This window comes from Orcinus orca, chromosome 9 (genome assembly GCF_937001465.1).
Source record: "Orcinus orca chromosome 9, mOrcOrc1.1, whole genome shotgun sequence".
NCBI classification, from domain to species: Eukaryota; Metazoa; Chordata; class Mammalia; order Artiodactyla; family Delphinidae; genus Orcinus; species Orcinus orca.
In genome coordinates, this window is record NC_064567.1 from 73,403,236 (window position 1) to 73,475,324 (window position 72,089).

Here is a 72,089-nt window from a genome sequence, read left to right on the forward strand (position 1 = left end):
TTGGCCTTAGTTATGAAGTCCCTGTGAAGCTGTGTATCTGAGGAGGCAGCATGGAATATGGATCAGAGACACATGTGTCTCAGTCTTAGCTCCACTCCCTACTCAGTACATGTGTGGCGTTGGATGAGTGGCTCAGCCTCCCATCCACCAGTTCTTCTTTGTGATGTTTAAAAATGCTTTAGTGGTTGTCAAAGTACAGTTTCAAGGACAGCAGTACCAGCATCACGGGGAAACCTATTAGAAATGCAACTTCTTGAGCCCTACCCCAGATCTATGGAATCCGAAACTCTGGGGGGTGGGCCCAGCAATCTGTCTGACCACGTCTCCCAGGTGGCTGTGGTCATACTAAAGGTCAAGAACCACAGCTCTATAGAATTGATGCAATGAGGAAAAGAGATGCAAATGTATTGAAGTGAGGACAGTACTGCTGACACGTGTGAGATCTTTTTTTTTTTAAATGTTGAATAATAGTCTGTATTTTTTTTTTTTTACATCTTTATTGGAGTGTATTTGCTTTACAATGGTGTGTTAGTTTCTGCTTTATAACAAAGTGAATCAGTTATACATAAACATATGTTCCCATATCTCTTCCCTCTTGCATCTCCCTCCCTATCCCACCCCTCCAGGCGGTCACAAAGCACAGAGCTGATCTCCCTGTGCTATGCAGCTGCTTCCCACTAGTTATCTACCTTACGTTTGGTAGTGTATATATGTCCATGCGTCTCTCTCGCTTTGTCACAGCTTACCCTTCCCCCTCCCCGTATCCTCAAGTCCATTCTCTAGTAGGTCTGTGTCTTTATTCCTGTATTACCCCTAGGTTCTTCATGACATTGAGTAGACTCTGCTTGTCCCCTTTCTACCTTCAAGCCTACCCTCCCTCTGGTCTTTCTGAGCTAACCTGCTAATCCTTTCCCTTGTTTCTCAGCCGTAGTCTTCTCCCTCCTTCTTGTCCCCATTCCGTCACAAAGGAGCACTCCAACGTACTTACTTAGCTCCCCTAGGCCAATTACTGATAATGCGGTCCTCATGGTGATGAAAGAGGCAATTAGTCCAAATGCATTTTCTTTCTGCTGAACAAAACAGAGCTAACTGGCTATTTAAAGTCATGTAGGAACCTCCACACACAAAGCCCAATTATTTGGCTGAATTTTTCACTTTCCAATTGCTTATGTTTGTGCTGTGTAGACAAAACCTCAACTAATTACTCTGTAGGTTTCTGGCTCTAACAGTATCAACAGAATGTAGAAGTCACATATTTGAAGATGCAGCCAAATGGGGTTCCCGGGAAGAGGCAATAAGCAACGGCTTTTCCACAAATTTGGGTCCGTTTTTATTTCTAGTAAAAGCTCGTAATGAAAATTGCTATGTGCACTTGCTGACAAACAGATTGAAATGAACAGAGCATCACTACTTGGCACGATACAGGTTTTGCTCCGTGGCTCTTATTTGTCACAGCATTTTCATCCTTTACCAGAACTTTGTTTTTCTAATCACTAGATTGATAGAAGTGAATGTGGAGGATCAGGAAGAAAGAAAAAGCTTGGAAACAAATAGCCACGTGCTGCATTTTTATCAATCCCATGGCTTAATTGATAATCAGTGCATTTTCATTCAGTTTAAAACCAAAATTGTGACTTAGCTGTATGGAGGAAAGCTCTCCTTCCAAGCTACTTGAGGTACTAGAAATAGCGTTAATCTGTCACAATTTAAATAGATTTTATTAGGCAGATTATGTACAATCAAGTATCGGTTTTAATCGGGCAGTTGCCAAGGAGCCTCAAAAATATTGTCAGGAGCGTGTTGTGCTGTGATATTTGGAGTAGTTTTGTCCCCGTCAGTGTCTCTCTGTTTCAGATGTCTTTAGCACTGATGGATTTATCAATCTTCATCTCATTGCTCTTATGTCTGTTTTCCAACCCCCCTCAGCGGCACTGATTCCCCTCCTGGAAGGGTCAGCCGGCTGCACTTCCTCTGCCATTCTTGACTCAAGGCAAAGAGGATTTAAACAGCGTTGTACGCCAATACTGATTTCTGGGACCCTGTGGCTCCCTTGAATTAAAATTCTAGCTTAGGGAAAATAGGAGAGGGCTTTTCCTTACATTTTGGCCCATATTTATGAACTCAGGCCTGGGCTCCTGATAAACTTATTTTTTTCTCTCCCTTTTTCCTTTTATTGTTATTGTCATTACGATTGTACATTTAATAAAGGTTTGCAATGTTTCAGGTACCATTGAGTAAATCCCAACCATAAGATTATAAGTGGGGTCCCAAAACTTCAACCATGTAAAATACAAGTTTCTTTATTGCGAGGTTGATGAAATGCTCTGAGTCAGCCTGTTTTGTAGCCAGGCAGCTGGAGTTCCAGATCCCAGGAGACAGGTGACAATAGCATTGTATCTGAAATTTGCATTATTTTGGGGCTTACTTATATTTTTACATATATTATCATCTCACTTAATTTTCACAAAACCCTGTAAGAAAGATATGACTATTATTCCCATTTGACAGATAAGACTGTCACAGTTTAGAGAGCTCAGGTACCTTGCCCATGGGCACAGATCATTGTCTTCTGTATCTCTAGCCCAGATGTGGCTCACTGAGTGCCCTAGCTTTTATCCACCATGTTATAATTTCCTGCCTTTGTTATGCTCCTTAAAGGCTGAAAGCCTTACCCTGAACCGCAGCCTGGTATAAACTGAAGGCAGACTTTCCTGATAACACCAGCAGCTCCAAAGACTCCAGGACAATGCCTGCCCGTCTACCCCACTGTCAAAATCTCTCTGCCTGGTTGAGAACACAGCCTCTTCTAGGAATGACCCATGTCCCATGCGGACTGTGGCTTGAGTCACACTGGGTGGTGCTGGCACTTAAACCATGTGACCTTAGCCAAGTAACTTGGCTTCTCTGACCTCAGCTTCCTCTTCTGCAAAATGAATATAATGATCATGCACTTTTGTCATGTAGGTGGAAGACAATATATACGTAAAACTCCGGCACTAGTACCTAGGTGCTTAATCAATAAATGGTACCATCCTTCCTTTGGCCAGTGCAGCTACCAGCTACTTGTCCACAGTTCACTGGACTTATCTCTCAGCTCTCAGTTGCTGACTGAGTATGCCAACCTTGAGCTTTTTCTTTGACTGAATTTATTCTCTACTACTAGGGAAAAAAACACAACCCAAGTTCCAAAACGCTGAGGTAAAACAGGCAGTCATTGTTAAGACTAGTTTCTATTCTGTATCATAACATTAACTTTTAAAATATTCTGGTGTTTTTTGGAGGGGGAAAGGAAGAGCTAATTGTCTATGAAATACTTTTTGACAGCTTTAACGTATAACCTAAAATTTAGTAAAGCCTTCAAGTGTTTAGCTGACAGGAAAACCTTTTCTCTTCCCCTCCCATTTTCCATACCTCTCTGGTTTCCTAGGATGCAGCAAAAGTGGTTTCAAGAGGGACGTTAATAGCAATACAGGTCCACCTTAAGAAATAAGAAAAATCTCAAATAAACAGTCTTTCTTTACATTAAACATCAGAAAAAAGAACAAACAAAGCCCAAAATTAATAGAAAGAAGAAAACAATAAAGAACAGAGTGGAAATAAATGAAATAGAGACTAAAAAGATAATAGAGAAGATCAGTGAAACTAAGAGCTAGTTTTTTGAAAAGAAAAAATTGACAACCTTTAGATAGACTAACCAAGGGAAAAATAAAAAAAGGAGTTCAAAAAATAAAATCAGAAGTGAAAGAGAAGTTACAACTAATACCACAGAAATACAAAGGATCATAAGCCACTACTACAAACAGTTATATGCCAACAACTTGGACAACGTTAGTTAGAACTAATAAATGAATTCAGTATAGTTGCAAGATACAAAACAAATACACAGAAATCTGTGGCATTTTGATACACTAATAATGAACTATCAGAAAGAAATTAATAAAAGAATTCCATTTACAATTGTATCAAAAAGAATGAAATTCCTAGGAATAAATTTAACCAAGGAGGTGGAAGACCTGTACACTGAAAACTATAAGACACTATTAAAAGAAATTGAAGAAGATATAAATAAATGGAAAGATATACTAAACTCATGGATTAGAAAAATTATTATTGTTAAAATATCCATACTGCCAAAAGCAATCTACAGATTCAGTGCAATCTCTATCAAATGGCATTTTTCACAGAGCTAGGACAAATAACTGTAAAATTTGTATGGAGCTGCGCAAGATCCCAAATAGCCAAAGCAATCTTGAGAAAGAAGAACAAAGCTGGAAGTATTACACTCCCTGACTTCAGACTATATTACAAAGCTATGGTAATCAAAAGAGTATGGTACTGGCATGAAACCGACACATAGATCAACGGAACAGAATAGAGAGCCCAGAAGTAAATTCATGTTAATATGATCAATTAATCTACCACAAAGGAGGCAAGACTGTATTATGGGGGAAAGACAATCTTTTTAATAACTGGTTTTTAGGAAAACTGGACACCCAGATGTAAAAGAATAAAACTAGACCACTGTCTTACATCTAGAAAAAAAATTAACTCAAAATGGATTAAAGACTTGAATGTAAGACCCCAAACCATAAAATTGCTAGAAGAAAACATAGGTGGTGAGCTATTGGAATCAGTTTTAGCAGTGTTTTGGTGCATCTGACTCCAAAGGCAACGGAAATAAAAGCAAAAATAAACAAATGGGACTACATCAAACCAAAAACTTCTGCACAGCAAAGGAAACCATCATCAAAATGAAAAGGCAACCTACTGAATGGGAGAAGATATTTGCAAATCATGTATCCAATAAGGGGTTAATATCCAAAATATATAAAGAACTAATACAACTCAACAACAACAACAACAAAGCCAATTGAAAAAGAAGATCTGAAAATACATTTTTCCAAAGAAGACATACACATGGCCAACAGATATGTGAAAATGGTCAACGTCATTAATCATCAGAGAAATGCAAATCAAACCACAGCAAGATATTGCCTGACACCTATCAGAATGGCTATTAGCAAGAAGATAAGAAAGAACAGTTGTTGGCAAGGATGCAGAGAAAAGGTAAGTCTTGTGAACTGTTGGTGGGAGTGTAAATTGGTACAGCCACAATGGATAACAGTATGGAGATTCCTAAAAAAATTAAAAATAGATCCAGCTATTTCACCTTTGGATATTTATCTGAAGAATATGAAAACACTAACTCAAAAAAGATATATATGTACCCCTATCACTGCATTATTTACAATAGCCAAGATATGAAAGCAACCTAAGTGTCCATGGATAGTTGAATGGATAAAGATGATGTGATATATATGTATACATATATACATAACGCACATACACAAAATGGAATATTAGTCAGCCTTAAAAAATGAAATCTTACCATTTGCAACATGAATAGACCTTGAAGGTATTACATTAATTGAAATAAATCAAAGACAAATACCCTGTGATTTCACCCATATGTAGAATCTTAAAAGCAAAACAAATGAACAAACAAAACAAACTCATAGGTATGGAGGACAGATGGGTGGTTACCAGAGGGGAAGGGAATTGGTGGATGGATGAAATAGGTGAAGGAGATCAATTGTATGGTGATGGACAGCAACTAGACTTTTGGTGGTGATCACTTTGTAGTGTGTACAGATATTGAATTATGCTGTACACACGAAACTTATATAATATTATATACCAATTTTACCTCAAAAAAAAAAAAAGAGTTGGAGCCAAACATAAATCTAGGACTCTTTTTTTTTTCTTTTTTTTGGCTGTGTTGGGTCTTCGTTGCTGCATGTGGGCTTTCTCTAGTTGGGGCAAGCGGGGGCTACTCTTCATTGCGGTGCGTGGACTTCTCATTGAGGTGGCTTCTCTTGTTGCGGAGCATGGGCCCTAGGTGCATGGGCTCAGTAGTTGTGGCTCGTGGGCTCTAGAGCGCAGGCTCAGTAGTTGTGGTGCACAGGATTAGGTGCTCTGCGGCATGTGGGATCTTCCTGGACCAGGGCTTGAACCTGTGGCCCCTGCATTGGCAGGCGGATTCTTAACCACTGTGCCACCAGGGAAGCCCTAAACCTAGGACTCTTGATTTTGTTTTAAATATCTTGTTCTAGCACTTAATTCTTGATGAGATGTAACTATATTTTAACTCAAATTACAGCAGTCAAATTGGAATTTAGAAGTCCAGCTTCATCTAAACAGCACGTTTCTAGTTTTGAAAATATTCGTTCATTATTTGAAGGGCAATGATTCAGTTGTTGTATTCTTAGAAGAGAATAACAGTAAAAGATAACAATAAAAATTTCAGTATTGCTCTCCCCCCCTCCTCCCCCTCTTTCTCCTCTTCCACGTCTGCTATAGAAGTGTTGAAAGCATAAACATCAATGTGAAATAGAAACTTTGCTCTCTGCTGTAAAGAAGGGAAGCCAAGTATTGATTCATCCCACCAATCCAAATAGACCTCAGAAATTAGATTGTAGAAGCTGAGATTCATCTGCATATAACATTTTTCTTCTGGTAAAAGAACCTCTTTCTCATATGGAGAACAGAGGACCAGTCTCCCTGTACAAGGATGGGAGGTCATCAAACCTTGGCCAATTAGGGTCATTCCCAGTACTGCATCTTTTCTTTCTGACATTATAAGCCATAAGGCAGAATATACTCCAAGAGTACTGTAGGACATCATCTATTTTAGCAGGGAAAAGAAATGTCCAGAGAATAAAGCCAAAACAGGGAAAAGCAGATTTGACACATGGAGAGAGAGGGAGAGGGGGTTGGGGATGGGGAGAGGGGGAGAGAGGGAGGGGGAGGGGGGACAGAAGTCTAGAGAGGGTGGGGAGTGGATAAAGAAAGAAAGAAAGGAGAAAGGTAGAGACAGTGAGGAAGAAAGAGAGCAGGACAGAGAGCCCAAGGTTTCTCTGAACATTTGACCTAAGAGCCCTCCATCTCTTTGAAGTCTGCACTCTTCTATACTCTTCAGTTACATGCCCCAAAATATTCCTATTTTTCTTCAGCGAGATGAGGTTGTCATTCTGTCACAGTGAAAAATAAACATCTTTGTCAGTTATATCTCAGTAAAGCTGGGGGGGATATGATTTATAATTTTTAAATTATGAAATAAAGGAATAGCATTGATGGTAAAAAGAAATTAATAAATATCTTGATGAGCATGATCACTTTGTGTGTCTAATCAGATAAGGGAAGCATCTAAGCTCTATGGCAACCTTCCTTGACATTTCAACATGCCTTTGACCATGCAGTAGATCAGGTTATGAAATCTAAATTTGTACTCAATCACAGTCTTTCAACCAGGGCTTGCACTACAGAGAATTCCAAAAAAGTAAAGTTGCCTTTGATGCTAGTTTCTCTTCAGTGTCGCCCCATACAAACAGATTTTCATTACTCATGTGCAAAGGAGAGAAAATAATTTGATACACTTATTAATATGTAAAGGTTAATGAACTTACATTTTACTCCTTCTAGTAATATGACTGTATTTCATAAGGGTTAGCATCAATGATTAATCTAAAGAAATGAATGTCTAATTGTGAAATTACAAGAGCTGTGGCACATGGATGAGGAAGATATTTTGTGTCAGGGAAATTTTTTTTTTTTTTTTTTTTTTTTTTTGCAGTTCACGGGCCTCTCACTGTTGTGGCCTCTCCCGTTGTGGAGCACAGGCTCCAGATGCGCAGGCTCAGCAGCCATGGCTCACGGGCCCAGCTGCTCCGCAGCATGTGGGATCTTCCCGGACCGGGGCATGAACCCGTGTCCCCTGCATCGACAGGCGGACTCTCAACCACTGCGCCACCAGGGAAGCCCGTGTCAGGGAAATTATTCTCCTTTTTATGTGAGGAACTGTAAAAGTGACATTTTAGATATCAAAAGCTTGGGCATCTCTTTACATTATTCAAAATCCAGATGAGTGGTCATGCACGGGATCAACTCATAGTTTGTTTCTTAGAATAGAATAAGGCATATAATTTCACAAAAATAATTTACAATTATTTATGCCAAATTCCTTCAAAATCCAGACACATTAATATCCCAGTTCCCTTTGACTTAGTGCCCTCAGGGACTTTTACCAGAAGGTCATTCTTTTTTTTTTTTTTTTAACATCTTTATTAGCAGGTCATTCTTTACCATCTGGGTGCATGAGAGATCAGAAAATGAATGTAGAAGCCTTAAATCTGAACTGTTTTTAATTACAATGAAATCATGTTTATGATTTCTATTCATTCCAGTCACAAGACGTGACAAAAGGTCACTAAACAAATGGCTGATTTACACAATTAAATAATCAAAACATCTAATAAAAATAAAAACATTGACAAGTCTGAATTTCTGGAGGAGGTGAAGGATAATCCAGGTGTATTTTAGACACATTCCCATCATGCACTTAGCAATGAAGATCACCTTTCAGATGCTCTCCCCTACACTCGATCTCTTTTTTTTCTTCATCGCCCTCCACTTTCCATTCTTTTTTCATTTTTCCTCCCTTTTCTCTTCCTTCCATCATCCTTTCCTCCCACCTCCTCCTTCAATTTATTTGGTTAGTATTTACTGGGAAGCTAATCAGTTCCAGGCAGTGGGCTAAACACTGGGGATTAAACATGAAAAGGCAGAGTGCCTGCTGTAGCAGTTTTCTCTTGCTCAGTAACAAATTACCACCAACTTAGTGGCTTAACCTAACACCTGTTCATTAGTTCCCAACTTTGTATGTCAGAAGTCCGGCCTGGAAGAATCTCTGCTCAGGGTCTCACATGGCCAAAATCCAGATGCCAGCCATGCTGGGATCTCAGGTATAAGGTTCTGAGGACAAATGCATTTCCAAGTTCATTCATGTTATGGGCAGGATTCAGTTCCTTGCAGTCATAAAACTGAGATCCTGGTTTCTTTGCTGTCTGTCATCCAGGGACTCTCTCAGCTCTTAAAGTCACCCACTTTTCTTTTCACATGACCCCTCCATCTTTGAGCCAGCAACAGTGTGTTGAATACCCCTCCTGCACTGTCTCTCTCTGCCTTCCTCTTGAGTCACCAGTCAGAAAAAACTCTGCTTTTAATGGGCCTCCCTGACTAAAGAGTCCAGATTGCTGTTCCTATGTAACAAAACATAATCTCAGGAGTGATAGCTCATCATATTCACAGATCTCAGGGACTCAGGCAGGACATTTATGGGGATCCATTGCAGACATTCTACCTACCGCATCTGCCATCAAGGTGCTCACAATCTAGTGGGAACAGGCAAATTACACATTACAATAACTGTACAAAAGAGAGTGGGGTAAAGAAAATGTGGTATGTGTATACAATGGACTATTATTCAGTCATAAAAAGTAAAAAGATATGATACATGCTACAACATGGATAAATGTTGAAGGCATTATGTAAGTGAAATAAGCCAGACACAGAAGGACAAATTTTGTCAAATTTTGTATGATTCTACATATGAGGTACCAGAATAGGCAAATCGTAGAGACAGAAAGAATAGAGGTTACCAGGGGCTGAGGGAAGGAAGAAAGAGGGGGCTATTGTTTAATGGTACAGAGTTTCTGTTTGGGATACGATGAAAACATTCTGGAAATGCACAGCATTGTTAACGTACTTAATTGCACTGAATTATAAGTGGTTTAACTTAAAAGTTAAACCACTTAAAAGTGGTTTAAATGGCAAATTTCATGTTATGTATATTTTCCCACAATAAAAGAAAATTAAAATGTTTAAAAAAATAGAGTAGGGACTGGGACTTCCCTGGTGGTTCAGTGGTTAAGAATCTGCCTTCCAATGCAGAGGACATAGGTTTGATCCCTACTCAGGGAACTAAGATCCCACATGCCGCAGGGCAGCTAAGCCTGCGTGCTCTAGAGCCCATGAGCCACAACTAGAGAGCCTGCATGCTGCAGCTACTGAGCCCGTGCGTTCTAGAGCCCGCACACCACAACTAGAGAGGAACCTGTGCACCACGACGAAAGATCCCACATGCTGCAACGAAGATCCCACAACTAAGTCCCAATGCAGCCAAATAAATAAATATTAAAAAAAAAAAATAGGGCTTCCCTGGTGGCGCAGTGGTTGAGAGTCTGCCTGCCGATGCAGGGGACACGGGTTCGTGCCCCGGTCCGGGAGGATCCCACATGCCGCGGAGCAGCTGGGCCCACGAGCCATGGCCACTGGGCCTGCGCGTCCAGAGCCTGTGCTCCGCGACGTGAGAGGCCCGTGTACCGCAAAAAAAAAAAAAAAAATAGAGTAGGGACATAGGAAAAGAACAGCATAAACTGCTTCCTGAAACATCAAAGTGTCAGATGGGGCAGGGGATAAGATCACACGAGTGTGGGTGGGGAGAAGGGTGTGTCCTGTGCGGTAAGGAGGGGTAGTGGCATAATTTCAGTTCTCTTTTTGATCATCTCAAGCTTAGAGTAATGTGTTCATTTTGTCCAGATATGGCCTTTCTCACAGGCTGCCTGGAAAACAAGCCTTACTTAGCAATCACTGGTAGTCCTAGAACCTTGAGTGTTGGTGGTAGAGGTGTGAATTAAGTTAGCTGCTATTCGTTAAATGTCACATTGGTGACCCCAAGTTCACCTTGTTTCTAGGAAATAAAGAAGGAAACACAGAGACTGAACCCTCCTCTGTGCTGGCCCCTGGGCTTCCTTACAGAGCACAGATGCCTCAGAATAACTCTGCCAGTGGAGTACTATTATCCCCTGTTTTACCAATAAAATAATTGAGGTTTTGAGAGTGTAGATAATTTCCCCCATGTCAGGTGAAGCACCTTCCCACATCAGGGTCTTGTAATATGCTATTCCCTCTACCATGATTATCTGTCTTCTTTCTCAGCGCTGTCACCAACAACCCCCCCCACATCTGCTTAATGTGCTTCATCTAACTCCTCCCCGTTAAGCAGGGCTGCCATGTTCAGCTTTACAGATGTGCTCTGCAAAAGATCCAGGAGCACTATTCACATAGATTCCAGTGTAAAAGTTGCCCCCTGGTGTTGTACAAACACATATGGCAAATGTCTCTTAAGTTTCGGCTTAGGTGTTATTCCCCAGAGAGGAGGGCTTGGTTAGATCTCCACTCATATTGCATCTGTAGTCTCCTTCAAAGCGTCTATTACAAGTCTACTTAAATAGTTATTTGCATAATTAATGTTTGGTATCTGACTTCCCTGCTAAACTGTAAGTTCAGTAAAGGGAGGAATTTCATCTGCTTTCAATCCATTTCTGTCTCATTTATTTGTTCAAAAAGATTTATGTGAGTTCAAGACAAGGCTCATTTCATTGTAATTTAGTGGTGGTGCCTGGGACTGAAGCACAGAAGTATGTGAAACTCAAAGAATAGCACACTAGCTCTCTAAACCTTAACTCTTTTTTTTTTTTTTTTAATATTTGTTTATTTATATTTGGCTGTGTTGGGTCTTCATTTCTGTGCGAGGGCTTTCTCTAGTTGCGGCGAGCGGGGGCCACTCTTCATCGCGGTGCATGGGCCTCTCACTGTTGCGGCCTCTCTTGTTGCGGAGCACAGGCTCCAGACGCGCAGGCTCAGTAGTTGTGGCTCACGGGCCCATTTGCTCCGTGGCATGTGGAATCTTCTCAGACCAGGGTTCGAACCCATGTCCCCTGCATTAGCAGGTGGATTCTCAACCACTGTGCCACCAGGGAAGCCCTAAACCTTAACTCTTACATTATTCATTTTTTTCTCCAGCATGTTAAATAAATAACATTTTTTGAAATTTTATACATATGTTAATCATAATGCTTAACATGCCTTTATTATCTGGTGAAGGGGCACTCCACACAGCCACATTTTTTACTAGATGACTATACTGAATTGAACAGTGTCCTGCAAATATTCACGTCCACTTGGAAACTTAGAATGTGACTTTATTTGAAAATAGGGTCTTTGCAGGTATAATTGGTTAAGACGAGGTCATAGTTGATTAAGGTAGGCCCCCTAACTCAGTGACTGGTGTCTTTATAGGAGAAAGGGGAGAGAGATTCAGACACAGAGACAGAGTAGACATAGGAGGAAAGAGGCCATGTGACAACAGAGGCAGAGATAGGAGTGATGCAGCTGCCCGCCAAGGAACACCAAGGATTGCTGGCCACCACCAGAAGCAGGAAGAGGCAAGGAAAGTTTCTTCCCTAGAGCCTCTGGAAGCAGAGTGGCCTACAGCCCCCTTCATTTCAGACTTCAGGACTCCACAACTATAAGTGAATGAATTTCTATTCTTTTAAACCATCTAGTTTATGCTGCTATGTTACGGCACTCTCAGGAAACAAAAATAATAACCTTTTCTATAACTACATGGAGTCAAGATAGTGCTAAGTGCTCTGACAAATAAACCTCAAAATTTCAGCATCTTATTAATAGAAGTTTGAGACTCAGGAGTTAGAGTCTACTGTAGATGTTCCAGCTGTATTGGTGGCTGTCCTCCACATGGTGATTCAGTGCCCCAGGCCCTTTTTGCCTGTGGAAAGGGAGAGAGTTTAGAACACATACCCACTTTTTAATTGCCTTAAGTGACACTCGTTTCTGTTCACAGTCTGGTGGCAAGAACTGGTGACATGCCTACACTAGATAAAAGAGTAAATACAGATGCTTTTGAATGGCAATGCTATATTGTGGGAAGGGAACACAAATTTGGCTGGACAGTTTGCCGTCTCTGCCCCATTGACCTCCCAACCTCAGTAGATTTGGCCAGTTGGAGCAGTGACCTCATACTTGGCAAAAACAATGAGCTTGATTAATCAGATTCTCATTCTTGGGAATTTTGTTTTAGAACCTCAGAAAGAATCAAGCACTTACCAGAGGAGCTAATGCTGACAGGATGTACTCAGAGAGCCATAGGTAGGGTCACAGCCACGAACAGTTATGAGAAGCCCAAGTTCTGAGGAAGCAGAGCTATGCATAATCAGAAACCTTGATGAATATGCAATTCAACAAGAGGAGGATACTAGCTGACATCCAAGAGTAGCTAGGTCGTGTTAATAGCAGAGTACCAGAGAGAAACTCTTCAAACTCCTTCTGCTAGGACCCCTAAAGAAGCTGTAGATCAAGTGTCAACTCTTCTAACACTCAACCTGAGTATATTTCCTGTTTCTGGAATCCCCTGACACGTCAGCTGCCACTGTTACTCATGTATGCTTGCCATATCCTCCCCTGTGCCATCCACCTTCTGTGACTTAGTTTGAGTAGTTGTTTCTTGCGATCCAAAGAATATCACAAAAGCAGTCATCCTGTACTTGTCTCTTACCAACTGCATATTAGAGAGAAAGAAAGCAAATTAACCTGTAGAAGATTTACAGCAAGTACACAACATAACTCTGACTCAGCAGCCCATTTTTTGGCTTGCTGGGCCATTCTGCTCCCATGGAAAAGCTCAGTGGCCAGATAGAGTTCATGCTATATCATTGAGGGTTCTTAGTCACGGACAACAGGATTCACTCTGGCTCTTTAAGCAGAAAAAGGTTTATTACAGGGCCATGGGTAGAGCAAAACTTGTAGGAGGAAAACTAAGTTTGGATGAAGCCAGGAGAAATGGTCAACCATTCAATGAAGCTGTCCTAGGAAAACCCACAGATGCTCAGCAGCTATGATGCTTGCTTGGAACTGGAGAGAAAACTGTTCACAGCATTTGTCCCAGAAGAACTAAACTCCTCTGCCATAGAGCTTGTCTGAAGATCCAGTTTCCCCCCAGTGTGGCTTCCCCTTCAGGTTGCCGTCTTCTGCTTTTCAAGTTTTCTTCTTTTCAAGTTTTTCACAAAACCTATGATCACAAACAGAAACCTAGTTGCCAAGGGAGTGTGGGAAATGTAGTTGTTATGGCCTTTCCGGTCTTCGTAGTACAGAAGGGCAAGTGGAACTGGGTGTGAAAGGGTGTTGAATATGCCAATCTCTAGTGGTTATAATACATATCAACCCTTAGAAACTGACTATGAGAGGAGAACTGTTATTATACAGCCAACCGCAGTGCATGGTAGAGGTGCTGCTTCTACCATGGTGTGAGAACACTCTCCATGCTTCCTCTGTCAAGACAATGACTGAGGAAGGATGGTCCAGGTCTTCTGAGTTTAGCATAGCCACTGATCTAAAGGACTTTGACAGTAACGTCACTCTCCTCACCATACTTTAGGGTTAAACAGAGAACAGTGATTACCAGCACTGATCATCAGGTTTCTAGAAGTCATTGTAAAAGTTTTAAAAGAAAACTTAATTCCAGATCTCCTTTGAGTGTCAGGAGGCAGTATATGAAATCAAAGAATAGTAAGGTACTCAACTCAAAAAATTTTGAGAATCACTGATAATTCTAAGAATGGGAAAGGAGAGAGGGCAGACACTATGAAGGAGAGAAAACCTTATTAAATCTCTAAGAATGAAAAATATGGATGATAAATATGAATTGTTATTTATGAGTAGCATAGTCACATCTGATTTTTCAAGCTAAAGAGAAGAGCATTAGATTGGAAAATAAAGACAATAGGAGATAATGACGTCAGGGCCTTCTTTAGCATGTTCATCTCGAAGATGGAGATGTGTAATCCACCCTACATACCACCACCAAATTAATCTTCCCGACACATTTCTTTAATCATGTCACTTTCCAACTTAGAAACCTAAGCAGTTTTTCTTTGTTTAAAAAATAGCACATTTCTAACAGTTGGGGCCCTCCACATTCTGAAACCAAGCTAGCTTTCAGTTTTTATAGATTTTATATTTTCTGGTCAAGCTGGTCTCTTATTGCCCCCCAAAGCGCATGGCCCACCTCTGTACATTTGTTCACATTCCTTTCTCTGCTGAAATCATTTCTGACTCTCAAAGTTATACTTTCTCTACAGGGTCCATACCCCTACCCAGATTCTTCTACAAGCTTTCCTGGAACACCCTAGTCAGGAGCAAGGTCTTCATCCCTGATAACCTCCAAAGCTCTATTACAGCACTTAGCACATCCTCTCTTATGTTATAATTTTTGGTATATATGTTTTTTAGCTCTTGCCTCAACCTCTTGCCAAGTTCTTGAGGTCGGGGACTATATCTGATTAATCTTTATACGCTGCAAATTTCCCTGTGCAATGATTCACACATAGTAGTACTAGTTGTGTGCATGCCCAAATGTATGAATAAATTAGGAAGCCTTAAGAGTAAAGAGTTATGGTACCTATCATTTGAATGTAGTTAATCAAATTGGCCACACTCAACTGTAGTTTAAATTTATTCATTCATTCATTCATTAAGGGGTTTATACAGTGACCTTTCTCCATTTGTAAACAAATCAATCATCTGATCCTAATTTTCAGTGTTTTGCCACATTCTGCTTTCAACAGTGCAAGAGGAATATGTGACAGTGGAAGTGATGGCTCTCTAGTTACATGAAACTTACTTTTGCACAATGGTTTGCCACTTGTCAATGCTAGCATGCGCTTCAGCAGAAAAGCCACATCAGATGAATTATGGTTTCCTTCTTGCACTCAGAGCGGCAGTAACCCATGGCCATATCTACTTAGGGCACAGAGTCGTTAACCACCGTTGCAAGAGACTCAGCCTTGACGTGGAAACACTTCAGCAGCTCTTTGGTGGAAGGCTGAGATATCTGGGTTAGTAGGAGTCAAATTCATTTTGTGCTCTTCTGTGGGACTGCTTGAAGCAAAGTGAAGTTACTGGGGCCTGAAAGGTATAGTAAATTGGCACCTAGAAAAACTTGCATGTCAGGCAACTAGATATATGTGCTATGAAGTTTTTAAAATATAGATGTATATTCAGTTGTAAATCAAGGGTATTCTCAGCTAGATTGCTCATAGATCTGCTATTTTCCCCACAAAAGATGTTGAGCTTTATTTCTCTCCCCTGAAGAGCAGAGCCTTAGGATGCCACATAATTCCAAGAGATATCAGAAGGTAACTTCCTCGGTTCCCTCATGAGTTTCAAGAGCCGATCCCTGGGGGAAAGGGAATAATTTTGTGATTTATCAGCTGCCTTGTTTAAACACTTCACGAGCGAATTAATGCAGTCTCCATGCCTCACTCAAAATAAAACTCTCTCCAAACACTAACCATCACTTGACAGAGAAATACGACCAGCATAAAATGGCAGTCCTTTCCTTAAAGCCAAAAAGAGATTCATAAAATCATTAAATTCTGCCACAAGTCACTTTATTAAAAGTGAAAAACTTGATCAAAGAAGGGACATAGTTAAATGGGGGTAACTGACATGTATCATTTTGACCAGTTGGAGTGACAAGTTTCAACAGGATTAGATGGTTGAGATTTCTTATAGTCAGGTCTCTTTGAACAGGGAAGAGAAAACTTTCCATTGTCATTCTTAGGTACTTTTTGTCATTGCCTTTATGCTTTATACCCAAGGTGAACCTAAAGGACAACTTAAAGTAGCCCTTAGTGGAACAGTACCGGGTGTTGAGAGGGAGTTAAATTTCCTCCTCTTTGCCCAGTAGAAATAAGCTCAAAATAAAAATGATAAAATCCAACCTACTTCAGTGCTACCAGAGGAAGGAAAAAGAAAAAAAATACCAAAAGAACAGTAAAATGCTCTCATGGTAAGTTGTCTTGGAAATATCACCTTGGAGTCAATGAAGAAAGAAATGTGAAGAATGACACAATTTTTTTCCCACTGATTCCTAGGAGAAGAGAAAATAGTACATTCAAATAAGACAATAATGAGTTTTCTACTGAAGTCTTTAGAGATGCATTAATTTTTTATGTACAATTTCATTTCTTAAATTCCAGAAAGTCTTCATTTTAAATTCTTTAATACTTTGAGTTCATGGTATTGAGCAAATTTCTCCCAGCATGTTTAATCACAACCTTAGACCTTGAGAATATTAGTTTCTTATGGATGAGTGAATCCATCATACTACACCATCATACTAATTGATTAACTTTCATCCCATTTATTTATTCAGCTGATAATTGAGCACCAACTCTGGGCCCAGTACCGTGCTGGGTACTGAGCACACAAAGGTTCAAAAACACAAGAGGCGAACAGCAATCCGTTCAGTGCCACAAAAGCGATAAACTCAGGAAGTAAATAGGAGGGGCAGCTAACTTCCTTGGGGTGTGTGTGTGTGTGTGTGTGTGTGTGTGTGTGTGTGCGCGCGTGCGCACGCGCGCGCGCTGGGGTGGGGTGGGGGAAGTAAGGTGTTGGTTAAGAAAATATTCCTAGAGGAAAAAAGACAAAGCTGAGGCTCGGAGACTAAGCAGGAATTACCCTGGGAAGTGGAGAGGAGTTAATGATAGTTAACACTGACAGTACCTCCTTCCGGATCAGGTACGGTTCTTTACATACAGTAATTCATTTAATCTTCATAAGAGCCTGGATATGCAAGTACTGTTAGAACATACAGACAAGCCGCAGCACACCGAGGTTAAATTACTTGCCTGAAGTCACACAGCTGGTAAATGCAGAGTCAGATTTCATGTCTAAGCATCTGAGCCCTGCTTGTTCTGTCTTTTCCAGCAGAGATAACACAGCCCCAGGGACAACAGTAAGAAGAATAAACCTTACATTTGCTGAGCACTTTGTCAAGTCCCCAGCCTGGGTGACTTCTTTTATCCCTCAGATCATCCTGTGATTAAGTGCTGTTATTTGCCTGATCATTACAGATGTAGATTCAAAGGCTTGAAAGAGCTGAGTCACCACATGAGGTATGACTTCACACCCACTAGGATGGCTATTAAAAAAAAAAAAGAACAGAAAGTTACAAATATTGCTGGGGCTGTGGAGAAATTGGAATCCTCATACCTTATTGGTGGGAATATAAAGTGCTACAGCCACTGTGGAAAACAGTTTACCTCAATAAGTTAAACATAGAATTACCATAGGACCCACCAATTCCACTCTTGGGTGTATACGCAAAAGAATTGAAAACAAGTGTTCAAACAGAAACTTGCACATGAATATTAATAGCAGCACCATTCACAATAGCTAAAAAGTGGAAACAACCCAAGTGTCTATCACCTGATGAATGGATAAACAAAGTGTGGTCCCTTCATACAACAGAACATTACGCAGCCATAAAAAGGAATGAAGAACTGATGCGTGCTACAATATGGATGAACCTTGAAAATGTAATGCTAAGTAAAAGACCCCAGACACAAAAGGCCACATATTGTAGGATCCCATCTGTATGACATATCCAGAGTTGGCACATCCATAGAGATGGAAAGCAGATTAGTGGTTACCACGGGCTGCAGGGAGCGGGAATGAGAAATGATCGCTTAGTGGGCATGGACTTTCCTTTCTGTGGTGATGAAAATGTCTGTAACTAGATAGTGGTGGTTGTACAACATAATGAATGTACTAAATGTCACGAATGGTGAATTTTATGTGTATTTTACCAAAATATTTTAAAAGGGGGGAAAAGAGGTGGTAAAAAAGAAAAGCTGAGTAACTTGCTGAGGACTGTACAGCACATCAAGTAAAAGGTGGTTTTGAAGTCATGTAAGAAAGACACTTTTCAGGAACTCCAAGTTCCTTGCAGTGAGTGCAGTGAGGTGTATGTGTTGGGGGAGGGAACGAACGGCAAAGACCGAGGCCGAGGAGGAATCAGTCTCCATTCTGAAGACATCTTGTAAGGTGATGGAGACAACCCTAGAGGCAAAGCCACAGGAATGGAGGCACTCAGAAAGAGGGAAGGGTCACCGACCTGTCACTTTAGTCAGGCTCTTTCCCCATTACATGCCCCTCCCCGGAAGAACTGTGTCCTCTGGGTTTCTGGATAAAGTGACTGCTGAAACAGAATAAACACAACAGTCAATATCCATCCTCTGCCCCTACCAAGCAGTAAAATTAGAAATATTCATTGCTACCTCAAATACCTCACCTGTAAAATAGAGGTAATAATCATAGTTCCTATTTCATAGGTTTGCCTCAGGACCAAATGAGTTAATACACATAAAGTCCTTCGAATAGTGCCTGACCCAGTCAACACCGTATAAATGTTTGCTATTATTACCTTGATGGTTTCCATAAAGTGTCCCTCAGTTCTTTGCATTTTTATCATATATGATAAAACTGGGTGTTGTCATATCACGAATGTTTGCCCAAGAACAGTACATTTTGTTAACCTGGGACTGATCATCGAAACCCGACCTCATGGGAAATAGCATTATCTTTCATTTCATTTGCATTTTACAACTACAGTATAAATTTCCTTCCTGGTTACTTTGATAACAGAGAAAAAATGTTTTTCTCAGGTTAGCCTGTACTTGTTAACGTAGAATTGAGTGGCACTAATTAGGAGACTGCAAAAGAATGTTAATACAGTAAAATAATGAACTATACCAAATGGTTTGGGTGGAAGATGATTTGTCAGACTTCCAAGCGAAAACATATGCTTTTTATCAATACACATTGCATAAACACTGTAATCCTTCATTCAAATTCACAAAGAGGACAAAGGCAAGAAAACATTTTTAAACATTTTAGAGTCTGTAACTGTCCATCATGCTTTAGAATTTTTTTTTTTTTTTTGCGGTACGCGGGCCTCTCACTGTTGCGGCCTCTCCTGTTGCGGAGCACAGGCTCCGGACGCGCAGGCTCAGCGGCCATGGCTCACGGGCCCAGCCGCTCCGCGGCATGTGGGATCTTCCCGGACCGGGGCACGAACCCGTGTCCCCTGCATCGGCAGGCGGACTCTCAACCACTGCGCCACCAGGGAAGCCCGCTTTAGAACTTTTTGCACCACGATTCACTAATCGACTCTCTCTCACACAGCTTCATGATGTAAAATGTGTATCTGTAAAATGTGAAAATGAGCCCTCCTCACTGTAACCAGGCCTGAGGAAAGAAGAATTTTAAATCTTGACCTTTGGGACTGTTTATTAATGACAGCAGTGTGACAAATAGTTCATTAATCCTGTTTATCAGACTGTGAAATAAGCCAAAATTGCCATCAACAAGTAACAATATAAATGGTCTTTTAAAAATCAGGGAGTGTTTATGATTCTTTAGTCTAATCCAAGGGTTTAGACTTTTGCTGTAAAGCGTCGGTTAAATATCTTAGGCCTTGCAGACCGTAAAGTCTCTGCCACAACTACGCAACTCTGCCATTGTAATGTAAATATGGCCATAGATAATATGTAAACAAATGGTCCTGGCTCAATTCCAGTTAAACTTTATTTACACGTGCTGCAACATGGATGAAATGCGAAAACATTTTGGCAAGTTAAATAAGCCAGACACAAAAGAACAAATACTGTATGGTTCCACTTATATGAGGGATCTAAAATGGGCCAATTCATGGAGACAGAACGGAGGATAGTGGTTACCAGGGTTCTGGGAAGGGGAGAATGGGTACAGAATTTAAGTTTGGGATGATGAAAAAGCTCTGGAAATGGTTAGTGGTAATGATTGTACAACATTGTGCCTGTACTTAATGCCACTTAGTTGTACATTTAAAAATGATGAAAATGATACATTTTATGTACATTTTACCACAAGTTTTTAAAAACTTTATTTTGCAATAACAGGCAGTTGGACCTCAAACCTTAGTTTTCTGACCCCTGAGCTAAACTATCCTTTGTCCTGCTGACTGTGCTCCTTTCTTTGCTTCCTATGTCTTTGCTGTTGTTTCTGCTGCTGCTGCAGCTGCTCTTTATTTCATTCCTTGACTAAGCTGTGCAGTCAAATGTTGCCTTGTGCGCAAGGGAAAAGAAAACCATTTGCATTCACTGGGGGCAGTTCTTTCTAGACATAGCCCATTCTGAAGCCCACAGCTTTAGCAGATGCAGATCTAGAACTATAAACATGAGTGTGCTGTTCTGGGCATATGAAAATGACCATAGTGGCCCCAAAACATTAGGGGATAAACTTGGTCTGGTTTCTACTTGTTCTGCTGGGATCTACAAAGCTTTCACTTTCCTTTTCCTGGTTTCTCAGTGGCTAGCAGCATGAGGGTGCTAGTGTTAGGGCACTCAGGCCATGACTTTCAGTAGAGCTATTCTTTTCATGAAGATTATTGGCTCTTGCACAGGGTGAACCATTGGCCTTGATTTATCGCTCTTGCCTAACCAATTAGGTCAACTGACCTTGAGTTAATCATTTTCGGAAGACAATGATGAGTGCTTAACCTCTGAGGACAAACCTGATTCCTCAACATAGAGACTCAGGCAAACAAAAAACTGAGATTTTAAAAGGGAACCTATTTGCAAGTATATATTGTTATTGGAAGGTACATTTAAGTGGACTAGCTCAGTCTATTGAGACGTCTTAAGGATTAGAATCCCTCATTTACTTCAGAGTATAGTCCACCAAAACTGATGACCTAAGAGTTGACCAGGGTAAGCTACCTTTGACAGAGCCATAATAGTAAGAATAATAAATTCTCTATCTTTAACTAATGAAATGAAAATTATTTTGCTGATCTGAGAGAAGACAAGGCTCTTGATTTCAAATGGATTGTTACCTAAAGAAAAGAAAAAAAAATCTATTACTTTTGTCATGTTAGTAATCATGCTACATTTTTAAAGCATCCTTAGTACCTGCTTAAAAGGCTAAAATCATGTGACTTACACACTTCAATAATTATTAGGGTTTTTATTTCTTCCCTAATTTCTATCATGAATCTTTGCATGTCAAAGTAGAAAAGACATTGAATCTAGGTGTTTCAAAAGTGCAGATATCAGATAACCTCAACAATATCATTTGATACCAAAATAAATTGTTTTAAATTTTTAATGCCATTTCTGCTTTTTTCCTTCAACACTTGGCCCTGCTACAAATAAGACACTGATTGAAAACAACTTATTAGACTTTTTAAGGATAAATATTGTTTTCAAATAAAAGTGAGAAATATATTTGTATTCAAAACTCCATTTTTAAAAATCCCTTTAATCTGCATATGATAAAAATTGTGTTAAAATATTTGATAAGATAAAAACACAAGTATCACTTTGATAGTCAGCTTCAGCTGTAAGCCTATATATTGTGCAGATGCTCAGATATAAGGGGGAAGACAGAGAGCAATGATGTCTGAAAATTTATAGTCACCAAAATGATTAGGTTACAACATTCATTTCTAAGCACATGAAGTATTTACAGATCACTTGAAAAATCACTCTAGCTTCCAGGATGTTACCTGTTGGCCTTTGAAAGGGGAAACAAGTGAATTTTGCCATCGGTATCCTTCTTTCATTTTGAAGTTTAATATAGTGTCATTGGTCCTCCAATATCTATGGTGCCAATTTCCCACTGATGTCTTATATCTTGGGTTTCTTTTCCCCCATAAGAAAAAGTGTAGTGATGAAATAGGTGCGGTAACTTTGATCACAGAAAAACTCATAATTACATAGTGTTTGCAACACAATCCACAATGTTCCAACACTGGATATCAGCAGAGCGATAAGTAAGAGCAAAAAGCTTGTCAGAAAAGTTTGGCAACAAGTGTGGCCTCAGGTAAAAAGGTGGTGGCTGTGAATACTTGGAAATCAGAATGTATATGTGGAGAATAAGTTGGCTTCTCCTGATCATTTCTAGGAGATCTTTTTGTGAGGCTCATTTTCCTTTAAAAAAGGCAGAATGTCCCATACAGAAAGTGAAATGTTTCTCTTCTGAGAAGAAACATTCGTGGAAAGGGTTGTTCCCAGACACAACAGGACATGGACAGTTGTTAGGATTACATAAATAATTCCTTCCTAAAAACTGACTTATAATTCTGCAGTTTGACAAGATTTGACTAGCTGCACTAATTGGACTCACACAAATATAGCCTCCAATTTCCCTTTAGAAAAATGAGGACCACGCTGCTAGTATTTTCCCTTCATAATTATTACTCCCCAGGGCCCCAAATGCTTGCTGAGCTTTCCAAAGTACCTGTTCCAAAGTACCTGTTTTTGTCCTTTTCAATTATTCTCTCTGACTATGCATAAAATCGGTTAGAACAAATACCTCTACTTAAGCCCAGGTGTTACTACCCTACCTAACCTTTTTTCTTTGGTTTGTTTCTTGATTTTGAATTTCTTACCATGAATTAGCTTGTATTCTCAGCACACACCGAACTCTGCTGGCAGTCACACCGGACAGTCCTGACTAGTTATATGTGCAAAGGAGAGAACAAAGAATCCTTCCATGTCTCTGACATTCCTTAGCCTCAGAGGCACCTGAGATCACGGATTTACCCAAAATACACTACTGAAATCAATCTCTAGGATTCTAAGCATAAAAATAACTATTACTGTTGAGTATCAGGTGCTGCCTTATGCTGTACTTTAAATATAGATATTGTATTTCCTCAAAAAGCAAAGTAGGTAGTTATTATTATGTCCACTTCGGAAGTACGGAAACTGTGGCTAGGGGATGTTAAGAAACCTGTCTGAGGTCTTCCTGGCTAGTAAGCATTGAAATCAGGAGTTAACCTCCTTTCTAACACCAAATTCCATGCTCCCTCCATAACCCAGCATCAAATGTCCCCAAAGCCTCTTGGTTCTCTCTTCTTGATGTGTAAAATCTGCAAACATCATCATGGTAAAAAGTAAAAATTTTATCTTATTTATTTATTTATTTTTTATAAATTTATTTATTTTTTTGGCTGAGTTGGGTCTTTGTTGCTGTGCACAGGCTCTCTCTAGTTGCGGCGAGCGGGGGCCACTCTTCATTGCGGTGCTCAGGCCTCTCATTGCGGTGGCCTCTCCTGTTGCGGAGCATGGGCTCTAGGCACACAGGCTTCACAAGTTGTGGCTCGCAGGCTCCAGAGCACAGGCTCAGCAGTTGTGGCTCACAGGCTTAGTTGCTCCACGGCACGTGGGATCCTCCCGGACCAGGGCTCGAACCCGTGTCCCCTGCATTGGCAGGAGGACTCCCAACCTCTGTGCCACCAGGGAAGCCCAAAAGTAAAAATTTTAAAAGCAACATAGCAAAAAACACATGTACAAGTTGTATGGTACACTGCTAATGTACTTTAATTAATGCTTAAAATATATAAAAGACTGAGAACTAATACACCACAATATTGGCACTGGTTATCTTTTGGCCAATTACTGGTAATGTGTATTTTTTTCTTATACTTTATCTTACAAATTTTCTATAACAAATATGATACTTTAAAATATAATACTTATTTAAAATGCAAGAAATGTCACTATTTAAATGCAAATGGTATAATGGACTGGGTTTTCCAGAGTGCCTTACACATTTGTCATTTGTCATTTGTCATGTTCAGTTGACAATTATCATTGGGCTTCGCATGTCAGTGAACATTTTAATGTCCAAGGGAGGGCTTTTATATGCAAAATGAACCACTTAGAGCTGTCTAAATATGCAATTTGTAACTGTAGTTAATTAAAAGACTGAATTTTTCTTAAACCTCTAAGTTCAACTTATAATTCTTGCTAGTTGATTTATGAATTAAATAATTTTATTATAAATAAGTAAATCACTTTTACTTATTTCTTGATTAATTTTAACTAAGTTTAATGTATTAGATGATCTCATGTCATTATTAAAACCCATCCAAAAAACTTATTTCACTAAATTCCCTCAAACATTTTAACTTGCATATGCAAATTTAATTTTTTTTCTCAAACACATCACATTCATAATAAGGCCAGTTTACAAACTAAGGCAATCTTTATTAGTTCTTAAGCAGCTTTTAAAAATACAACAAATTGAATGTACAGCTTTGTAAGCATTCAAACACTGTTAATAAGCTTAATTAATTCCATTCTCTAATGCATGTCAGATTTAAGTCACAAATATCAATCAGGCATTTCTAATTAAAAGAACAAGGCAAATAATTAGATTATCTGACACGTCAGACATTCTCTAACATGCTTTTCTTGGACATTTCAAAACTGCATATAAGGAACATAAATTATCATTGTGAGTTAAAATATATTCCGCATAAACTGCTGCAAGATTAACACTTTCTATAGATTTATTTCATTACCGCTACACTTATGTGTACAACGTTCTGGGTTTGCAAAGTCATTTCTCCAAGTAAAGAGTGGAATGGAAATTACTATCTCCAGCAGTGCGGGATTCCTTGGGTAAAGATTCAAAACTAATACAGCTACAGATCTGGGTAACTGGTCTGAATCTCGGGACTAGAATGTGAGATCAGATCTGTGCTTCTTTCCCCAATCCTGGGTTGCTTGCCATGTCAACAGGGGAGCTCAAAAGCATGCTTTTAGCTGTCATGTCATTTTACACCCCCTAAAACATATTCCCTTGGAATATTTCAAATTTCACCCTTGCACAGATTTTTTTTTCAACTTTTCTTGACTGATTTAAATAGATTGAATTCTGCACCACCCACATGGAATCCTGCTAATTGCCTTCAATTAGAGTTAATTGAGTTTTGTACCCCCTTCATGTTTATAGCATCCTTTTTATATCTTACTCATTATCTAGCTCCTTGAGCACTATTTGATAGTCATTCTGTTAACAACATAATAGGTTACTTGTAGATTATATAGATATACACAAAATGTTTATAACTTGCTTTAGATCTGTATTCCAGCACAGGAAAACATCGTTTCCTTGTTAATTTATTAAAATTACATTTAGGTTGCAGTTTAGGGGCAGCTAGTTCATCCAGCCACCAACCCCTAAGGCCAGCTATCACCCACCCAAATGAATCATCCGATAATAATCTTTCCTACATAAGCATGAAGTATTACTCATAATGAATGTAGGATTTTGTAAACCCACTGCAGCACACCTAATTAACTTCATTTTTATTATTTTCAGAAGTCTGAATTAGATGCATAATAGAAACTATGGTCATCCACCAAATTAGCATAAAATTATTTAATTTACCATTGGCTATTATGATAATTGAGGCTGTTTCCAATTTTTAGAATCATAAATAAAATCACAGTGAACATGTATTTGAGCATGAACGTAGTTTTCTTCTGTGGGATTTTTTTCCTTAGAAAAAATTTCCAATAGTGATATTACTCAGTGAGCAGATGGACTTAGTTTTGGATATTAATAGGTACGATGTTTAATGTTTTCCAAAAAGTTTGTTTGATTACAATTGTGTCAGTATTGTATTTATTTGTTTTGTTTGGATGTCCTTTAATTTGGGCAGATTCATAGATATTAAGTGATACTAAAATGTCACTTTGATTACTAGGGTGAATAGATTTTTAAAATAATATTTGTTTGCTAGTTGCATTTTTACTTATGTGGTTTATCTGTTTATAGTCTTTGTTCATTTACTACTAGGGCTTGACGTTTATCCTGTCACTTCATGTTAATTCTTTATATATTATGATATTAACCTAGTGGTGCTCACATTTTCTAGAAACTGTTTTCCTATTAATTTTAGTTTTATTATATTTTATACTTATATTAAAATGATTTGTTTTAATTTATATGGCAATGAATCTAGCAATCTTTGAATAATGATTTTCTAGCTTTCTTTTAAGAAAGAGAATCTATTTTAAAATATATGTTTGCTCTATGAGGGCAAAGACCATGCCTATTTTATTCTCAAGAATTTCCATAATCTAACAAACATATATCCTGGCACACAGTGGGTACCCATCAATTTTTCTTTTTTTTTCTATCTAAAAATATACAGTGTTTCCCAAAGTGTTTGGCAATTAAATAAATTTAGGAAACATTGAAAATTACAGTCTACTTTATGAGATTTATAATGCATATTAGCATGTTAAAGGCTCTGAGTAGTCTGGTTATTTAAAAAAAACAAAAACAAAAAACCTGTTTAACTTTCTTTACCCCAAAAGAATATACCTTTATTTAACTATAGAATGTTCATTGAGTAGCATCACAGAACAAATGTCCAATAAAATAGGCTTCAGAAATTATATGCTAATGTCATAGAATATTCATTTACCTAATTTATTTATAAATAAAAATATTCAAGTTAGATATTCACATAGAAAGTATTGCAATGGCTCTAGTGGGAAAAAAAATTTAAGAAAATAGCTAAGAGTAATACTAGAAAGAAAGTTCTATTCTTATGAGGTATTTTCTTAACATATTTTCCCTCACAATTTGTATTGACTATTACCTTTGGTATATGATTCACAGATATTTATTTAAAACCACACCAATACCTACAAAAATACTATAATCAGATCAGTCAGATTATGAACAATTGAAACTGGGTATTTGTTTCTAAAAGTGTTAAATGATAATATTTTTAATAGAAATCTTAAAATAAAAATTAAAATTAAACATTTTGATTTTTCTTTAGAAATACATTACGAATTAAATTTATAGCACTTTTGTAAGGTCAACACTTTTGAAGTAAAACATTTATTTCTTCTCTTCAATGAATAATATACTAGCTAAATTACTAAATTCTTTTCTGTTTGAAATACATAATTTCTCTGTGCAGAATATATTGGTTATTGGGCTTCCGGCTTCTGCTATGAATGTTGAAAGGTGGAAGGAGTATCACTCTTACACAGACACACAAAAAGCTCAAAATCCTGAACAGTCATAACTTTTCTCAGGACAACCACTTAATGTGCACTCTAAGGGAAAGAAAGGAAAATCCAAGAGGAGACAGGATGTGAGCATTGACTCACCTGAGGCAGAGCACAAAAGAAATATGTGGCTGCAGAGAGGGTAGACAGCAGAAGCAAGGAGAGCTACAATCCTGCAGCCTGTGGAGCAAAAACCACATTAACAGAAAGATAGACGAGATGAAAAGGCAGAGGGCTATGTACCAGATGAAGGAAAAAGATAAAACCCCAGAAAAACAACTAAATGAAGTGGAGATAAGCAACCTTTCAGAAAAAGAATTCAGAATAATGATAGAGAAGATGATCCAGGACCTTGGAAAAAGAATGGAGGCAAAGATCGAGAAGATGCAAGAAATGTTTAACAAAGACCTAGAAAAATTAAAGGACAAACAAACAGAGATGAACAATACAATAACTGAAATAAAAACTACACTAGAAGGAATCAACAGCAGAATAACTGAGGCAGAAGAACGGATAAGTGACCTGGAAGACAGAATGGTGGAATTCACTGCTGCAGAACAGAATAAAGAAAAAAGAATGAAAAGAAATGAAGACAGCCTAAGAGACCTCTTGGACAACATTAAACACAACAACATTCACATTATAAGGGTCCCAGAAGGAGAAGAGAGAGAGAAAGGACCCAAGAAAATATTTGAAGAGATTATAGTCAAAAACTTCCCTAACATGGGAAAGGAAATAGCCACCCAAGTCCAGGAAGTGCAGAGAGTCCCATACAGGATAAACCCAAGGAAAAACACGCTGAGACACATAGTAATCAAATTGGTGAAAATTAAAGTCAAAGAAAAACTATTGAAAGCAACAAGGGAAAAATGACAAATAACATACACGGGAACTCCCATAAGGTTAACAGCTGATTTCTCAGCAGAAACTCTACAAGCCAGAAGGGAATGGCATGACATATTTAAAGTGATGAAAGGGAAGAACCTATGACCAAGATTACTGTACACGGCAAGGATCTCATTCAGGTTCAATGGAGAAATCAAAAGCTTTACAGGCAAGCAAAAGCTAAGAGAATTCAGCACCACCAAGCCAGCTCTACAACAAATGCTAAAGGAACTTCTCTATGTGAGAAACACAAGAGAAGAAAAAGACCTACAAAAACAAACCCAAAACAATTAAGAAAATGGTCATAGGAACATACATATTGGTAATTACCTTAAACGTGAACGGATTAAATGCTCCAACCAAAAGACACAGGCTTGCTGAATGGTTACAAAAACAAGACCCATATATATGCTGTCTACAAGAGACCCAATTCAGACCTAGGCACATATACAGACTGAAAGTGAGGGGATGGAAGAAGATATTCCATGCAAATGGCAAGCAAAAGAAAGCTGGAGTAGGAATACTCATATCAGATAAAATAGACTTTAAAATAAAGAATGTTACAAGAGACAAGGAAGGACACTACATAATCAAGGGATCAATCCAAGAAGATATAACAATTATAAATATATATGCACACAACATAGGAGCACCTCAATGCATAAGGCAACTGCTAACAGCTATAAAAGAGGAATTCGACAGTAACAGACTAATAGCGGGGGACTTTAACACCTCACTTACACCAATGGACAGATCATCCAAAATGAAAATAAATAAGGAAACAGACGTTTTAAATGACACAATAGACCAGATAGATTTAATATTTATAGGACATTCCATCCAAAAACAGAAGATTACACTTTCTTCTCCAGTGGGCACAGAACATTCTCCAGGATAGATCAGATCATGGGTCACAAATCAAGCCTCAGTAAATTTAAGAAAATTGAAGTCATATCAAGCATCTTTTCTGACCACAACACTATGAGATTAGAAATCAATTACAGGGAAAAAAATGTAAAAAACACAAACACATGAAGGCTAAAAAATATGTTACTAAATAACCAAGAGATCACTGAAGAAATCAAAAAATACCTAGAGACAGGGCTTCCCTGGTGGTGCAGTGGTTGAGAGTCCGCCTGCCAATGCAGGGGACGTGGGTTCGTGTCCTGGTCCAGGAAGATCCCACACGCCACGGAGTGGCTAGGCCCATGAGCCATGGCTGCTGAGCCTGCACATCTGGAGCCTGTGCTCCACAATGGGACAGGCCACAACAGTGAGAAGCCCACTTAAAGCAAAAAAAAAATAATACCTAGAGACAAATGACAATGAAAACAGGATGATCCAAAACCTATGGGATGCAGCAAAAGCAGTTCTAAGAGGGAAGTTTACAGCAATACAATGCTACCTCAAGAAACAATAAACATGTCAAATAAACAATCTAACCTTACACCTAAAAGAACTAGAGAAAGAAGAACAAACAAAACCCAAAGTTACTAGAAGGAAAGAAATCATAAAGATCAGAGCAGAAATAAATGAAATAGAAACAAAAGAATAGCAAGGATCAATAAAACTAAAAGCTGGTTCTTTGAGAGATAAACAAAATTGATAAACCATTAGCCAGACCCATCAAGAAAAAGAGGAAGAGGACTCAAATTATTAAAATTAGAAATGAAAAAGAAGTTACAACAGACAATGCAGAAATACAAAGTATCCTAAGAGACTACTACAAGCAACTCTGTGCCAATAAAATGGACAACCTGGGGTTTTTCTGGTGGCGCAGTGGTTAAGAGTCCGCCTGCCGATGCAGGGGACACGGGTTCGTGCCCCGGTCCGGGAAGATCCCACATGCCGCGGAGCGGCTGGGCCCGTGAGCCGTGGCCGCTGAGCCTGCGCGTCCGGAGCCTGTGCTCCACAACGGGGGAGGCCACAACAGTGAACAGCCCACGTACAGCAAAAAAAAAAAAAAAAAGACAACCTGGAAGAAATGGACAAACTCTTAGAAAGGTATAACCTTCCAAGACTGAACCAGGAAGAAATAGAAAATATGAACAGACCAATCACAAGTAATAAAATTGAAACTGTGATTAAAAATCTTCCAACAAACAAAAGTCCAGGACCAGATGGCTTCACAGGTGAATTCTGTCAAACATTTGGAGAAGAGCTAACACCCATCCTTCTCAAACTCTTCCAAAAAATTGCAGAGGAAGGAACAGTCCCAAACTCATTCTATGAGGCCACCATCACCCTGATACCAAAACCAGACAAAGATACTAGAAAAAATATATATATTACAGACAAATATCACTGATGAATATAGACGCAAAACTCCTCAACAAAATAGTAGCAAACAGAATCCAACAGCACATTAAAAGGATCATACACCATGATCAAGTGGGATTTATCCCAGGGATGCAAGGATTCTTCAATATATGCAAATCAATCAATGTGATACACCATATTAACAAACTGAAGAAGAATAACCATATGATCATCTCAATAGGTGCAGAAAAAGCTTTTGACAAAATTCTACACCTATTTATGATAAAAACTCTCCAGAAAGTGTGAATAGAGGGACCCTACCTCAACATAATAAAGGCCATATACAACAAACCCATAGCAAACATCATTCTCAATGGTGAAAAACTGAAAGCATCTCCTCTAAGATTAGGAACAAGACAGTGATGTCCACTCTCACCACTATTATTCAACATAGTTTTGGAAGTCCTAGCCACGGCAATCAGAGAAGAAAAAGGAATACAAATTGGAAAAGAAGAAGTAAAACCATCACTGCAGATGACATAATACTATATGTAGAGAATCCTAAAGATGCCACCAGAAAACTACTGGAGCTAATCAATGAATTAGGTAAAGTTGCAGGATACAAGATTAATGCACAGAAATCTCTGGCATTCCTATACACTAATGATGAAAAATCTGAAAGAGAAAGTAAAGAAACACTTCCATTTACCATTGCAACAAAAAGAATAATATATCTAGGAATAAACCTACCTAGGGAGACAAAAGACCTGTACGCAGAAAACTATAAGACACTGATGAAAGAAGTTAAAGATGATACAAACAGATGGAGAGATATACTGTGTTCTTGGATTGACAGAAGCAATATTGTGAAAATGACTCTACCAGCTGAAGCAATCTACACATTCAATGCAATCCCTATCAAATTACCAGTGGCATTTTTTACAGAACTAGAACAAAAAATCTTAAAATTTGTATGGAGACACAAAAGACCCCGAATAGCCAAAGCAGTCTTGAGGGAAAAAAATGGAGCTGGAGGAATCAGGCTCCTGGACTTCAGACAATACTACAGAACAACAGTAATCAAGACAATATGTTACTGGCACAAAAACAGAAATATAGATCATTGGAACAGGATAGAAAGCCCAGAGATAAACCCACACACCTATGGTCAACTAATCTATGACAAAGGAAGCAAGGACATACAAGGGAGAAAAGACAATAAGTGGTGCCAGGAAAACTGGACAGCTACATGTAAAAGAATGAAATTAGAACACTCTCTAACACCATGTACAAAAATAAACTCAAAATGGATTAGAGACCTAAATGTAAGACGGGACATTATAAAACTGTTAGAGGAAAACATAGGAATAACACTCTTTGACATAAATCACAGCAAGATCTTTTTTGATCCACCTCCCAGAGTAGTGGAAATAAAAACAAAAATAAACAAATGGAACCTAATGAAACTTAAAAGTTTTTGCACAGCAAAGGAAACTACAAACAAGATTAAAAGACAACCCTCAGAAGGGAGAAAATATTTGCAAACGAATCAATGGACAAAGGATTAATCTCCAAAATATATAAATAGCTCATGCAGCTCAATATTCAAAAAACAAACAACCCAATCCAAAAATGGGCAGAAGACCTAAATAGACATTTCTCCAAAGGAGACATACAGATGGCCAAGAAGCACATGAAAAGCTGCTCAACATCACTATTTATTAGACAAATGCAAATCAAAACTACAATGAGGTATCACCTCACACCTGTTAGAATGGGCATCATCAGAAAATGTACAAACAACAAATGCTGGAGAGGGTGTGGAGAAAAGGGAACCCTCTTGCACTGTTGGTGGGAATGTAAATTGATACAGCCACTATGGAGAGTGGTATGGAGGTTACTTAAAAAACTAAAAATAGAATTACCATATGACCCAGCAATTCCACTACTGGACATATACCCATAGAAAACCATAATTCAAAAAGACACATGGGGCTTCCCTGGTGGCGCAGTGGTTGAGACTCCGCCTGCCGATGCAGGGGACACGGGTTCGTGCCCCGATCGGGGAGGATCCCACATGCCGTGGAGCGGCTGGGCCCGTGAGCCATGGCCGCTGAGCCTGCGCGTCCAGAGCCTGTGCTCCGCGACAGGAGAGGCCGCAGCGGTAAGAGGCCTGCGTACCGCAGAAAAAAAAAATAAAGACACATGCACCCCAATGTTCATTGCAGCACTATTTACAATAGCCAGGACATGGAAGCAACCTAAATGCCCATCGACAAGATAAAGAAGATGTGGTACATATATACAATGGAATATTACTCAGCCATAAAAAGAGACGAAATTGAGTTATTTGTGGTGAGGTGGATGGACCTAGAGCCTGTCATACAGAGTGAAGTAAGTCATAAAGAGAAAAACAAATATCGTATATTAACACATATATGTGGAACCTAGAAAAATGGTACAGATGAACCTGTTTGCAGGGCAGAAATAGAGTCACAGATGCAGAGAACAAATGTATGGACCCCAAGGGGGGAAAGTGGTGGGGGGAGTGGTGGTGGTATGATGAATTGGGAGACTGGGATTTACATATATACAAAAATATGTATAAAATGGATGACTCATAAGAACCTGCTGTATAAAAAATTAACTTAAAAAAAAGGGGAGATACTGAGAAAATGGCAGAAGAGTAAGACGTGGAGACCACCTTCCTCCCCACAGATACCTCAGAAATACATCTACACGTGGAACTGCTCCTATAGAACACCCACTGAATGCTGGCAGAAGACCTCAGACCTCCGAAACGGCAAGAAACTCCCCACGTACCTGGGTAGGGCAAAAGAAAAAAGAAAAAACAGAGACAAAAGAATAGGGACAGGACCTGCACCAGTGGGAGGGAGCTCTGAAGGAGGAAAGGTTTCCACACACTAGGAAGCCCCTTCACTGACGGAGAGTGTGAGTGGCAGAGGGGGGAAGCTGTGGAGCCACAGAGGAGAGTGCAGCAACAGGGATGCAGAGGGCAAAGCGGAGAGATTCCTGCACAGAGGAGCAGTGCTGACCAGCACTCACCAGCCCGAAAGGCTTGTCTGCTCACCCGCCCGGGGCGGTCGGGGGCTGGGAGCTGAGGCTCAGGTTTCCTTCTGATCGCAGGGAGAGAACTGGCAGCGTGAACACAGCCTGAAGGGGTTAGTGCGCCACGACTAGCCGGGAGGGAGCCCGGGAAAAGGTCTGGAGCTGCCGAAGAGGCAAGAGACTTTTTCTTGCCTCATTGTTTCCTGGTGCGCAAGTAGAGGGGATTAAGAGCACTGCTTAAAGGAGCTCCAGAGATGGGCGCAAGCTGTGGCTATCAGCGCAGACCCCAGAGACGGGCATGAGACTAAGGCTGCTGCAGCCGCCACCAAGAAGCCTGTGTGCGAGCAGAGGTCACTCTCCACACCTCCCCTCCTGGGGGCCTGTGCATCCCGCCACTGCCAGGGTCCCGTAATCCAGGGACAACTTCCCCAGGAGAACACACGGCACGCCTCAGGCTGATGCAATGTCATGCCGGCCTCTGCAGCCACGGCCTCACCCCGCATCCATACCCCTCCCTCCCCACGGCCTGAGTGAGCCAGAGCCCCCGAATCAGCTGCTCCTTTAACCCCATCCTCTCTGAGCGGAGAACAGACGCCCTCAGGCAACCACCAAGCAGAGTTAGGGGCAAATCCAAAGCTGAACCCCAGGAGCTGTGCGAACAAAGAAGAGAAAGGGAAATTTCTCCCAGCAGCCTCAGGAGCAGTGGATTAAATCTCCACAATCAACTTGATGTACTTGCATCTGTGGAATACCTGAATAGACAACGAATCATCCCAAATTGAGGAGGTGGACTTTGGGAGCAAGATATAGTATTTTTTCCCCTTTTCCTCTTTTTCTGAGTGTGTATGTGTTTGCTTCTGTGTGAGATTTTGTCTGTATAGCTTTCTTTCACCATTTATCCTAGGGTTCTGTCCATCCATTTTTTTCTTTTTTTTTTTAATTTTGAAAAAATTTTTTCTTAATTATTGTTTTTTATTTTAATTATTTTATTTTATCTTTATTTTGTATTATTTTATTTTATCCTCTTTCTTTCTTTCTTTCTATTTTTTCTCCCTTTTATTGTGAGCTGTGTGGATGAAAGGCTGTTGGTGCTCCAGCCAGGCATCAGGGCTGTGCCTCTGAGGTGTGAGAGCCAACTTCATGACACTGGTCCACAACAGACCTCCCAGCTCCACGTAGTAGCAAATGGTGAAAATCTCCCATAGATCTACATCTCAACACCAAGACCCAGCTTCACTCAACGACCAGCAAGCTACAGTGCTGGACACCCTATGCCAAACAACTAGGAAGAGAGGAACACATCCCCATCCATTAGCAGAGAGGCTGCCTAAAATCATAATAAGGCCACAGACACCCGAAAACACACCACCAGAGGTGGACCTGCCCACCAGAAAGACAAGATCCAGCCTCATCCACCAGAACACAGACACTAGTCCCCCCCACCAGGAAGCCTACACAACCCACTGAACCAACCTTAGCCACTGGGGACAGACACCAAAAACAACGGGAACTATGAACCTGCAGCCTGTGAAAAGGAGACCCCAAACACAGTAAGATAAGCAAAATGAGAATACAGAAAAACACACAGCAGATGAAGGAGCAAGGTAAAAACCCACCAGACATTACAAATGAAGAGGAAATAGGCAGTCTACCTGAAAAAGAATTCAGAATAATTATAGTAAAGATGATCCAAAATCTTGGAAATAGAATAGAGAAAATGTAAGAAACATTTAACAAGGACCTAGAAGAACTAACGAGGAAATAAGCAATGATGAACAACACAATAAATGAAATTAAAAATACTCTAGAAGGGATCAATAGCAGAATAACTGAGGCAGAAGAACGGATAAGTGACCTGGAAGATAAAATATTGGAAATAACTACTGCAGAGCAGAATAAAGAAAAAAGAATGAGAAGAACTGAGGACAGTCTCAGACAGCTTTGGGACAACATTAAACACACCAACATTCGAATTATAGGGGTCCCAGAAGAAGAAGAGAAAAAGAAAGGGACTGAGAAAATATTTGAAGAGATTATAGTTGAAAATTCACTAATATGAGAAAGGAAATTGTTAATCAAGTCCTGGAGGCACAGAGAGTCCCATACAGGATAAATACAAGGAGAAACATGCCAAGACACATATTAATCAAATGATCAAAAATTAAATATAAAGAAAACATATTAAAAGCAGCAAGGGAAAAACAAATAACACACAAAGGAATCCCCATAAGGTTAACAGCTGATCTTTCAGCACAAACTCTGCAAGCCAGAAGGGACTGGGAGGACATATTTAAAGTGATGAAGGAGAAAAACCTACAACCAAGATTACTGTACACAGCAAGGATATCATTCAGATTTGATGGAGAAATTAAAACCTTTCCAGACAAGCAAAAGCTGAGAGAGTTCAGCACCACCAAACCAGCTTTACAACAAATGCTAAAGGAACTTCTCTAGGCAGGAAACACAAGAGAAGGAAAACAACTACAATAACAAACCCAAAACATTTAAGAAAATGGGAATAGGAACATACATATCGATAATTACCTTAAATGTAAATGGATTAAATATTCCCAGCAAAAGACACAGACTGGATGAATGGATACAAAAATAAGACCTGTATATATGCGGCCTACAAGAGACCCACTTCAGACCTAGGGACACATACAGACTGAAAGTGAGGGGATGTAAAAATATATTTCATGCAAATGGAAATCAAAAGAAAGCTGGAATTCCAATTCTCATATCAGACAAAATAGGCTTTAAAATAAAGACTATTAGAAGAGACAAAGAAGGACACTACATAATGATCAAGGGATTGATCCACGAAGAAGATATAAAAATTATAAATATTTATGCACCCAACATAGGAGCACCTCAATACATAAGGCAAATACTAACAACCATATGAGGGGAAATCGACCGTAACACAATCATAGTAGGGGACTTTAACACCCCACTTTCACCAATGGACAGATCATCCAAAATGAAAATAAATAAGGAAACACAAGCTTTAAATGGTCCATTAAACAAGATGGACTTAATTGATATTTATAGGACGTTCCACCCCAAAACAACAGAATACACATTTTTCTCAAGTGTTCATGGAACATTCTCCAGGATAGATCATACCTTGGGTCACAAACCAAGCCTTGGTAAATTTAAGAAAATTGAAATTGTATCAAGTATCTTTTCTGACCACAATGTTTTGAGATTACACATCAATTACAGGAAAAATATCTGTAAAAAATACAAACACATGGAGGCTGAACAATAGACTACTAAATAACAAAGAGATCACTGAAGCAATCAAAGAGGAAATCAAAAACTACCTAGAAACAAATGACAATGGAGACATGATGACCCAAAACCTATGGGATGCAGCAAAAGCAGTTCTAAGAGGGAAGTTTATAACACAATCCTACCTTAAGAAACAGGAAACATCTCAAATAAACAACCTAACCTTGCACCTAAAGCAATTAGAGAAAGAAGAACAAAAAACTCCCCCATGTTAGCAGAAGGAAAGAAATCATAAAGATCAGATCAGAAATAAATGAGAAAGAAATGAAGGAAATGATAGCAAAGATCAATAAAACTAAAAGCTGGTTCTTTGAGAAGATAAACAAAATTGATAAACCATTAGCCAGACTCATCAAGAAAAAAAGGGAGAAGACTCAAATCAATAGAATTAGAAATGAAAAAGGAGAAGTAACTACTGACGCTGCAGAAATACAAACGATCATGAGAGATTACTACAAGCAACTCTGCCAATAAAATGGACAACATGGAAGAAATGGATATCTTAGAAATGCAAAACCTGCCGAGACAGAACCAGGAAGAAATAGTAAATATGAACAGACGAACCACAAGCACTGAAAGTAAAACTGTGATTAAAAATCTTCCAAAAAACAAAAGCCAAGGACCAGATGGCTTCACAGGCAAATTCTATCAAACATTTTGAGAAGAGCTAACACCTATCCTTCTCAAACTCTTCCAAAATATAGCAGAGGGAGGAACAATCCCAAACTCATTCTACAAGGCCACCGTCACGCTGATGCCAAAACCAGACAAGGATGTCACAAAGAAAGAAAATGACAGGCCAATATCACTGATGAACATAGATGCAAAAATCCTCAACAAAATACTAGCAAACAGAATCCAACAGCACATTAAAAGGATCATACACCATGATCAAGTGGGGTTTATTCCAGGAATGCAAGGATCCTTCAATATATGCAAATCAATATACGTGATACACCATATTAACAAATTGAAAGAGAAAAACCATATGATCATCTCAGTAGATGCAGAGAAAGCTTTTGACAAAGTTCAGCACCCATTTGTGATAAAAACCCTGCAGAAAGTAGGCATAGAGCAACTTTTCTCAACATAATAAAGGCCATATATGACAAACCCACAGCCAACATCGTCCTCAATGGTGAAAAACTGAAACCATTTCCACTAAGAGCAGGAACAAGACAAGGTTGCCCACTCTCACCACTCTTATTCAACATAGTTTTGGAAGTTTTAGCCACAGCAATCAGAGAAGAAAAGGAAATAAAGGGAATCTAAATTGGAAAAGAAGAAGTAAAGCTGTCACTGTTTGCAGATGACATGATACGATAAATAGAGAATCCTAAAGGTGCTACCAGAAAACTACTAGAGCTAATCAATGAATTTGGTAAAGTAGCAGGATACAAAATTAATGCACAGAAATCTCTGGCATTCCTATACACTAATGATGAAAAATCTGAAAGTGAAATTAAGGAAACAGTCCCATTTACCATTGCAACAAAAAGAATAAAATATCTAGGAATAAACCTACCCAAGGAGACAAAAGACCTGTATGCATAAAATTATAAGACACTGATGAAAGAAATTAAAGATGATACAAATAGATGGAGAGATATACCATGTTCTTGGATTGGAAGAATCAACATTGTGAAAATGACTCTACTACCCAAAACAATCTACAGATTCAATGCAATCCCTTTCAAACTACCACTGGCATTTTTCACAGAACTAGGACAAAAAATTTCACAATTTGTATGGAAACACAAAAGACCCCGAATAGCCAAAGCAATCTTGAGAACGAGAAATGGAGTTGGAGGAATCAGGCTCCCTGACTTCAGACTATACTACAAAGCTACAGTAATCAAGACAGTATAGTACTGGCACAAAAACAGAAATATAGATCAATGGAACAGGATAGAAAGCCCAGAGATAAACCCACGCACATATGGTCACCTTATCTTTGATAAAGGAGGCAAGAATATACAGTGGAGAAAAGACAGCCTCTTCAATAAGTGGTGCTGGGAAAACTGGACAGGTACATGTAAAAGTATGAGATTAGAACACTCCCTAACACCATACAGAAAAATAAGCTGAAAATGGATTAAAGACCTAAATGTAAGGCCAGAAACTATCAAACTCTTAGAGGAAAACACAGGCAGAACACTCTATGACATTCATCACAGCAAGATCCTTTTTGACCCACCTCCTAGAGAAATGGAAATAAAAACAAAAATAAACAAATGGGACCTAATGAAACTTAAAAGCTTTTGCACAGCAAAGGAAATCATAAACAAGACCAAAAGACAACCCTCAGAATGGGAGAAAATATTTGCAAATGAAGCAACTGACAAAGGATTAATTTCAAAAATGTACAAGCAGCTCATGCAGCTCAATAACAAAAAAACAAACAACCCAATCTAAAAATGGGCAGAAGACCTAAATAGACATTTCTCCAAAGAAGATATACAGATTGCCAACAAACACATGAAAAGATGCTCAACATCATTAATCATTAGAGAAATGCAAATCAAAACTACAATGAGATATCATCTCACACCGGTCAGAATGGCCATCATCAAAAAATCGAGAAACAGTAAATGCTGGAGAGGGTGTGGAGAAAAGGGGAACCCTCTTGCACTGTTGGTGGGAATGTAAATTGATACAGCCACTATGGAGAGCAGTATGGAGGTTCCTTGAAAAACTACAAATAGAACTACCATACATCCCAGCAATCCCACTACTGGGCATATACCCTGAGAAAACCGTCATTCAAAAAGAGTCATGTACCACAGTGTTCATTGCAGCTCTATTTACAATAGCCAGGACATGGAAGCAACCTAAGTGTCCATCATCAGATGAATGGATAAAGAAGATGTGGCACATATATACAATGGAATATTCCTCAGCCATAAAAAGAAACGAAATTGAGTTATTTGTAGTGAGGTGGATGGACCTAGTGTCTGTGATACAGAGTGAAGTCAGAAAGAGAAAAACAAATACCGTATGCTAACACATATATATGGAATCTAAGAAAAAAAAAAAAAAGGTCATGAAGAACCTAGAAGTAAGACGGGAATAAAGACACAGACCTAGTAGATAATGGACTTGAGGATATGGGGAGAGGGAAGGGTAAGCTGTGAGAAAGTGAGAGAGTGGCATGGACATATATAGACTACCAAATGTAAAATAGATAGCTAGTGGATGGCAGCCACATAGCACAGGGAGATCAGCTCGGTGGTTTGTGACCACTTAGAAGGGTGGGATAGGGAGGTTGGGAGTGAGGGAGACGCAAGAGGGAAGAGATATGGGAACATATGTGTAACTGATTCACTTTGTCATAAAGTAGAAACTAACACACCATTGTAAAGCAATTATACTCCAATAAAGATGTTTAAAAAAAAAAGAGATTTTATATGGCACATACAACAACAAACTTGGGGGCCCTCCTGAAATTTTGTCTACCACAGCACCTTAAACTGTTCAGTTTACCTTCAATTAATTATATAACATAAACGCTAGAGTAAGAACCTTGCACCAGTAACTTATTTGTATTATTGTGTCATTGGTGTATGCATTTCAGTATTGTATATATTATAAAGCCCACTCTGCACCATGTTACTGTTGCTTAAACCTGTCGATTATATTTTAAAGATATTTAAACAAAAAGAACAATAATTGGTTTATATGTTCCCCCCCCACACACACACAAAACTGTACATTCAGGGGACCAGATAATTTACATCACCTCCATGCTTTGGAATGTGATGCAGCTGTGGAGGAGAGTGAAGCAGAGCTGAATAAACACACAGCGAGATGTGCAAGATGTATAACTCAATGAGAGAAACCATTTGGGAAGCAGAGTATGTACACACGCACATGCACGCACACACACACCATGTACACACACACACCATGCGCATCTAGCGCACATAGAAAAATGTCGGGAAGAACACACACCAGGTTTTTAACAGTGAACACATCTTAAGAGTCAGGTTTTGGGGTAGGGATAGCAAGCTCTCATTTTTTATTTTATATACTTCTATATTTTTTAAATGACCATATTATTGTATAAATTTGTATTTTTAAAATGTAAAAAATGTTTACGTTATATACTTGTATTTGTGATCATGGAATTGTGGCTATGTAAAAATAAAAAAGGAATATGGCTGCCATATAAGTGGGTAAAAAGAATTCATATCCAATTTTTAACAAAATACTGGATTCTGAGCATTGGCTACCATGTTATCATAAACCCCATGGAAACAGCAGATACACGGAAATCCACACCCATTTCATAGGCTCTTCTTCACAAATCTTCCTTTGATGCTCATGAGAAAGGTTAGAGCCATGGCAGGAAACCAGTGAAAGCTTCACTTTTGATGCAGGTATAGAAGAGGTAACTGATCACCGCTGCCGGAAGGACAGGAAGCCCTGCTAAGACTCTGCTTTTCTACTGACAGAAGTCTTAAGCTAAAAGGATTAGAAAACCCCAAACCAAATAAATAATAAATCAATAAATTGAAACAAAACACACACACACACACACACACACACACACACACACACACACACACACAGACAACTAGAAACTTCACATTAAAACTTCTAAAAAGCAGAGGAAAAGGAAATCCCGAAGGCAGCCAGAGAAAAAAGACACATTACATACTCTTAGTCAGTTTGGGCTGCTATAATAGAATACCATAGACTGAGTAACTTAAACATTTATATCTCAAAAGTTCTGGTGGCAGATCTGGTGTCTGGTGAAATCCCACTTCCTAGTTTGCAACTGGCTGTCTTCTTGTTGTATCCTCATGTGGCAGAGACAGTGAGGGCAAGCTCTCGTGTCTCTTATTTGATCACCATTCCCATTCATGAGGGCTCCTCACTCATGACCTAATCCCCTCCCAAAGGTCCCCACTTCGTAATACTGTTATATGGGGGATTAAGATTTCAACATATAAACTGGCGGCAGGACACATTCAGTCCATAACTCATGCAGAGGAAAAAAGATAAAAATTACAGCAGACATATCTTCTTTATCTTTGGCTAATATGCAAACCAAAGGGCCAGACAACAACAACAGCAAGAACAACAAAAAAACCTGTTAGCCTAGTTTCTATGCCCAGAAAAAAAATTATGTTTCAAGAATGAAGGATAAACATTCTTTTTTAGAACATTCAATACCAACAGATCTGTATTATGGGAAATGTTCGAGAAGATTTTTAAGGCAGAAAGAATATGAGATCAGACAGAAATGTGGATTTTCATAAAGAAAGAAAGATCTCCTGGAACAATTAAAGGTAAACATAAAAGTTATATTTTTCTTATTTTTGATCACTCTAAAAGATCATCATAAAGAAAAATAGTAGCAACAATGTATTTGGAGTTTATAGCATATATGAAAGTAAAATGACAATGGTATCACAAAAGATGGGAGGAGGATGTGGGAGCTTACAGTTGCAAAGTTCTTATATCACACACAAAGCAGTATAATATTATTTGAAAGTAGATTGTCATTAATTAAAGGCATATGTTATAAATTCTAGGAAGACTACTAAGAAATAGTTTAAGGATCTATAAATAATAAGTCAAGAGTGGAGATAAAAATGGAATATAAAAAATATTCTACTAATCTAAACACAGGGGAAAAAAGGAAACAAAAAAATGCATGGAACAAATAGAGAACAATTAGCAAGATGGTAGATTTTAACTTAACCATATCAACACTTTACAAGTAAATAGTCTAAATACATTGGAGGACAGAGATTGTAGGTTAGACAAAATAGCAAGACCCAATGCTGTCTTTCTGTAAGGAACTCGTTTTAACTATAAAGACATCTAGTTTAAAGATATACTATTCAAATACTAATCAAAATACTCTCATTTTTAAACAAATTTCAACACCCTGGAGGTAAACATTATTTGATATTGGTTGATCCTTTTGGGAATATAGCCTGATTTATGTTTATTAAATCAAGAAGTAAATTTTCCCTAAACCTGTGACTTTCTTTCCAAAGTTATTGTCAAGAGATGCCTGCTAGCACTTCAAAAGAGAACCAAGGCTAATAATAGCTCTGCAGTTTTCTAATGAAAATTGGGTCCACATTTAGCTCTGGACTCAATCACTTTTCTTTCATCAAAATAGGAATAGATGACCTTTCTTGTGTTAATGTTAATTCAAACACTTATTAACGAGACCTCACAAAACAGAGTGTATTAGACACATATTGTTAAGTTTCTATGTGCCTCTTCTGCTCGTGCAATTTTGCTTCCAGATTACACTGTGTATGTTATCATCTTTCTACTTCTCCTCTTTCTTGTGGAATTGAAACTTTCTAATGGATGATCTACTTGTCACTCTACAAGCTTTCTTCTGTTTTTTTTTTTTTAATAGTTTATGTTTCACCTTTTCAGGGTTCAATAACATAAAGACAATTTTTAAAACACTTTGATTCTGTCATATCAAGGTATTGCCTATAAAATAATTCATCTGATGACCCTTTCTAAAATATAAAAACCAAGCTGTCTCTCTTTTGGGGAAGTCTCTCGCCACAAGAAATGCCAACTTATTTTTATTATCTTCTGCCCTAAAAACTATATAATAGAATGTCTAAAATTTCGATTTGAAGCCTGATAACACCTCGGGATAAGTAAGTAATGTTATGCAACAAAGAAGAGTTTGGTGCCTCCAATTTCTATTTACTAACTTACATTGTAACAAATAGAAATCGTCTTAATAAAGGCCCTGAAAATGGGAATCCTAGGGTTAGGGTAAAATATTACAAATCTAGTTAATCTCCTTATTTAATTGCCTTTTCTTAAAATCATTAAATACTGAAATTTAAGTTTTAAAAAGAGGCGCACAAATATAAACCAACTGATTTGTCTTTCCATAATTTCAAAACATAACTGAACTAACAAAATCAAAAAGGGAAGAAGATGAATTGGATTAAGAACTGCTTAGATATTATAAAAGTTATGTAAAGTATGGGCTAAAAATAGCTACTCAATGAACTAATTGATATCCTGAACTCATTAGTTGAAGTTATTACCAGGGATTTTAACTGGAGTGGATTCTTCTGCTTATGGAAGGAAGCCTTGTCAGATGAAGGCCAGCTCAGTGGCGAGCAAACTGGTAACAAGCTATGAGACCTTTCATTTTTGAGACTGATTTGTCTCATGAACACTACTAGTGAATGGACAGTTGCCATCTAAGTATTGTGCAGTTGCTTATGGGAAATAAATCATCATAGTTTAGTTTCTAATAGAAGTATTTCCCATACTTCATAAATTGCCACCACCATTAATGCCCTTGTTAAAGCATCAGTAAATTGAATCCACCTGAGACTGGTGTAGGAGGATGTTCCCTTTAGGGCTGATCCATTTCAGATTGCTGTTTTTGTTATTTTTACAGAGACAGAGACAGAATTTCATTCCCATTAAAAAATAAGTTCATATCAAGGACTGTGTGGGCTACTGTTGTTTATCCTGCAGTACTGTCATTCACATTTCTTTCTGAGGAAAAAATTAGCCCAGGTTGTGTCTTACTAGATATTTGTTAGAGATGTTATATAACCTTTATCATGAAATTTGAAAGAATGGTATAGATACTTATCTTTAAAAGTTATTCATTTAAATACCATGTTGTCTAAAAACTGAAGGATAGATTGAATGACCTTAAGTCTTTCAACAAAAATTTCATGGCTTAATTAAAACCTACATACATTTGGTCCCTATCTGTCAGTTCAGATGTAGAGGAAAAAGTATAAACAATGCATAATTGGATGAACAAGTGGTATTTTCAGTCATATTCATAGTTTCCATATCTGTCATATCTACAATCTTCCATACTAGAGGAATGATCTTAAAGAGACACTTTACATTACAAGCACCTATTGTATGTTTGGGAACTAATCTCACCCAAAGGGATGGACCTATTGTTTCCAAATTATTTTGATACATTAGGTTTCATGCTAGAATCTATATATTGGGTTCTTTTGGAAGCCCAGATCACCTAGAATTAACTGGAAGAAGTTATTAGTCAGAATAGTTTAAGTTATAGTATTATATTAATCCTGAAATCTCAGGTTTAGACTTGTTACTCACTTGGAACTCTCATCAACTTAGCTTCTTGAACTTTTGAAATCCAGTAGTTTTAGATAACAATCTCGCTGTAACCATTATCCTGAGTTTTCTGTTAATCTTTTCTTTATAGATTTTTGCACGTATTTTTCACTAAACTGTATGTTTTTTAGATTTTTCATGTATTCTTCTGCAACTTGCTTTTTTGATTGAACATTTTCTTTTTAGATTCATTCATGACAATTCATGTCACTGTAGTTCATTTCTTTTCACTGCCATTTAGTAAGCATTTCATTCTGTGAATATTCTCAATTTATCCATTCTGTTGTTAAAGAATATTTGAGATATTTCTACATTTTGGTCCCTGGAAACAAATACTATTATGAATGCTGTATATGTGTAAGAGATTAAGGTTTAGGAAGGGAATTGCTGATAATGTATACTGTTTGCCAGAGTGATTCATCTCTCTCACCTGCAGTGTATGAGAGTTCCCATTACCATCACTTGCAATGCTCCATATGGACAGGTCTTTAATTCTCACCAGTCTGCTTTGTGTAAAACTGTATCTTAGAATTTTATTGGCCATTTTCCTGATTTCTTATAAAACTGAGCATATTTTCCTGAAAACAAATTTATTTAAAGTGTTATGATCGAGTTATATAGAGAATTATTTATGGAGGGAGGTATCTACCTGAAATATGGTGGAAGTAGGGGAATCTCAGGGAAGGCTGTTTGGATGAGGTGTCAGTTTTGAACTGTATCTTGTATAATGAAGTCAGCCAAGTAAAAGCAGATTTGGGAGAAAGGCAGGAGGGTGCTGGAGGGAATAGTGTGTGCAAAAGCTATGATGACATTGAATATCAAGATACACAGATGTCAAAAGTTGATTATGTTAGTGTTGAGAAAGTGACAGGGAAGCGGACCAAGGCCAGATCATGATGAAAATTGCATGTGGTGCTATGGACTTTGATTTTTTTCCTGAAAACAATGTGGAGCTTTTGAAGAACTTTAAGTAGAGCTAAGACATAATAATCTTTGCAGTTTTAAAAAGATTGCCTTGTAATCAAAATTGAATATAAATTGGAGAAGAACAAGAGAACTAGCCCAATATGGAAGGGAGTACAGTAAGACAGGCAGGAAATTACAAAATCTTAAAGAAAAGCAGTATTAGTAGGATTGAGAGAAAAAGTCAGGTTCAATATATTTTGAGGATAGAACTGACAAAGTCTGGCAGCGGATTGTAAGTGAAGCATGAAGGAAAGGGAAGAATTTCTCAAGTTATTCTCAATTTTCTGAATAGTTGCCAAAAACAAATTGGTTGAGCATGTTTAGGGCATTGAAAATTTTGATGCAGTTTTGAGATTCCTTCACACATCAACATCCAAAAAGAGATGTACAGAAAGATATACTGTCTTAAGAGAGAGATTGAAATGCATATTTGGAAATTATGGCTCATGAGTGGAATTGGAAGCCATGGGTCAGATTTTTATCTAGAACAGTGGTTTTTAAAGTGTAATCCTGATACCTCTACTTGACCTACAGTGGTTTGCAGTGAGTTTGTCCATATGAAAGGACAAACAGAAGAAAACTATTCACATGCATCTCACAAAATTGAGGTATAAGATTAATTATTTAAAATATTTGTTTATGATCCTATATATAGAAAACCCTAAAGACTCCACACATAAACTACTAGAACTGGTAAACGAATTCAGCAAGATAGCAGGATACAAGATTAACATACAGAAATCAGTTGCATTTCTTTACGCTAACAGTGAAATATCAGGAGGGAATGTAAAATTGCACCCCAAAAAATAGAATACTTAGGTATAAACCTGACCAAGGGGGTGAAAGACTTACACACTGAGAACTAGAAAACATTAATAAATTGAAGATAATTCAAAGAAATGGAAAGATATCCTGTGCTCTTGGATTGGAAGAATTAATACTGTTAAAATGGTCATACTACCCAAAGCAGTCTACAGATTTAATGTGATTCTTATCAAATTACCCAGGTCATTTTTCACAGAACTAGAACAAATAATCATAAAATTTATATGGAACCATAAAAGACCCAGAATTGCCAAAGCAATCCTGATGAAAAAGAACAAAGCAGGAGGCATAACCCTCCCAGACTTCAGACAATACTACAAATCTACAGTAATCAAAACGCTGTGGTATTGGCACAAAAACAGGCATATGGATCAATGAAACAGAATAGAGAGCCCAGAAATAAACCCACACACCTATGGTTGGTTAATCTTCGACAAAGGAGGCAAGAATATATTAGTACAATGGGAAAAAGACAGTCTCTTCAGCAAGTGGTGTTGGGAAAGTTGGACAGCGGCATGTAAATCAATGAAGTTAGAACACACCCTCTCACCATACACAAAAAATAAACTCAAAATGGATTAAAGACTTAAACATAAAACATGACACCATACAACTCCTAAAAGAGATCACAGGCAAAACATTCTCTGACATAAATCATACCAATGTTTTTTTAGGTTGTTCTCCCAAGGCAATATAAATAAAAACAAAAATAAACAAATGGGACCTAATCAAACTTACAAGCTTTTGCACAACAAAGGAAACCATAAACAAAATGAAAAGACAGCCTACAGAATGGGAGAAAATATTTACAAATGATGCAACAAACAAGGGCTTAATTTCCAAAATATACAGACAGCTCATACAGCTCAATGATGACAAAACAAACAACCCAATCGGAAAATGGGCAGAAGACCTAAATAGATATTTCAACAAAGAAGACATACAGATGGCCAATAGGCACATAAAAAGCTGCTCAGCATCACTAATTATTAGAGAAATGCAAATTGAAACTACAATGAGGTACCACCTCACACCAGTCAGAATAGCCATCATTAAAAAGTCTACAAACAGCAAATGCTGGAGAGGGTGTGGAGAGAAGGGAAACCTCATACATTGTTGATAGGAATGTAAATTGGTGCAGCCACTATGGAAAACAATATGGAGGTTCCTCAGAAAACTAAAAATAGAATTACCTTATGATCTAGCAATCCCACTCCTGGGCATATATCCAGACAAAACTCTAATTCAAAAAGATACCTGGACCCCTATGTTCATAGCAGCACTGTTCACAATAGCCAAGGCATGGAAACAACCTAAATGTCCAGCAACAGATGAATGGATAAAGAAGATGTGGTACATATATACAATGGAATACTACTCAGCCATAAAAAAGAACAAAATAATACCATTTGCAGCAACATGGATGCAACTAGAGGTTAGCATACTAAGTGATGTAAGTCAGAAAGAGATGGACAAATACCATATGATATCACTTATATGTGGACTCTAAAATATGACACAAATGAACCTATCTACAAAACAGAAACAGACTCATCAACATAGAGAACAGACTTGTGGTTGCCAAGGGGGAGGTGGTTAGGGAAGGAATGGAGTGGGAGGTTGGGGTTAGCAGACATAAGCTATTATATATGGAATGGATAAACAACAAGGTCCTACTGCATAGCACAGGGAACTATATTCAGTGTCCTCTGATAAACAATAATGGAAAAGAGTATTGAAAAAAGAATGTGTATATATGTATAACTGAATCACTTTTCTGTACAGCAGAAATTAATACAACATTGGAAATCGACTACAATAAAAAATATTTAAAGACTGAGCATTATTCTCACAGAAATTCCATTACATGTTTAATAACTACTGCTTTTGCATATTTTATAAAAACTGCATTAGTAAGTTTATCTCTGAAAATATTTTCATGTTATTTTTTAATATCTATTATTTTGCATTTTAATCAGTACCATGGTGCTTTATCCCCATCTCAAAAATAATCCAATAGTGCCTCATTGAAGCATAAAAGTAAGATGGCAATAGCAACAAATCCAACAACTCAGAATAATTTAATAAAGAAAGATGAATAATGTAGCCCTCCAGTGAAATCTAAATATGAGTCTTCCTGGGCAGAGGAAAATGAATATAGAGTGGAGTGGTTTCACATAAGGAACTGAAAAAGAAAAGTGCATGTGGGAAATGCCATTATGGATAACTGAATGTTGCATTTTATTGTACAGGCATTCCATTTACCTCATCCTCTATAATGAAGCTTTGACAAAAAATAACATGAATTCCTCTACACTTTTGCTTCATTTTCTAAGAAAAGTACAGTTTCCCTCAAGTAAGCCAATTTAGTTTTTCCAGAACAATTGAATAATATTTTCCAATATAAAACTGATAAATTGTATCATTTAAACCAAAACTAACAAGACATCCTTCAACGTGGCAGACTTCACAGCAAAAACAGGCACAAGTCATACTGTTGCTAACGGGCTAGTAAAAATAGCCACAAAAATTAATAATATACATTTTGCTTAGCAACGAAACAAAACAAGTTTCGTCAGAAATCTTTGCCACATGACAATAATGGATGTTGTCCAACATAAATAGCATAATTTTATTATTGAGGTATAGTTGATTTATAATATTAGTTTCAGGTTTACAATATAGTGATTCAAAATTTTTATAGATTTTACTACATTTAACGTTATTATAAAATATTGGCTATATTCCCTGTGTTGTATAACATACATTTGTAGCTTATTTATTTTATACATAATAGTTTGTGCCTCTTAATCCCCTACCCTAATCTTGCCCTTCCACCCTTCCCTCTCCCCACCAGTAACCACTACTTTGTTCTGTGAGTCTGTTACTATTTTGTTTCATTTATTCATTTGTTTTATTTTTTTTAGATTCCACATATAAGTGATAACATGTAGTATTTGTCTTTCTGTCTGAATTACTTCAGTAAGCTTAATAACCACCTGGTCCATCTGTACTGTTGCAAATGGCAAAATTTCATTAATTTTTTATCACTGAGTAGTACTCCAATGTGTGTATGTATGTATGTGTATATATATATACCACTTCTTTATCCATTCATCTGTTGAAATACACTCAGGTTACTTCCATATCTTGGCGATTATAAACAATGCTGCTATGAACATTGGGGTGCATGTATCTTTTCAAATTAGTGTTTTCATTTTCTTCGACTGTATAACCAGGAGAGGAATTGCTGGATCATATGGTACTTCTATTTATAGCTTTTTGAGGAAACTCAATACTGTTTTCCACAGTGACTGCACTAGTTTCCATGCTCAGAACAGGGTACAAGGGTTACCCTTTCTCCACATCCTCACCAATATTTATTATTTGTAACCTCTTTGATGATAGCCATACTGTCAGATGTGAGGAGATATCTCATTGTGCTTTTGATTTCCATTTATCTGATTATTAAACATGTTGAGCATCTTTTCATGTGCCTTTTGACCATCTCTATGTATTATTTGGAAAAATGTCTATTCAGGACTTCTGCCAATTTTTTCATTGGGTTCCTTGTTCTTTTGATGTTGAGTTGTATGAGCTGTTTATATATGTTAGATATTAACCCCTTATTAGTCATATCATTTGCCAATATTTACTCTTGTTTCATGGGTTGTCTTTTCATTTTGTCAGTGGTTTCCTTTGCTGTGCAAAAGCTTTTAAGTTTAATTAGGTCCCATTTGTTTTCTTTGCCTTAGGACACAGATCCAAAAAAAAACTGCTATAATATATGTTAAAGAGTGTTCACCCTATGTTTTGTTCTAGAAGTTTATGGTTTCTGGTCTTATATTAAGATCTTTAGTCCATTTTGAGTTTATTTTTGTGAATGGTGTGAGAAAGTGTTCTAATTTCATTCTTTTGTCCAGTTTTTCCAGCATTACTTATTGAAGAGACTGTCTTTTGCACACTGTATATTCTTGCCTCATCTGTTGTAGATTAATTGACCATAAGTGTGTAGGTTTATTTCTGGGCTCCCTATTATGCTCCATTTATCTGTTTCTGTTTTTGTGCCGGTACCATACTGTTTTGATGACTGTAGCTTTGTAGTATAGTCTGAAGTCAGGGAGCCTGATTCTTCCAGTTCTGTTCTTCTTTCTCAAGATTGTTTTGGCTATTCAGGGTCTTTTGTGTTTCCATACAAATTTTAAAATTATTTGTTCTAGTTCTGAGAAAAATGCCATTGGTATTTTGATAAGGATTGCATTGGATCTGTAGATTGCCCTGGGTAGTATGGTCATTTTAACAATATTAAAATGAACATGAACATAACGTATTTCAGTCCATGAACACAGCATATTTTCCCATCTATGTTGTCTTCAATTTCTTTCAGCAGTGTCTTATAGTTTTCCAAGTACAGGTCTTTTACCTCCTTAGCTAGATTTATTCCTAGGAATTTTGTTCTTTTTGATGTGATTGTAAATGAGGTCATTTCCTTAATTTCTCTTTCTGATAGCTTGTTGCTAGTGTATAGATATGCAACCAATTGCTGTATATTAATTTTGTATCTTATAAGTTTACCAAATTCATTTATGAGCTGTCATAGATTTTTGGTGGCATCTTTAGGGTTTTCTATGTATAGTGTCATGTCATCTGGAAACAGTGACAGTTTTACTTCTTCCTTTCCAATTTGGATTCCTTTTATTTCTTTTTCTTGGCTGATTACTATGGCTAAGACTTCCAACGCTATGTTGAATAAAAGTGGTAAGAGTGGGCATCCTTATCTTACATGTTAGAAGAAATGTTTTCAGATTTTCACTGCTGAGTATGGTGTTAGCTGTGGGTTTGTCATATATGGCCTTTATTATGTTGAGGTGTGTTCCTTCTATACCCACTTAGTGGAGAGGTTTTTTTTTTTTTATCATAAATGGATGTTGAATTTTGTCAAACCCTTTTTCCATATCTATTGAGATCGTCATATGGTTTTTATTCTTCAATTTGTTAATGTGGTGCATCACATTGATTTGTTGTTATTGAACCATCCTTGCATCCCTGGGATAAATCCCACTTGATCATGGTGTATGATCCTTTTAATGTATTGTTGGATTAAGTTTGCTAATATTTTGTTGAGAGTTTTTAAATTTATGCTCCTGTGATGTCAACCTGTAACATCTTTTGTGTGTGTGTGATATTTTTGTCTGGTTTTGGTATGAGGGTGATGCTGGCCTTTTAGAATGAGTTTGGAAGCAGTCCTACCTCTGCAAGTTTTGGCATAGTTTGAGAAGGGTAGTGCTAATTCTCCTCTAAATGTTTGGGAGAATTCACCTGTGAAGTCATCTGGTCCTGGACTTTTGTTTGTAGGGAGTTTTTTATTACTAATTTGATTTCATTACTGGTAATCGGTCTGTTCATACTTTATTTCTTCCTGATTCAGTCTTGGGATATTGCATTTCTAAGAATTTTTCTTTTTCTTCTAGGTCATCCATTTTATTTGCATATATTTGTTCATAGTAGTCTCTTATGGTATTTTGTGTTTCTGTGGTGATCGTTGTAACTTCTTTTTCATTTCTGATTCTTTTGATTTGGATCCTCTTTCTTTTTCTCTTGATCAGTCTGACTAAAGGTTTATCAATTTTGTTTATCTTTTCAAAGAACCAGCTTTTAGTTTTATTGATTTTTAAAATTATTTTTTAGTCTCTATTTCATTTGTTTCTGATCTTTATAATTTCTTTCCTTCTACTAACTTTGTGTTTTGTTTGTTCTTATTTTTCTCGTTCCTTTAGGTGTAAGGTTAGGTTGGTTGGTTGTTTGTGGGTTTTCTTGAGATTTTTCTTGCTTCCTGACATAGGCATGTGTTGCTATAAACGTCATTCTTAGAACTGCTTTTGCTATGTCCCAAAGATTTTGGGTCATTATGTTTTCATTTTCATTTGTCTCCAGTTTTGTTTTGTTTTTTTAAATTTCTTCCTTGATTTCATCAGTGACACATTGGTTGTTTAGTAGCATTTTGTTTAGCCTCCATGTGTTTGTGTTTTTTACATTTGTTTCCTGTGATTTACTTCTAATCTCATAGTGCTGTGGTTGGAGAAGATGCTTGATATGACATCAGTTTTCTTAAATTTACTGAGGCTTGTTTTTTTGGCCTAGCATGTGATCTGTCCTGGAGAATGTTCCATGTGCACTTGAAAAGAATGTGTATTCTGCTGCTTTGGGGTGGAAAGTTCTGTATGTATCTATTAAGTCCATCTGCTCTACTGTGTCCTTTAAGGCCAGGGTTTCTTTATTGATTTTCTGTCTGAATGATCTGTCCGTTGATGCAAGTGGAATGTTAAAGTCTGCTACTATTATTGTGTTACTGTCAGTTTCTCCCATTATGTCCATTAATATTTCCTTTGTACATTTAGGTGCACCTTTGTTGGGTGCATATGTATTTACAATTGATATATCTTCTTCTTAGATTGATCCCTTGATCATTATGTAATGTCCTTCTTTGTCTCTTGTTACAGTCTTTGTTTTTTTTTGTTTTTGTTTTTTTGTGGTACACGGGCCTGTCACTGTTGTGGCCTCTCCCCTTGCGGAGCATAGGCTCTGGACGCGTAGGCTCAGCGGCCGTGGCTCACGGGCCCAGCTGCCCCACGGCATGTGGGATCTTCCCAGACTGGGGCACAAACCCATGTCCCCAGCATCAGCAGGCAGACTCTCAACCACTGCGCCACCAGGGAAGCCCTACAGTCTTTGTTTTAAAGTCTATTGTGTCTGGTATAATTATAGCTACCCAGCTTTCTTTTGATTTCCATTTGCGTGAAATACCTTTTCTATCACCTCACTTTCAGTCTGTGTGTGTCTTTAGATCTGAAGTAAACATCTTATAGGCAGCATATACAGCATAAAATTTTGAAAAACATTATAATTTGGTGAAGTAGCCAGGTACAGAATACAAAGTATTTAACTGATAAAGTAGGCACAACCCATCACAACAGATGACAACTATAAGCAAGTGATACAGAACTACTGATGTGTGTTAGCTTGCATCCTAGCAGATATTTTACTTTTCTACTATATAGAGTATGAATCATTTCTTGATAATTGCCTGATACATCTATGGAGGAGATGTGCTTGACAGTTTTTTGTTGTTTTTTATCATTAAGTGCCTTGGCATTCTGTTTAGAATTTTTGTCCCAAGGTTAGTCTGGACACTGTTCTCCTTAACAGGCCTAATTAATCAATAGATAGGTTAAAAAATCAGAACTTTATAAGGTAGACATCATCAGAAGCATTTTCAAAGTAACCTTTTATCTACTCAAAATAATTTTAAGTCATTAATCAGTTTTTACCCACCCTGGTTTCTCAGCTGTCTGCTCTAAGTTTCCTTGATTTGAATCACTCATGTTTCCATTAATAGAGTTGCCTTTTCTTAGAAGGAAAAAACAGAAAGTAGTTTGTGTCAAGCTTCATGGACTTAATTAGATCTTCTTCACCAAATTTAATAACCTACCTCTCTCTTTTATTTATATCTGAGATGACTGAAACAGATGACAACCAATTACAACCATTACAACTTTTACTTTCTCATTTGGGGCACTGGAAGACATTTCCCCTATGTTCTTTAACAGAAATATTACAAAACAGTTAGTATGCAAAATTTCTCATGATATGGAAAAAGATAATAGCCTGAAGAACACCTCATACATTTATTCCATCCTCATTATGTATGTAACATACATAAATGATGTTTTAGCAAGGAAATGACTCAGCCCTATGGTTCCACCTTTTCCTTCTTGGGTTTGTCATATTCATCTTCTTCCAGAAGAAATGAGGATCATTCAATGGCAAATGGGGTCATTGCAAGGCAGAGTTACCAAAAGATCCCCTGGCTCACCATGCTAATGGAAAAGAGAGCTGTGTTTTGTTTTATTTTAATTATTTATTTGAAAACCATGATATGGACTGGAAAGTGTTTGATAGGCATCCATGACATGTGCAACAAGAAAGGATATCGGTACATAAATAAAAGGTTCACCCAAGAGCAAATACCTAGGCTGCTTTCTCAATAAAGAAGAGCTGGAAGGTATGTCTCCAGATCTTAATTCATAGTTAAGGGAAATAATGAAAATTGTGAATGGGATCAAAGTTTAGCCTGTTTTCAGCATGCTGAGCAAAGAGATGGAAAGCAATTTCAAGGCTCTGCTTTTTTACATTTGAGTACACTGGCTTTTGAGAGGACATGAGAGATGAGATAATAAGCTCTCCTCATGACTTGACAAAACAAGTAAAGCCCATTTCTGTGATTTTAAAGGTTTTGTTGATGTGGTATAACTCTGCAACTTACTCTCAATTTTTTCAGCAATAATATACACCTACTATTATTATTATTATTATTAATTAGAGAAAGCCAACATAGTAACATGTTAACAGTTGGTTAATCTAGGTGAAGATTAAATGGTTATTCATTGTACTTTACTTGTGACTTTCACATACTTTTTAATTTTTGAAATTAAAAGTTGAGGAAAAAACTCATGAGCTCAAAACGATTGGTGTCTGTTAAACATCCCTAATCAAGGTTCTATGATGCTTTATTCTTTGACTTAATCATATTTCCATTGAGGGCACATTGTATACTAGAACAGGCTATTTTGGTGCACTTTGTGATTGGGATGTACTGTAGAATGGGGCAGGAGCCTCTAACTGTAGCCTGGTTACTTTTTAGAGTGGATCCAGATTTTAACAGAAAATTCCAATCGAGCTTTTTTTTTTAAATATTTATTTATTTGTTTGTTTGCACTGGGTCTTAGTTGTGGCAGGCAGGCTCCTTAGTTGCCGCTTGCTGGCTCCTTAGTTGTGGCACATGGGCTCCTTAGTTGTGGCATGCGAACTCTTAGTTGTGGCATGCACGTGGGATGTAGTTCCTTGACCAGGTATTAAACTCACGCCCCCTGCACTGGAAGCGCAGAGTCTTAACCACTGCACCACCAAGGAAGTCCTCAATTGCACTTTTGTGAATACAAAAACCATAGATTATTTTTGCCCTTTTTTCAGAAAACACAAAATTTCAAGTACAGTGCACACAATTAGGTCAAATATGAACAAATGCAAAGTAAATACTCATAACTTTCTTATTATGTAAATAAAAATCAGTCAAATGTGCAAACATATATACTTAGAATAGCCTTGGAAGAGTAAAAAGAAGCTGGTATTGGTCTTGCCTCCAGAGAAGGAAATTGAGTAGCTATAAAACACTATCACCTCCTTGATGCTTTTGTATTATGTGAATGTAAAGAATTAAAAAAATAATTAAAAACAAAGAAATAATAGTAGATCACCACTGTGCCAGAGGCCCACAAAATCAAAATAAAGTGTAGGCAGCTTTTATGAGGCTTGAGGCTTATATAATTTGCAGAGAGGGGAGGGGCACTTTAAGGAAAGGTATACAAATTTACACATGAATGTAAATATCATGAAAAATTATAAAACCTGACAAATTTTATGATGCTAAGAGATAATACAAATATTTCTAAATCTAAACATATTATAATATTTTAATTAAGTGCTGATCTTAGTCAGTTTGGGCTGCTCTATATTAAAATACCACAGACTGGGTAGCTTATAAACAGCAGAAATTATTTCTAACAGTTTTAGAGGCTGGGAAGTCCAAGATCAAGATGTCAGCATGGTGGACTTCTGGTGACAGCCCTCTTACTGGTTCATAGCCAGCACTTCCTGACTGTGTCCTCACATGGTAGAAGGGGCTAGAGAACTCTGTAGGGTTTCTTTCACAGGAATACTAATCCATTCACAAGGGCTCCACCCTTATGACATAATCAGCACCCAAAGGCCCACCTCTTAATACCATAACAGTGGACATTAGGATTTCAACATATGAATTTAGAGGAGATGCAAGTATTTAGACTATACCAGTGTCTCTCACATCTTTAACTTACTTAACTATACACAGAAGTAATTATCAACCTCGTATATATATATAGCCCATTAGACACATACCAAACGTGTCCCCAACTCGACTTCCTTTTAGCAGGTTCCCCCAAAATGCTCACAACCACTCCAAAAATATGCAATAAAACAGCAAGTGTGAAGAAGGGAAGTCTGAGTGGAAAGAGACAGCCATATTGACCAATTATAATTAAAATAATTTCTGGATATTTATACAAGTGGATAGTTGGGAGCAACCGAATGCCAGAAGTTATATCGATGATAATTGATCCCCAAAGAGAATTCTATAGTGCAAATAGAACGGAAATATGAGTTCAAAGAGAATAAGGAACAATTGCTGGCTACTGAAGAAAATCTTGTTCATGTATTTTAAATGGATAATGATGGTATCAAATCTGTGTGGTATTTAAATAATCTTTTATACTTTTAAACGTGCTGTAAACATTTTAATTTTAAAATGCCATAGTTAAAGTATGCTAAAAATTACATGCTTTAAAAATTTTTAAACTTCTCATGGAAATTCTTAGGTATTAGTTTTTAAATGTTCAAGGAGCATATGATGTTTCCAAATTATTTTAGGACGTACATGAACAAAAATGTCTAAAGACCAGTGCCCTAGGTTCTGTAAGCTTTTAGCCTGTACAGAGCAATTCACTGGTAATCTGTCAACCTGGATAAAACTAGTTCCCCAAAGAAATTTCACAGAGCCACAAGTTAACATTTTGTGCACTTCATTAGTGGGATTAAAATTTAGTGGGATAAAATTGTCCTCCTCTTAAAGAAACTTTTGAATGTCTTTTATTATGCCAAATTAGAACCCTATGGAATATATACCTCCCAAAGTAAAAGGTAGGGAAGTTTGTTCCTCTTGTTACACAGGTATGATCCATAACATATCAATTTTATTTTCCATTCGATGTCCCCAAAGTAAAGAGTGAAATTTAGCACTGAATTTAAATAGTTTCCATTATGCCAGGTTTCCTAACACCTAATTATTCTTTGGTCACCTCAGGTGTTACTTACATTGTACCTACTTTATTTATCTTAATGATTTTATGGTTTTAATGTACTTATGAGTGAATGGATTGCTTTCTTTCTTTTACCTTTAAGTCACCCACTTTTTAAACAAATAATACACAAACTAGCTTGGATAAATTCACTTGAACTAAGGAAATCATCAGCCTGAAACAAAGAGAATTGAAATGTTCAGTTTAGATGATGGTATTACTAACAGCTAGATACAGTCATAAGAGTACCAAATTAGCACTGTATTTCTTTTTTCTTTCTTTAACATCTTTATTGGAGTATAATTGCTTTACAATGGTGTGTTAGTTTCTGTTTATAACAAAGTGAATCATTTATACATATACATATGTTCCCATATCTCTTCCCTCTTGCGTCTGCCTCCCTCCCACCCTCCCTATCCCACCCCTCTAGGTGGTCACAAAGCACCTGAGCTGCTCTCCCTGTGCTATGCGGCTGCTTCCCACTAGCTCTCTACTTTACATTTGGTAGTATATGTAAGTCCATGCCACTCTCTCACTTTGTCCCAGCTTACCCTTCCCCGTCCCCGTGTCCTCAAGTGCATTGTCTACATCTGCGTCTTTATTCCTGTCCTGCCCCTAGGTTCTTCAGAACCATTTTTTATCATTGTATTTCTTAAATAGAAACGTAAATGACTAAAATTATTACATTTTTCTCTTCTGACTGATAATTCAATTAATTATTCCTATTTTGTGACCAAAAATTATGGGATTAGAATTAAGGCAAATGGGAAAATTATCAAAAAGGAAGCAGTAGCCACCTAGACACATGTTATGATTTTTTAAATTAATAACAATAAGCCAGAATTATAGTTAGCAGCCCCGTCTTAGTAAATTCAAGAAAGAAATTACCCAGGAAGTAACTATATTATCAAACAGTAAATGGTATTAAGTTCTAAAATATTTTGCAGAGCTACTTAAATACAATCAGAGTTATATTTACAAATATAACATTACATTACAGAGGCTCTTTCAATTTAGGAAATGAATATATTTGTGATAAGCCCTTTGAAGGTAATATTTCATATAATGAATTGATTCCCTTTATTTAAATTATTTGTTTAAATATGTATTTGTGAGAGAAAAAGAATTCACTCAGTGGACTCTATTGAAAAATTTAATAAAGGAAGAAATTAAGTGGAGGGCATACCAGTGATGATTTCACATAGAAATTATCATCTCCATCTGTAGTTTACCTGAAAATTTCAATAAAGTCTTACTGATTCTTTAAAACCACACAAAAAAAAAACAATAAAACACCAATTTAGCTACTCTTGTGTACCATCACAATGGTGGAGTGTAGGTCAAAAATCTTAAATTTTCTTCTAGAAGATTCAATTTTATCTATGTCTTAGGTAACTCTTAGTCTAGTATATAAGCTGTTTTAGGCAGATCAAGGCATCCTGACCTGCTATAGGGAGAATCTCTCTTCAGGAATCACCCAGTACTTATAAAGAGGTTCCTATTCAAGAGTATAAATATTCCATTTGATCTTTTGTTTTTCACAAAGAATTCGCCATGAAAATTTTTATGCCCTTCTTATGTCCTTGCAAAAATAATTTAAAATGTTAATTGAAAGGGGAGTTCCTCATTCCCTATTTTAGAGCACTTCCTCTTTTAAATCTTTCTCCTATAATTTAAACGTGTGCAATGTGTCTCTACTACAGCAATGGTATGCCTTATTTCATTCATCTATTGCTGGTAAAGTGCTTTCATAGGCAAAATTTCACACTCCAAAATTGCTTATCTTCTCATTGCCCTAGGTAGTTCTGTGGAAGCTTATTTTAAAATATGTTGCCAGCCTCAATTAACTGGACCAGAACATTGTAAAACAAAGCATGTTGACCATCATCCAGTTCTACCAGGAAAAAGTCATTAGCCACTGTGGTCACTGACCTACAGTATACCCTGAAGGGTAATCAGGATGAAGACCTGGATGAGGCACTCTATGCTTTGGGAAAACACGATAAACAGGCCCTTAGGTAGGTATATATATTTCAGGAAAATGTTTTATGATCTCGGATTCTTGCATCTTCCCATACTTATAAAATTACGAAGATCATGAACGGAAATATATGTTTCTTATGACTAGCAGTAACCTTCTACTGAGATATAAGCTGGATTGTACTTACTCCTTGACTAAAATCACATGTATACTGGCCTCTCCTCCTGCCTCTTCAGAGCAGTTCCTCAGAGCTCTCTGAAAGGCTGTGTCCTGGGCCCTAATCCTCAGTGACGTCCCCAAATAAAACTGAAATTCACAGCTCTCACATTATGTGTGTGTGTGTGTGTTTTAATTTCAGTTGGCGGTTTTGGCTACCACAAAGGGAACCAGAGCAGACTTCTGTCCTTCACCTGAACTCTACAAGGATCCAAAGCCTTGGTATCAACAAGGGCCCCTGTGTCTATCCACCTCCTTGGCAAGTCCAGACTAATTGGGTGAGTCTTTCCTGATCTCAGATCTCCTGTCTTGGTGGATGATCCTAAGTTTTATGCAGTGGTAGTTAAAAAGGTACCTGACTGGGCTTCCCTGGTGGCGCAGTGGTTGAGAGTCCACCTGCCGATGCAAGGGATGCGAGTTCGTGCCCCGGTCCGGGAAGATTCCACATGCTGCGGAGTGGCTGGGCCCGTGAGCCATGGCCGCTGAGCCTGTGCGTCCGGAGCCTGTGCCCCGCAACGGGAGAGGCCACAACAGTGAGAGGTCTGCGTACCGCAAAAAAAAAAATAATAAAATAATAAAAAATAAAAATGTACCTGACTTCTCAGTTGGAATATACTGAGAAAGTGCTCAGTTGAAAGACGCTGGGAAGGTTTGAATTGGGTGATTAGGTAAGGAGCTGCCTTTCCTTGAATTAACTCCTTTAACAGAGTTTGTCAGAATAAAAGTGAAGATACCATAAGAGAGCCCTTAGCTCCAAAGATAAGGTACACAACTCCCAGCTAGTGATGCTGGTTATGGCTTTTACAGGAGTGGTGAAGGCAAGTCCTCATCCTGTGTAGCAGTCCCATAGGGAAACCCACTCATTAATTTAAAAACTAACTCATGGACTAGCTACATGTAAAAGAATGAAATTAGAACACTTCCTAACCCCATACACAAAAATAAACTCAAAACGGATTAGAGACCTAAATGTAAGGCCAGACACTATAAAACTCTTAGAGGAAAACATAGGTAGAACACTCTATGGCATAAATCACAGCAAGATCCTTTTGGACCCACCTCCTAGAGAAATGGAAATAAAAACAAAAATTAACAAATGGAACCTAATGAAACTTAAAAGCTTTTGCACAGCAAAGGAAACCATAAATAAGACAAAAAGACAATCCTCACAATGGGAGAAAATATTTACAAATGAAGCAACTGAAAAAGGATTAATCTCCAAAATTTATAAGCAGCTCATGCAGCTCAATATCACAAAAACAAACAACCCCATCCAAAAATGGGCAGAAGACCTTAATAGACATTTCTCCAGAGAAGACATACAGATTGCCAACAAACACATGAAAGGATGCTCAACATCACTAATCATTAGAGAAATGCAAATCAAAACCACAATGAGGTATCATCTCACACCAGTCAGAATGATCATCATCAAAAAATCTACGAACAATAAATGCTGGAGAGGGTGTGGAGAAAAGGGAACCCTCTTGCACTGTTGGTGGGAATGTAAATTGATACAGCCACTATGGAGAACAGTATGGAGGTTCCTCAAAAAGCTAAAAATAGAACTACCATATGACCCAGCGATGCCACTACTGGGCATATACCCTAAGAAAACCATAATTCAAAAAGAGTCATGGACCACAATGTTCATTGCAGCTCTATTTACAATAGCTAGGACACGGAAGCAACCTAAGTGTCCATTGACATGAATGGATAAAGAAGATGTGACACATAGATACAACGGAATATTACCCAGCCATAAAAAGAAATGAAATTGAGTTATTTGTAGTGAGGTAGATGGACCTAGAGTCTGTCATACAGAGTGAAGTAAGTCAGAAAGAGAAAAACAAATACCGTATGCTAACACATATATATGGAATCTAAAAAAAAAAAATGGTTATGAAGAACCTAGGGTCAGGATGGGAATAAAGACGCAGACCTACTAGAGAATGGACTTGAGGACACAGGGAAGGGGAAGGGGAAGCTGGGACGAAGTGAGAAAGTGGCATGGACTTATGTATACTACCAAATGTAAAATAGATAGCTAGTGGGAAGCAGCCGCATAGCACAGGGAGATTAGCTTGGTGCTTTGTGACCACCTAGAGGGGTGGGATAGGGAGGGTGGGAGGGAGACGTAAGAGGGAGGGGATATGTGGATATAAGTATACATATAGCTGAATCACTTTGTTATACAGCAAAAACTAACACAACATTGTAAAGCAATTATACTCCAATAAAGATGTTAGAAAAAATTAAGTAAAAAAATAATATTAAATGAATAAATAAAAGAAAAACTCACTCATATGGAGCTGCACGTATGAGGATGAACCATCTAGTGCTCTGAGCACCCATGGCAGTTTCAGACTCTGGAGGGAGAAAGCGAGACATGTAAAAGCACTGAGAGGACTCTAGAGTGATGCCTAGAGGAGTTGAGCCACATAGTTTTCAATAGTAATTTTATCCTGACAGACCACCTTTCAACTGGGAAATGAAGGCTCTAAAGGAGAACAAAAAGGACCACTAGATAACCTCTAACTAACACCCCAACTGGATTTATGTACATAAGGAACTTATACTTGCACATACTTACTTAATTTGGAGCTAAAGGAAACCCTTCTCTAAAATGGCCAACATGGAACTCTTTTTCGTGTTCCAAAACCAGCTTTTGCATGCAGTTAGAGAAAACTAGCCTGATAAAATATCTTTCCAAAATTTTGACCGAAAGGGAACAGAAGTTGTTCTAGGAGGAGCTTGTATTTCTCTCCCTGTGTCTTTGATACATAAATGTTCTACTAGGTCAGCGAACTCTTGTGTATATCATCTCCAATTCCTGAGACTGGGGGGAAAAAAGGGAACAGAGGCGTATTTAAACTCAAACAAATAAACTTAACTTCCAAGTGTTATAAACTAATGAGTTGTATATTGTAATACCTGATTCATGACTAAGTTTTAAAATGAAGCTATGGGACATTAGTTGTGTCTGTCCATATGTCTGTGTGTACATGGTAGATTCGACATGTCTTTACCTTTGGATGGTACTGCCAAAATTAATTTGTAAATGAGCCATATTTAACTGGCTTAAAGGAAATTAAGCACTTACGTATATTATAGAAACTGACCCAAATGAATTTCAGGTTCACATGATTTGGGAAATATGCAGTATTAAATTAATATTCAGTATTAAAGTTAGATTAAGCTTGTTGGTTTAATTAATACAGACATGTCTTTACAGTCATCAGCATTAAGTATAATACTATTGTTTAATCTAGGTTTAATAAAAGTTAAGTAAGATCTTATTATCTATGTACAAAATTTGTCAGCAAGAAAAATAACTTGGTTTGATGAAATTTTTCATAAGTGAATTAACTGTAAATGAGGTAAGAGTTTTTAGGCAAACTCCTCAAGCATAATGATGTTTTATGATATGTCTCCTTAAAAATTGTTCCTCCAGGGCTTCCCTGGTGGCGCAGTGGTTGAGAGTCCGCCTGCCGATGCAGGGGACACGGGTTCGTGCCCCGGTCCGGGAAGATCCCACGTGCCGCGGAGCGGCTGGGCCCGTGAACCACGGCCGCTGAGCCTGCGCGTCCGGAGCCTGTGCTCCGCAACGGGAGAGGCCACAACAGTGAGAGGCCCGCGAACCGCAAAAAAAAAAAAAAAAAAAAATTGTTCCTCCATATTTTTGGTAACTTGAAACTTTAGAGTTTTGCTAAATTATGGATGTTTCTTGAATATCTAGATCATTCCCAAATAAACTAAGATACTGAAACATTAATTCCTGAACATAGACTTCTTTTACAGAGAAATTAAAGATATTTGAACTATTAATAAGTATGGGGACTTCCCTGGTGGTCCAGTGGCAAAGAATCCTCCTTACAATACAGGGCATATAGGTTCTATCCCTGGTCAGGGAGCTAAGATCCCACATGCTGTGGGGCAAATAAACCCTCACGCCACAACTACTGAGCTCACGCATCTCAATAAGAGAGCCCGCATACCATAAACTACAGAGCCCACGTGCTCTGGAACCCACACACCACAACTACAGAAGCCCACGTGCCCTGGAGCCTGTGTGCCACAACTAGAGAGAGAAAAACCTGCACGCCACAACTACAGAGAAGCCCGCGCCATAACGAAGATCCCGCATGCTGTAACTAAGACCTGACGCAGCCAAAAATAAATTAAATAAATAAATGTTTTAAAAAATAACATAAAAATAAATAAGTTTGGTGCCATACTGTAATATTTTCTATAAGGAAGCAAATGTTAAAAAAGAAAGCAAATGTTTTTAGAAATTGTAAGTAGTGTTTCTTAAGGTTGCCATTTTACAGAATACTAATGTAAAACATAGTTCATAATTGCTTACTTCTTAATTTTCACTAGAAATTAAGGTTTTTAACGGTTGAGGATTTGAATTAAAATATGTAATTAAAACTACTAAAAATTAATTAGAAACATATCTTCATATGCAAGGAGAAAAGAAGGTATAAGGAAAGTACATGCATTTTACCAAGGGAAAAGAGAATAATTTTGTCCTAAAGAGAGGGAGAAAAGGAAAACATAGGACAAAATTTGAAGGCAAAAAGAAGTTATAGGAGGTTTATGGAAAAGGAACTCTGAGGAAAGAGTTTTGCGCATGCTCAGGACTAAGATTTGAACAAGTTTAATTGATAAATAAATTTTAATATTAAAGGTAAGATGGTGCAAAATCAGAATTTGGTTTTCTCTCTGTTAAGAGGACAACGTTTTCTTGAAATACTGATCTGCTTTTGATAACAGATTGTAAGGTGTCTTTACCCTTTAAGCAATCTGTTATAACCATCTATATTTGCTTTTTGAAATCTTTTATTGTCACTTTGATTTAGTGAATAAGTATTGTTTCACAATGTCCTATGTTCCTATTTGACCAAGTGTTTTAAAACCTTTTGATGTCTTCAACAAATTGCCCCAAATCAAATTCTAAATGAGGTTCTTTTGACCTCTAGCTAACTTTGGGATGCATCAGAGGGCCCCTGAAACATCTCAAAGAGAGATACTAAACTAATTAGTCTTATTTGGTATGTTAAATTACATGGGAAGCATTGTCAAATGAGCAGTGATAAACGTTTTTAGAGTATATTGTATGGGTAAATATCATTATTATTGATGTTCTAGAAATTACATGAAATTTCTAAAATATGAATATGTACTGGTGTAAAGTTATCGGTCATAATTCTAGTTATTATTTTAATAGTGAATGTCACAAAAATAACCCAAATTTCTTTGACAATTGCATTCTACACAGATCTTTAACCATGCCATTTTAAGTGTTGTGATTATGGAGTTATTATCTTACTCTAATGGTTTTGCAAAAAATGCTTCATCTTCAAGGAAGGACTTTTTGACAAGTACAGGTTTCTGATAACTTTCAGATCATACCACTGACCTAGGTAAGAAATTAAATAATTCTGACAGGAAACTTTATGGCTTCATAAAGCTGTTAACGAGAGATCTAGATCAACAAGTATGACTTTTTGTCTGGAACATTACTAGCTGTTAATCTTTGTTTTCCACATATAAGGAAACCTTTCCGGTTAAGCTAACTATGACTTACAGCAATTTGTTAAATTATGCCTTTGTAAGCAGAATTGAAACATTTATGTTTTCTCTCTACATAATCCCTCCAGAATTTGGAAACTCTTAGTGAGTTTTCTTATTTTCATAGGAATATAGCTATTTGCATTAGTTTAACAGGAATATGAATCCTTATAACAAGACATAATTGGAAACATTTATTATATTACCAAGGCTTTCATTGGAATGTCAAATTTGAGAGAGACACATGTAGACTTAGATATAACCAGACAACCTTAAAGAACTAGGGTAACTTTATGGAGCCAATAAAGGCCCTTGGGGAGCAACCCAGTACCTTGCTTATAGGGTTCCCAACAGACTTACCAGGTGAATAAGGAAGGGCTCTTTCTGGCAGCTTCAGGAACCTCAAGATATTTTAGACCTGGAGAAGAGAAGAGTTCACCGAAATTTGTAGGTATTGCAGGCAAATCTTATAGCAAGTCCTTGGCATGGCTTTCCTGGTCTTGAGAGGTCTTTTTAGAAATCAATCTGAATTCATCACTGAGCTCTAATAGTTTTCTGGTAGCGTCTTTAGGATTTTCTATGTATAGTATCATGTCATCTGCAAACAGTGACAATTTTACTTCTTCTTTTCCAATTTGGAAAAGTTTGAGAAGGATAAGTGTTAACTCTTGTCTAAATGTTTCATAGAATTTACCTGTGGAGCTATCTGCTCCTGGACTTTTGTTTCTAGGGAGTTGTTCTTTTGGTTTTTTTTCTGATTCAATTGCATTACTAATAATAGGTCTCTTCATATTTTCTTTCTTGCTGGTTCAGTCTTGGGAGGTTGCACATTTCTAAGAATTTGTCCATTTCTTCTAGGTTGGCCATTTTATTCACATACAGTTGTTCATAGTAGTCTCTTATGATCTTTTGTATTTCTGTGATGTTGGTTGTACTTTCTCCTTTTTCATTTCTGATTTTATTGATTTGGGGCCTCTCTCTTTCTTCTTGATCAGTCTGGCTAAAGGTTTGTCAATTATGTTTCTCTTTTAAGAGATCCTTTGACCTTTATCCTTCTTAGTCTCTTATAACAGAAGTAAAACTGTCACTGTTTGCAGATGACATGATACTATACATAGAAAATCTTAAAGATGCCACCAAAAAAACTACAACTCATCCATGAATTTGATAAATTTGTAGGATACAAAATTAATATAAAGAAATCTGTTTCATTTATATACACTAACAATGAACTATCAGAAGGAGAAGTTAAGGAAACAGTCCCATTTACCATCACATCAAAAAGGATAAAATATCTAGGAATAAACCTACCTAAGGTAGTAAAAGACATGTACTTGGAAAACAATAAGACACAAATGAAAGAAATTGAAGATAACACAAACAGATGGAAAGATATATTGTGATCATGGATTGGAAAAATTAATATTGCTAAAATGACCATACTATCCAAGGCAATCTATAGGTTCAATGCAATCCCTATCAAAATACCAAGGGCATTTTTTACAGAACTAGAACAAATAATTTTAAAATTTATGTGGAAACACAAAAGACCCCATAGGCAAAACAATCTCAGGAAACAAGAACAGAGCTGGAGGAATCACACTCCCTGACTTCAGACTATACTACAAAGCTACAGTCATCAAAACAGTATGGTACTGGTGCAAAAACAGACACATAGATCAATGGAACAAGATAGAGAGCCCAGAAATAAACCCATGCACTTATGGTCAATTAATCTATAACAAAGGAGGCAAAAATATACACTGGAGAAGATTGTCACTTCAGTAAGTGGTGCTGGGAAAACTGGACAGCTATATGTAAAAGAATGAAATTAGAACACTTTCTCACACCATATGCAAAAGTAAAACAGATTAAATATCTAAATGTAAGACTGGAAACCACAAACTCCTAGAGGAAAACAAAGGCAGAACACTCTTTGTCATAAATCACAGAACTATTTTTTGGATCCATTTCCTAAGGCAAAGGGAAAAAAGCAAAAATAAACAAACAGGACCTAATTAAACTAAAAGCTTTTGCCCAACAAAGGAAACCGTCGACAAAACAAAAAGACAACCTACTGAATGGGAGAAAGTATTTGCAAATGATATAACCAATAAGGGGTTAATATCCAAAATATATAAACAGTTAATACAACTCAACATTAAAAAAACCCCAATTTAAAAATGGGCAGAAGACCTGAATAGACATTTTTCCAAAGAGGACATTCAGATGGCCTACAGGCACATGAAAAGATCCTCAACATTGTTGAGGATGCATCAATGCAAATTAAAATCACAGTGAGATATCACCTCACATCTGTCAGAATGGCTATCTTCAAAAAGAACATAAATAACAAATGTTGGCAAGGGTGTGGAGAAAAGGAAACCCTCATATACTGTTAATGGGAAAGTAAGTTGGTGTAGCCAATACAGAAAATAATATGGAGGCTTCTCAAAAAACTAAAAATAGAACTACCATATGATCTAGGAATTCCACTCCTGGGTATATATCTGAGAAAAACAAAAACACTAATTTGAAATGATCCATGCACTCCAGTGTTGATAGCAGCATTATTTACAATTGTCAAGATATGGAAACAACCTATGTGTCCATCAGCCGATGAATGGATAAAGAAGTAATATATATGTATACAATGGAATACTACTCAGCCATTTGCAACAACATGGATGGATTTGAAGGGTATTATGCTACGTGAAATAAGTCAGACACAGGAAGACAGTGTATGATATCACTTATATGTGGAATCTAAAAAATAAACTAGTGAATATAACAAAAAGAAACAAACTCACAGATATAGGAAACAAACTGGGGGTTACCAGTAGGGGGAGGGGCAAGATAGGGGTAGAGGATTAAGACATACGAACTATTATGTATAAAATAAATAAACCATAAGGATATATTCTACAGCACAGGAAATATAGCCAATATTTTATAATAACTATAAATGGACTATAAGCTTTAAAATTTTTGAATCACTATGTTATACACCTGTATCTTATATAATATTGTTTTTCCGTACCATCTTACAGAAAAACCCAAATGAACTTTTTCGCCAACCCAATATATCAGCTGTACTTCAGTTTTTTTAAAAGAGAATTTTATTTGTCAGGAAATTTTTTTAAAATGAGGTAACTTTCAGAAATCCCCTCCCAAGGATGGGATATGGTTACTAGTGGAATCAATCATGTAATTAGAGGGCCGTAACTTTGTCCCTACCCTCTCACTTCTGAGGAGGCAGAAGAAATGAGTTTGAATTGATATTTACTGGCAAAGATTTAATCAACCATGCCTCCATAATGAAGCCTCCATAAAAATGCAAAAGAATGGGTTCACAGATCTTCTGGAATGCTGAGCACATAGAAGGTACTGGGCAGGTGGTTTGCCCGGACAGGCCACGGGGACTCCATGTGCTGTTACAGAGAATTGGAACTAGACAGTAAGTTAAAGCAGTAGAATAGATTTTATTCAAAAAACTATTGCATATGTCTTTGTCAATCCCAATCTCCCAATTTATCATACTACTATATATAAAGTAGATAACTAATAAGGACCCACTCCATAGCACAGGAAACTCTACTCAATACTATGTAATGACCTATATGGGAAAAGAATCTAAAAAAGAGTGGATATATGTATATGTATAACTGATTGACTTTGCTGTACAGCAGGAACTAACACAATATTGTAAATCAACTATACTCCAATAAAAATTAATTTTAAATAAATAAATACATAACAAAAAGTTAAAAAAAAACAGAAACTATTTCAGTAGGAAAAGAGAGATTCCAGTATAGAGCTGGAATTAATTCCAAATTATATAACCAGAACAAGTGTAGATTTATAACCAAGGAGCAAGTTTGGGGACGGGCCATTGGTAGATGGAAAATTACTAAGAAGAGATATCAAGTCTGGGGGAGTCTGGCTGAAATGACTTAACAGGACTCTTGCTGAGGGCAAGCCAGGCTGATCAGATATCACCTGGCGGGGTGGCGGGGATGAGAAGTTTAATGGGATATTAAGGATAGAGAATTCTTGCTAAACTGATTTAGCAGGATTCTTGCTAAAACTGGATTCTATAAGGAAGTACAGGGATGGGCCTTGATGGAGAGAGAGTTTAGGGGAGCCTGACTAAAGTTTGGCCAGGTAAAGAACCTTTTAAACCCCTTCCCCTGTACTTGCCCTGTGCATCGCTTGCGTCAGGATCTTCTTCTGTAGCCTTTGAAATATCTTTTGTAAAATAGGCAGTGGTAAGTAAAGTGTTTCCCTGAGTTCTGTGGCCGGCCCATTCTAGGAAATAATTGAACCTGAGGAGCGGGTCATGGAAATCTCTGTGTTATAGCCAGTCAGAAGGTCAGAAGCCTGGGTGACAACCTGGCCTCGTGTTTGACATCTGACATGGGGTTAAGGAACAGTCCTGTGGGACTGAAGCCATAATCTCTGGGATCTGATGCTAACTCCAGGTAGATAGTGTCAGAATTTGAGTTAAATTGTAAGACACCAGTTGGTGTCTGGAGAATCAGAGCATTGCTTGGTATGGGAGAAAAGTCCACACACATTTGGTGAACAGAAGGGCCAGAAGTGAAGTATTCCATAGAGGCGAGATACAGGGATGTTTTTTCCCTATGGAGCAGTTAACTCCAGGAACAATGTAATCAGGACTTTTTAGCAACGATAGAAACGCAACTTAAACTAGCTTACTTAAAATAGAAATTTGTCGGCTCAAATAATTTAGAAGGACTTGTATTTCTGTTATCAGGCATGCCTTAATCCAGGTTCAGACAATATTATCAAGTTCTCTTCTCTTGGTTCTGTTTCTCTCTGGATGTTGGCATTGTCTTCTCCATGTTGCAGAGATAATGGTTAATGGTGATCCCAGGTTTATACCTTTCCACATTGTGCATCCGTGTGAAAGATAAACTTGCCCCACAGATTTTTAATTGGGATGGCTGTACTCCAACTCCAAAGCATGACCAAGGGAACTGCCCAAGTCTCAAGCACACGCCTGCCGCTGTTGGCAGAAAAAATAAAACCAACTACTGAAGGAAGGGAAAGGAAGAAAACGTTGCTAGTCAGCCAAAAATGTTGGTATGAAAGGGACCGGAAAGCAAATTATAATCATCATAAAACTCACTGAAACGACTGTGAATTTAGGAGTGTATGTAATAGACCTGTAATATTAGAAAGGCATAATTGGGCAGGGGTGAGATGCTAAAAGTATTACAGGGTCTGGTCTGCTGGGGAGAATTAAGTCAAAACAAAATCAACTGGACCAAGTATATAATTAGGTAGGCTGCAGGATAACCCTATGATCTGGACTCAAAAGTCAGGAGAGCCTCCAAGGGCCTCAAGCTTTCCTAGAAATTTAAGAAGAGTAATCCCCCCCGCCTCCATTTTTTCCACATGTTTACATCTTTATCTAGAAGTCCAAAGGGTTTGTGAGATGTCTGGAGCTTCATGGGTTCTCTAGAGAGCTTCAGTAGAGTTGATGGCATTTGGAAGACCCCTGAAATTCCCTGGATGCTGGCCAACTTAGAAATGTAGACTAGGTAACTTCAATGCATGTTAACTATGTGCTAGAACAATGTTTCTCAAAGTGTGGACCTCAACCAACAGCAGCAGCAACATCTGGGAACTTAATAGAACTGGAGATTCTTAGGCCCCGCCCCATGACTCCTAAAGCAGAAACTCTGGGGATGAGTCCCAGCATCTGTGTTTTAACAAACTCTCCAAGTAATTCTGATGCAACTGAAGTTTGAGAACCACTGGTCCAGAGCAAAATGGAAATGAAGTTCACTAGCCAGACTCTTGAAACACCCTTTATGATGGCTCACATTATTGATCTGTCAGAAGATAATGGAGTTGCTTTTCAGAATAACTCCCAGAAGAGCTTTGGATAACTCTCAACTAAGTTCATGAAGAATTATCATGGCTTTAGTGTAGATTATACTGTTAGCTTGTCCTTTATTCCATAAATAAATAGACTCTATAATTATATGGAAACAAAATGTTTTGGCGGATTTTTTTCTTTTCCATCTATTCTGTATAAATAGGCTGTTGTTATTATCCAAATTAATAGTTGTAATACATTCTGATTTATATAATGCAATGTAAAATTGCCATAATTACATTTCATGAAAAACACAGCTTGTATGGCATTGCTAAAATGATCAATATAATGTGACATCCTGCATAACACAAATATAAGAATGCACCCAAAAGTTAGATCTTGGAAAGTGTTAATCACAGTTTTAGATAATAGAATGTACACTAGACAATACAATTGTGATTACATAGTATTAACAGTAAATAACTTGAAAGTCGGTTACACCCTTGCTCTGATATAGAAGTGAAGGAAAAACACAGAGATGTTTAAGATGCCGGTGAGTAAACATTGAAAAGCTACAGTTGGTGGTCTTTAGCAGTTAACATTTATAGAACACTTATAGGCACCAGACATTATGCTAGGAGCTTGGACAAACACTAACTCATTGGAGCCTAAAAACTTTCCTATGCAGT